The sequence below is a fragment of the Neolamprologus multifasciatus genome, chromosome 14 (genome assembly GCF_963576455.1).
Source record: "Neolamprologus multifasciatus chromosome 14, fNeoMul1.2, whole genome shotgun sequence".
NCBI lineage: Eukaryota > Metazoa > Chordata > Actinopteri > Cichliformes > Cichlidae > Neolamprologus > Neolamprologus multifasciatus.
In genome coordinates this window covers 36,064,259-36,136,347 of record NC_140452.1, presented here as the reverse complement: position 1 = coordinate 36,136,347, position 72,089 = coordinate 36,064,259, and the positions used below count along the sequence as shown (strand labels likewise).

Genomic DNA, 72,089 nt, shown 5'->3' with positions numbered 1-72,089 from the left:
TTACATGTTGCATTAGTGTATGTGTCTGTTAATGTTATCCATAAAAATAAGTGATGTGATTTATTGTTGATACAAAAGTCTAAAACATGCAGAGGAATTAAAACTTTAACTTAGCTTTGAAACAGAAAAAACACATTTTCTACATATGCATTTCAACAGTGGAGCTCTCAGAGTGGAAAGCTTAAGTGTGTTACACACAGGCTCATGCTATCACCTCCAAGTGGGTCCTGTCAGACTAAACTATTTGGAATGGGGCAACATGACAGTGATGCATGACAGAATGCGATGGAATGATGAGGAGGGAAACCTGAGACAGGCTGTGGTTCCTGTGCACAATATTTTCACATACACACATATAAACTCCTGGACTACCTCCATGTTTAACGCCAGACCGGGGCTGGGACAGATATGTAGTGATGAACTGTGCTGGTGGGGGGGAGGGGCTCTTATCATAATCTCCTCCTTTCCCAGTACACAGACTGTTGCCCAATGTCACTACTGGGATGGTAATATATGAATTATCTACAGTGATGAGTGTTATGTGACTCATTACCAGTGATGGGAATAACACCATTACTTTTTCCAGTAAGTAATTTTTTCAGTTAGTAATCTAACTAATTACTATTTCTATCGCTACAACGCCGTTACCGTTACTAACAAGGAAATGTGGTCCGTTACTATTTTTCAACAGACGGTTGAAGCTGTGTTCAGTTTACCGCATCTTATATCAGTTGCACAGAAGTAGCTGTAAGTAATCTGGATGCTTTAAGCAGCTGCGTGCTCCCGCGGACGGCGGTCACTTTCTTATGCCATTATTTTTGTGCCGCTATTCTGAGCGCACGTAAAAAAAGTTTGCACTCCGCCACTGCCTCGTAGTGATGGGTCGTTCGCGAACGAAATGGCTCTTAGAGCCGGATCTTTGAAGTGAACGACGCGAGCCGGCTCCTTATTGGGAGCCATGAGGTTTTTTTTCTTTCTTTCTCTCACCCTCTCTCTCGCCCTTTTTTCCGCTAAACTCCGCATGCGCGGCCTGTACTTTGCGCTGGGCAGAGGGGGGAGGGGCGTTAGTTACACTCGCAGCAGCACAGGAACAGAGCCAGAGAGAAAGAGAGCGAGGGACAACAAAGTCACATTAGAAAGGGATAGTAATCATCCACTATTTTCAGTTGCAGATGATAAAGGATTCAGAAATCATGCAGGCTCATATGACAGAGAATGTGCATCTTCTTTTTGTTTTCATATTTTAATTTATATTTAATTGTGTTGTGGTTTGCAGTGTTTTGTGTTGTTTCACGTTAAATTTGGTTAAAAGGTAAAAGCTGAAAATTCAAATAGTTAAAAGTTTAAAATGTAAATAGTTGTTCTTTGTATTATATGATTTATTTATTACATTTTATGTGGAGTGAATAAATAAAGTATATTTATGGTGGCCCTTAGAGACAAAGCACGTACAAACTCCAAAACACGTAAAAACTCCAAAACGCGTAAAAACTCAGACGCACTTACAAACTCCAAAACACGTAAAAACTAAGAAGCACGTACAAACTCCAAAACACGTAAAAACTCAGAAGCACGTACAAACTCCAAAACACGTAAAAACTCAGAAGCACGTACAAACTCCAAAACACGTAAAAACTCAGAAGCACGTACAAAAAAGACAACAGAAGTACTCCAGGATGCTAGGGTGCAGTGTTGAGCTTTTGTTACCTAGTGGCTACACAAGCCAGCAAGTATCAACAACCGGATTTGGTGTGTGGTAGTAACAGGTAAATGAATTTTTTTTTTTTTAATTATTTGAATAAATATGAGTGCTTGTCTATAAATGCACAAACAATACGCACATGCTTTCAATTGTGTAATTTAAGTGATCTGGGTAGCTCTGTTTTGGAAGTTCAGTTAACGCTAGAAATGTGTTTTGGAGTTTGTACGTGCTTTTTGGAGTTTGTATATGCTTTAGAGTTTGTACGTGCTTTGTCTCTAGGGGCCATATATAAACATATATAAATAAAACCACTTTTTTTTTACATTAGTAATTCCTTTTCTGCATAATTTTATATTATTGTTAATGATTAAATAATTAAAGCAACAAAACAACCTGAAGATCCGGTTCGGAGCCGAAAGGGCCGGCTCTTTTTAGTGAGCCGAGCCGAAAGAGCCGGATCTCTAAAAAGAGCCGGAAATCCCATCACTACTGCCTCGACTGAGTTTTGGACGAAATGGATTCTGGGATATTGCATTTCGTCATTTCGAGCTGATTGGAGACCAGAACAGCCAATCAGATTTTTGTGCATCCAAGTCTGTGATTGGCTGGTTTTGTGGCACAAATATAACGGTGTAGAGAAAGAGTTGAACGCGCACGGGCAGAAATGTTGAGAGCGCAAGCGACACATTGTGAGCGAGCGCAAATGCAAAAACTGAGCGACAGGGGCTGCTGTTGTGTGTGTGTGTGTGTGTGTGAATAATAGCAAACACTGAAATACATTTTTTGCACGCAGCAATGACTTTTGTTCACTCAAATTCAGCTTTTCTTCGCTCAAAATAAATTTCTCCTCAAAATGCAACACTTGCACCTGCAAACTTTTTTTTACGTGCGCTCAGAATAGCGGCACAAAAATAACGCCATATTTTCAATTTCAAAAATACACACTTTCTGCCCAACGATCACTTTCTAGCACAACACCTGTTGCTAAGGGGGCAAAACAATGGCATGAGTGCTGCTGTTTGGCTGAATAGTCGTGGTAAGCCAATCACATGACCACTCAAAGATGACAAAGCAACAAGGTGCCAGTTTTTAAATTGTGATGATAGGCCACGTAAAACCAGAGTCATGATAAATAATATATACGCATGTTTTTCCTCAATAGTTTCGTCACGTTTACTGTCTAAGGACAGCACAGTGAGCGCTCTCTGCTTATGACCAAACAAACAAAAATCAGCCCGTTCCTGTTGATGGGAAAATGCACCATGTCAACCAATCAAAACATGATATGGCAACATGACATTTGGTTGTTTAGGAGGAGGGGGAAGATTTAGGGGTGACGGAGAGAGAGAGAGAGAGAGGGCGAGTTTTGAGATGTGAGAGATTTGTGACATTTAGCGTGTTTGGTGTAGTTAATGTGTTGTCTTGTGTAGTTAGTGTGTAGTGTTGTGGATGGTTTTGTGTTGTGTGTCAGAACAATGAGGCGACTGCTGTCTCCAGGTAGAAACAGCAGTGACACACCTGCTGCTATCAGACCTGCAGGTATCAGGCTGTGATGTTTCCTTTGTAGTGGACAGAAATATTTGGAGTGGCACAAATAATTTGTGGCATCTTATTGAAGAACAGCTGATTGTTGTGTAAACAGTTTGAAATGGTTATTTAAAAAATCAAGGTTAAAGGTAAATGGATGCAAATAACTTTGCTGTTTTCAAAACTTGTCCATATGATTTTAAAATTGACCATTTATATTTGCATTTAAAGTTGTGAAATATGATCATTAAACATGTTTGTGGTTGTTACAGTAAAAAATAACTTTTTCTACTCGGATTTTATGTGTTTTGTCTGATTTTAGATCAGTTGTGTTAATACAGTCAAAATGAAAACATGACTGTAAATTCAGACACGTGAGGTTGTGCTGAAAACAATGATACCAAACAAGACAAATAAATAGTTTTTAAAGGTGAAATGTGGAGGAAACATCAGAAGTAGTTAAAAAATGGCCAATTATGACCTGGAAACATCTCCAGAAACATCAGCTTCTAAGTTAGAATCTTGGAGAAAGGACCTAAATATTAATATTTCTGAGGAGACATGGAAGTCAATTTACTTAAAATCACAAAAACAATTGATTAATGAAGCTATTACAATACATTTGGATCATGCAAACATATGTAACACCGGTGAAATTGAACAAATATAATGACAGAATTCCAGATACATGTTTTAAATGTGGAGAAGCCCGTGGAACATTTTTCCACTGTATATGGCAGAACTCCGTGCATTTTGGCAGGAGGTGATGAACAAAATAAACCAAATTTTAAATACAAAGATTGCTTTAGATGCAGAAATGTTGCTCCTACATATGTACCCTAAGAATCTTAAACTAAGAGCCCATCAAATTAAGTTTATGGATTATTGTACATTAGTGCATTAAACTGGAAAAAATCAGATCCTCCTGCTGTTGGTGCTTGGATAAATCCTTTGGCACAGTGTATGGCACTGGAAAGGACAACGTGTTTTCTCAAAGACATGTTAACATATTTTGATGATATTTGGAAGCCATTTAAAAACTTTATAAAAGAAGTAAACATCGGACAACTCCTGCAGGAGTGTGGATGAGGGGGAAATTGTTTAGTGCTTTTTTTCCCTTTTTGTTTCATTCAATATGTATAAATGCCACATATTGTACTAATGCATGCATATTTCATGTGTTTTTATTTGATGTAGGTTTGGGAGAGAGCAGGGATGGGAGGTGAGGGGGGGTGTTCTTATTACTGCGGCATATTACTGTGAAACCTTTGTATGCTGTTGCAAAAAGCAATAAAAATATTGTTTAATAAAACTATGCTGAAGTCACAAAGTCTGGTGCTGATTATTAGTAGCTCAAAAACACAGAGATTGATAAAAACTTTTTGAGTAATGCAGGAGAAGGAAAGACAAAAATACAACAAACACTGTGTTTCCATTTTTGAGAACCTGAATCCTCAACGGGCCTGAAAGTGGATTTCCCCAAACTTCAAAACCAACTCAAAGATTATTGCTGTAAGAGTCCTTCATATGAAATCTGATCCCTGCAGTGGGCACAGGACCCCCAACTGTTCGTTCCTCCTTCACTGCCAGAACCACTTGTTTCAGGGTTATTTGCCTCAGAAGTTGCCTCAGTGGCTCGCCACAATCCCTGACCACAAATCCATGACTGCATCAATCAAAGCGCTGCTGAAATTTGTTGTCAGTGTGCTAAAAATCCACAAAACGTGTCCATATTGAGCTGCGCCCAAGATCACACGAGCTTTCCTCTAAAGCTTCATTTAATTATTCTGAGAATTCAAATGTTCTTATATGACACAAGCGCCTCTGATTGTTTGGCTTTGATCAGTTATTTGTTGATCATAGTGGAGTGGATCCAGATGCTTTTCAGCCTTCCTGTTTCTTCACACATGAACACTCAGCGCTCGCTCTCCTGATACAGTCTGGCAGTTCACATGTGCAGTGTAGGCCGAAACACTGGGTAGAGTCCCAGGAGCCAAGAAGCTTTAAACAGAAAAGCCCACATAAAAGAAAGACCCTACTTATTGGTTCCAGTACCTGTGGGCCCCAAAACAGGTTGCAGCTCACAAGGTCTTCGTGTTCCTAAAGTGTTTGCACATTTTACCACAAAATATGGTAAAAAGAAAGAAAGAAAGACGTTTTATTCATAAAATACGACCTTAAATGGTTGAACAACATCGTCCACTGAAACGTTCCAATATTAGCAAATCAAAGAATCAGCTTCATCGACACATGTGCCACAAACATCACATCATCTGTGTTCATGTGCAGAAATAAAAACACAGTTGTGTTGTTGTTAAAGACGGAGAACTTTGACATATTGTGATTGTTGTGGGTCTCGTAACTTTGGACAGATGCTTTGCTATTCCTGGTTTTTATTATGAAGGAAGGAAGATCTGTAAACACAGACTATTGATAACAGAGAATTTAAGACTAGATTTATGTAAATGACATAAAAACATTGTTTATATTTATAAATGAGGGTGTTTGATAAAAGCAGCTGGATTACTTGGAGCGCGACTGTCTTATCACATTTACTTCACAATGAAATGAGCTGACGCACACTCTGGATTTTGTTAATGCAGCTACATGATTGCTGTTTCTTTCTTTGTACGAGATGCTTTGACCACAATGTCAGACTCTCCTCGGGGCAGGTTTTTGACATAAGAGCGATGTTTGATGGGCAGAGACAAAGAAAAGAACACATGTGTGAGTGGCTGGGAAGCACAGCAAGTCATCCACCAATCAGACGGTTGGGTCTGACATCAGGTTGAACCAGGGGTTGTCTCTGAAAGGTTTACTGGTTTGGACAGAGAGCACTTAGATATGGGGATGAGACATGTAGTATAAAGTGCTTTGAGTAGAAAAGTGTTGTATAAGAACCAGAATGCAACATTCAATACGAGACTAAAGTCCAGAAATGTCACATTTTATTTTTTACTCTTAGCAGCAGAAATAGATTTTATTGATCCAACTGTTCTTTAAATTATTGTGATCAGCACATGGACAAAGACTCTTTTGTAAAGCATTAAACGTCCACACAGCGTCACAGGTCAAAGACAGAAACGTCACCACTGAGGGTGCACCGGCCCGGTGGTCCCCCCAGGTGTGCTGTGCTGAATGCAGGGTTTCCTCTCACAGGTTTATTTTCAGCTCCATCAGGAACTGCACAATAAGACAAACAACACGAATGAGCCAACAGTGCTGTATATGGTTTTACTTTGGACCACATTCAGTTCCCATCAGTGGAGCTAAAGTGGTCCAGTGTGTGGTGACGGCTTTGAAGACGTCAGTGATTAATGTCTGTGTGAAAGTGTTCTGCTGTGCTGGTTACGTCACTCCCTGCGTGACACCTGATACCTTTCAGACGAGGAGGATCGTGTCACTGGCATCATCGTGTAACGTTTCATTTGTTATAATGCGACGGTCTTTGATCTGTGCTGTCGCATTGAAAACAGACGCATGAAAGGAGCCTTTTTACTGTGCGTGTGTGCGCTCGACTGCATGTTTTCCTTACAGCACCATGTTGTTAAAATGCTGTGACACACACACACAGTTTCATGGTATGAGTGTACTTTACATGCACAGTTCCTGCAGGTGAAAAAATGGATGCATTATGTAACATAAGTCAACCCTGTGATTATATAGAGGTGCTCGAGATCAAACCAGGGACTCATATGAAAGTGTCATCTTGGCACAGCGTGGCAGGGGCAGCCACTGTGAAGATGACTGATGAAAACTGTAACAGCACCTGAAACTACAGCTAGCTGTTAGCGCACATGTGACGTTTTTTGAAGTAGAGATTTAGACCCGGATAAAACAAAACACATCTGGTGTTTGGGTTGATGCACCAGGCCGCTGCACAGGTAGCATGAAAACTGTTTAATTATACTATATACCATAATTACTGAGACTAGTAGCAACGCATTCATAGCCAGTTTGTATCTAACTATGTTAGTTAGGCATGGAGTAGGAAGGTTCTCTAAACCAGGGGTGGGGAACTCCAGGCCTCGAGGCTCGATGTCCTGCAGGTTTTAGAGGTCACCTGGAGCAACACACCTGAATCCTGAACAATTAGTTCATTACCAGGCCTCTGGAGAACGTTTTAATTTATCCATTTAAACGAGCTGTGTTGGATCAAGGACACATCTAAAACCTGCAGAACACCTCGAAGCCTGGAGCTCCGCTGTGTTTTCAGTCAACTTACCTTAAACAGTGTTAGCTGTATTAGTGCACCAGTGACCAGTGTTGGGGAGTAATGGAGTACATGTACCGGTGTTACGTATTTAAAATACAAGATATGAGTAACTGTATTCTGTTACAGTTACCATTTAAAAAGGTGGTATTCAGAATACAGTTACTTTGTTGAAATAAATGGATTACACGGCGGTCTTTTCGTGTTTCATACGTTAGGCTGCCCCCTCTCTATTTTTGGTAATTCCACGCCGGTGGAAACCCAAACAAAACACGCGAGGCTCTAATGTCTGTGTCTCAATCTAACGGCCCAATGTCAAGTCTACTTGCAGCCGCATAATGACGTGAAGAAATATTTTTAAAAATTACTGTTCAAAGAATTATTTAATATGAAGGCAATAGGCAGAGTGTTACAGCCCAGCTGTAAGTAAGCTATTAAGACTCGACTATACACCGTGTTCGTGTTTTCCTCTGAAACAATAAGTTCTGTTGGAGCAGCCTTTCAACGCCTCTCTCTGTCTCTGCTAGCAAAGTCGACCCAGACAACAAAATGGCAAATGGCCTGTATTTATATAGCGCTTTACTTTATCAAGACCCCGCAACACCCAGTAAAAATGGTTTCTTCTAAGCAAGAGGGGAAACAAAAGGATCACACACATGTAAACAAAGCTCTTAAAACATGTGGTTATCATATGGGCCTTCATCAAATCAGCAAAGATGCACAGGAAAGAAGTAAAACACCAACTAGGGAGAGTGACAAACGGAACAACACCGTCAATCCTTATGTAGCAGCTTTATCAGAGAAACATCCCAGTGCACTTCAAACCCAACAAAACACAAGTTGAACAACATGGTGGCTTACAACACTGACTTTCTGCCACCTACAATTCAATTTTGAGATCCCTTCCAGGAACCTCAAAGCCCGCTAACATCTTGTGTCAGGAGATCTCAATAGGTCACATGACCGTGATACGCCATGTCTCACAATGGTAAATGGCCTGCATTTGTATAGCGCTTTACTAGTCCCTAAGGACCCCAAAGCGCTTTACACAACCAGTCATCCACCCATTCACACACTGGTGATGGCAGCTACATTGTAGCCACACTGACAGAGGTGAGGCTGCTGGACACTGGCGCCACCAGTAGGCAACGGGTGAACTGTCTTGCCCAAGGACACAACGACCGAGACTGTCGGAGCTGGGGCTCGAACTGGCAACCTTCTGATTACAAGACAAACTGCCAACTCTTGAGCCACGATCGCCCTGTGGTTCAAAACTAGCTTTACTTTGTAAAGCTAGTTTTCAGCTACGAGCCCGACATGAACCCGACGTATTAGCCAGAGGTCCCTTTACTACGGTTCAGAGCCGTGGACCTGTTTTATATACGTGCCGAATAGTTTCTATAGAAGATCACTGCAAAACGTGCAGCCTTACCTAATGTCCACCTGTTACTCATTTATATTAAGATTTAAACATCTAGTTGGTGTTGGTGTGGAGAGTAACCTTCAGTAACAGTAATAAATCACAGCAATAGTACATTCATGTAGTTGTAAACAGCATGATAATATATTAAGTAATCCAAAGTATTCAGAATAGTTACTCTCATTGAGTAACGTAACGGAATACGTTACAGAATACATTTTGGGGCATGTAATCTGTAATCTGTAATGGAATACATTTTAAAGTAACCTTCCCGACACTGTCAGTGACAGCTGATAAAATCTGCTGTTATTTGAGATCGAACGGGCTGTTTGCTAAAAGTTCAAAACTGGTGTTGTTCCTGCAAAGATCACAGCCAGATGTTCCCGGCTGCTGTTTCTTGGAACGTGTTTAGCTGATCTTATTTTTTGTGCCCTACAAACATCCTGATTAATGGGAGTCTCTGAGGACTGAGTCGCCTCAAGAGGCCATTACAGGAACTGCAGTTGGTTTCCCGTGACGTGAGTGAACAAAAGCATGAGTTTACTGTTATTCTGTGTGTCTGTGTGTATTTGCACGTGTGTTGCACATCCTGCAGATTGCTTGTTCTCTGGCTGACTGAGTCACTGTGAAACGTTGCCTCCCCTCAGAAAGACTCATCAGCGTGGGCTGAGGTGAACGGCTCTGGTGTAAACGTGTTAAGCAAACACAGCGTGTTATGATTAAACTCACGCTGTCTCAGTGAAGCGCGATATGTGACTTGGAGCATAGCAGTCGGCATCGTGGCAGCTGGGGAATGTCTCCACTATCGGCTCTTGTTGTTGCTTTTCTCCTTTTTTCTTCGTTGCAAACTTTCCCCTCTGCACAGTTTGTTTCTGGTCTGGCCGTCAGCCAGCGTGGAGGCCGCTCCGCAGGATCAACGCCCGCTGGCAGCTTCGGCAGATTCTTGCCATCCATCGGTCCCGTCTCCTTCACATCACAAAAGGCAGTTTTGTTTTAGAGGCAAGCAAGCATTTAAAATGTGCAAGGTCTCAGAGTGGAAGTGAATTAGTCATTGTTGGTGTCTTGAGTGGGACAGCAGGCTGCATCTCAAAGGTGCTGCTCTGTTTTTCATTAACTTGACCTCTTCTGGCTGGTGGAGCATTCAGTGTGTCACTTCTGAGTATACAGCTTTAGCACAATCTGCTTTGGAAAAGCTTGCTAAATTCATCGAGTCACGTGACCTGTGCACATGTCAGGGTGCAAACACGTTTGCTAAACTGTTATTACAGGATGACAGACGCTACAAAGAGCCGGTGACACTCGTTCCTCTCTTTGCTCTCTGCTTTTCGTTACAGCCCGGATGATTGTTGAAACATTGGAGGAGAGGGTAACTAACCCGGCCCTTATTTTGTAACATCTCCATGGCAACGTAAATCTATGTAGGCACTGGAAAAACCCCAATTCAGACCATTTTTTTTCTCTGAGGGGAACCACAAAGGGGAAGAAGTGAGAGACTAGTGCCTCCTTATGTCAGATATGGTGTTCGATAGTGTGCATGTTGTTTCTGCTAACACTGAATTACACTTAATCGTGTGTGTCAGTGTGAGACGCTGGCAGCAGTTGCCAGCCGTCACTTGTGATTAGGAATGAAGCTGAGTGTAAAACATATGAAAGCGACAGTGTTTGAACAGATACGTGTGTTTTCTTCTTCAGCCTTTACATGTTTAGTCTGGTGTTAAATAAAAGATTAAAGTACCGAGTCTCACCCAAAACAGGACAACTGGACTCGTGCTACATACTAATATACAATATATACAGTACACAAAACAATATGCACTATTGTGTGCTATTATAAGCAATGACAACAAGTTTGAAACAAAGCCTTATATAAATATATTAAAAAAACACCCAGCTCGTCCCTGCGGGCGGTTTATCCATCAAGCTCGGGTCCTCTACCAGAGGCCTGGGAGCTTGAGGGTCCTGCAGTATCTCAGCTGTTCCCAGGACTGCGCTCTTCTGGACAGAGATCTCCGATGTTATTCCCGGGATCTGCTGGAGCCACTCGCCTAGCTTGGGAGTCACTGCACCTAGTGCTCCGATTACCACGGGGACCACCGTTACCTTCACCCTCCACATCTTCTCGAGCTCTTCTCTGAGCCCTTGGTATTTCTCCAGCTTCTCGTGTTCCTTCTTCCTGATGTTGCTGTCATTGGGAACCGCTACATCGATCACTACGGCCGTCTCCTCATGTTTGTCTACCACCAGTATGTCCGGTTGGTTAGCCACCACCATTTTGTCCGTCTGTATCTGGAAGTCCCACAGGATCTTAGCTCGGTCATTCTCCACCACCCTTGGGCATCTCCCATTTTGACCTCGGGACTTCCAGGTTATACTCGGCACAGATGTTCCTGTACACTATGCCGGCCACTTGGTTATGGCGTTCCATGTATGCCTTGCCTGCTAGCATCTTGCACCCTGCTGTTATGTGCTGGATTGTCTCTGGGGCATCTTTACACAGCCTGCACCTGGGGTCTTGCCTGGTGTGATAGACCCCAGCCTCTATGGATCTTGTACTCAGAGCTTGTTCTTGTGCTGCCATGATTAGTGCCTCTGTGCTGTCTTTCAGTCCAGCTTTGTCCAGCCACTGGTAGGATTTCTGGATATCAGCCACCTCCTCTATCTGCCGGTGGTACATACCGTGCAGGGGCCTGTCCTTCCATGATGGTTCCTCGTCTCCCTCCTCTATATATATATATATATATATATATATATATATATATATATATATATATATATATATATATATATATATATATGTGTGTGTGTGTGTTTGTTTGAATTTACTCATTAAACTATCATTTCTTTATTTAACTCTTTACAAACAACACGTGGCCAAAGTGCAGCACAGCAGAAATATCAACATAAATAATAAATACAATAAATAAATAAGAATAAAATACCCACTGAGTTTTTGACCTGGATTTAAAGAGCACCACTGATGTAGACGGTGTGAAGTTTCAGCCGTGATTTAGGGACTGAGATCAAGCTCAGCTGACCGGAGAGAACGAGGGGGGCGTGGGGCGAATATACAGGTGCCAGACCATTTAAGGATTTAAAAACCAGTAAAAGGATTTCAAAATTCAATTCAATTCAATTCAATTTTATTTATATAGCGCCAAATCACAACAGCAGTCGCCTCAAGGCGCTTCATAGATACAGAGAAAAACCCAACAATCATATGACCCCCTATGAGCAGCACTTTGGCGACAGTGGGAAGGAAAAACTCCCTTTTAACAGGAAGAAACCTCCAACAGAACCAGGCTCAGGGAGGGGCGGGGCCATCTGCTGCGACCGGTTGGGGTGAGAGAAGGAAGACAAGGAAGACAAATAGATCCTAAATTCAATTGGAAACCAGTGCAAGGAGGGCAGAACATGAATAACATGCTCAAATCTTCTTTTACCAGTTAAAAAGCGTGCCGCAGCATTTTGCACCAGTTGCAGGTCTGCCAGAGTGCCCTGGCCAGCCCCTCGGACCCCTCTTGCTTGGCAGCTTTTTGATGGAGTCTTTATTTGCATCACTGTCTAAAACATTGTGATGTTAACTAACTACTGACTGTTGGCCTATTACACACATATACTTGGTATTTCATAGATATTTCCAAATCAAACTTTTTGCGGTGACATGATGACGCTACGTGTCGCTCTGGACACGCTACCTTTGTTATCAATTCAAACAAAACAAACCAAAATAATAAAGTTATATATAAATGTAGACGTTGGACGGCTGTGTTTGATGATAGCTTCATAATCAGAGCTGTGCTGAATCACACACCGATGTTGTGGACAAAAATGTTCTCGTGTTATTTTGTTTGTGTGGTTTGAGAAAACAGCAAAATAACAGTATTTCATCCGTTTTTGCTGGGATGGAGCGTCTCACTACAATTATTACAGATCAATAAAGTATGTGCACTCCTGCATTTATTAGAACTCAAATAAGAATGAGGCAGTAATACGCAGAACCTGCTTTGGAGATGACAAGTGATTAATAGACAGCTAACTGTCCATCCTATTAAATAGCCTTTGAAGATCATGAAAGGCCTTTTGTTGAACATTTAACACAACTCGAAAACTGGTGTTGTGTTTGATAAGCGATTAAAGTTGGTCAACAGCACGTCTGATTTCAAAGACTGCTGGACAGATTACACTGTGCGTGCTTTTTCCACAGAAAAACATCTGAAAATAGTTTGAGTGAAGGATCTGAAAAGATGAGCATTTCTGGATTATCACCTTTATTTGTGCAAACTGGTTCAAACAGGATCAAGAGTTTGTTTTAAATATGTTGAAAAACATAAATATAAATACATTCACTGTAAATAAGTGGTGCTGAATGCATCCTGTAAAGGTTTAATTAAAAACACACGATGCTGAAATCACACATGTGGCTGTGCTCTGGCTCTAGTTCAGCCCTTCAGTGCTTCACTCTGAAACAAGCGAACAAACGAGACTGTTAACCTCACAGTCACAGCTCGCATCCTTCAGATTGATTCAAGCCACGCTCTCGCGTCCTTTAGAGGAAGGGCTTCTGTCTAACCCGAAACAACATGAAGCAGGCGCCAGTGAGTTCAGCTGAAGCTGTTTGTGCTGAGTCAGCTGTGAGCTCTCCTGTATCCAATAAGCAGAGATCACAGCAAACTTTCAAACATCGTTACAGGCACAACGTCCGAGTCGTTCAAAGAACAGCTTCAGGTGTGTGAGAGAGCATCACCTGTGAGCTTCTGTCAGCCCATAGGTTACACCTGTCAAGGTAAAAAGACACATGCAGGACTACGTACAGTGAGAAACAACTACAGCTTTATAAATGAAACACACAGATGAGTGTTCCTCAGTAAGTTCCTCAGTAAGTTCCTCATAAGTTCCTCATAGTTCGTTGGTGAGCTGTTCTTCAAGATGAAATGACCAACAGTATAACAGATGGATTGAGCTGCTTTTCTCACAATCTAGGTTAAAAACAGATGTGATAAGTTGGGTCTGACTGTGAAACTACTTATTAATTACTAATGACTGACAGTTTGTGAGCCAGTGAGCATGTTGCTTCATCCCACAGATAAAGGGAAGGACCGATATTTACACCACAGACTTCAGTTTGTGTTCAAAACGAGGGACCAAGCCCAGAAACGAAGCAGGAAATTATTGACAGAGGTCAGGACAGAGAGCAGCTTTCCCATCTACAGAACCACAGGTCAACCACAGCTATTGGCAGATACAATGCAGGTTTAAAGCACGTCGTCCATGCTTCATATATCTACAGAGACAAATAGTGTCCAACACCAGACAGGTATTCTCAGACAGGTGGGCCAAGGTTTGAAAATACCTGCGTCATCCTGCAGCTGTGCAACATGTTACTGTTTGTGGAGGAAATATGAGGTTCTGGCTCAATATAAGAATGTGAATGTCTGTGTGTGCAGACAACAACATATCTGCAACTGAAGTTGTTTATCACAGTTTATTGTCACATTTTGACAAACTTAATCTAATTCAGTTGCAAACCAACAGCTACTGTAATAAGATGGCAAAGACTCGTTTTTATTGACACTTTGTTGCTGTTTTCATGTCCCAAAAGCTGAAGACTGAAGCTGTGAGTGGTGCCAGACCTGCTCCTGTTCTTCAAAAACCCTTTTAACAGCAAACAACCTCCAGCAGAGCAGAGCCAGGCTCAGGGAGAGGCAGCCATCTGAAGACGGGACAAAAGACCGGCTGTGGAAGACAGAGATTAATAACAACTAATGATTAAAGAGTGGAGCATCATGGGAATCCCCAGCAGCCTATTGCAGCATAACTAAGGGAGGATTCAGGGTCACCTGGTCCAGCCCTAACTATATGCTTTAGCAAAAAGGAAAGTTTTAAGCCTAATCTTGAAAGTAGAGATAGTGTCTGTCTCCCGAATCCAAACTGGAAGCTGGTTCCACAGAAGAGGGGCCTGAAAACTGAAGGCTCTCCCTCCCATTCTACTTTTAAATACTCTAGGAACAACAAGTAGGCCTGCAGAGCGAGAGCGAAGTGCTTTCCCGGGCTTGATACTGTACTGTGGGGTCTGTAAGATGAGACGAGGCCTGATTATTCAAGACCTTGAATGATTTTAAATTCTGGATTTAACAAGAAGCCAATGAAGTACAGCCAGTACGGGAGAAAGATGTTCAACAGTAACTGGATAATTGACTGACAAGCAGTTTGTGGCCCGATGAAGCCACTTCCACATTATTTTAAGACAAATTAAGCGGATTGAAGATCTGGAGTTGATTCCAAGCGTTGATCTTTCATTTGGTAGCTGTCCTCTGGAGCTCTCGAGACATGATCTAAGGCAGCGGTCTCCAACCTTTTTTGCGTCACAGACCGGTTTATGCCCGACAATATTTTCATGGACCGGCCTTTAAGGTGTCGCGGATAAATACACCAAAATAAAACTAGTACCGGTACCAAAAAAAGAAGATTTATTCATAACACACGTGAAAAGACCCAGGAAAACCGAGTAAACGATAAAAACGATAACAAAATAACACTGAAAACCAATAAAAACCCTGAAAACCAAACATTTCACACCTGAGCCTCAACTCTCGCGGCCCGGTACCGGTCCGAGGCCTAGGAGTTGGGGACCGCTGTTCTAAAGAGATGATAAAGTAAGATGAATGATATGGTACACTAATCTTTCTGTTGGTTCAACAGGTCGTCTGTATCTAAAAATATATCATGTAGCTTGTAGCAGGATGTGCTGTCTTGTTTTTAAGCACCAGCCTCTGTGTCGGACTTGATTCTGTGTTCTGGGAAAAAAGGAGAAGAAGGATCATTTGTTCTCTGGACAGCTGAGACACACACTGTGTGTGTGTGTGTGTGTGTGTGACTGGTCATTAGCTTGCTCAGTGCACTATAGGACTAACCTCACGTGCTGCACTTTGCAGACTTCCATTCGTCAGAACAACACATTATCTTGAAAGCTCCTGAAAGCACCGAGCATCATTATTCCCACTCCCAGCATGGAAAAATCTGTCTCCCACTGCCATAATGGACTGCCTCTAAGGCAGGGGAGCTGCTGACTGTAGGTCCTGAGAAACAACAGGATCATATGTCAGCTCAGGGTTTCTCTCTGTGAGTCGTAGCTGCTGAACCTAAAATGATGTTGGGGGAACGTCTGGGATCAGCTACCTTTGAGGAGAGGAGGGGGACGCATGCTTGAAACAGTCGGTGGGAAAAAAAGTCAGTACAGCTGTCATCATCCCTCAGTCGTCACTGTGTGGACCTGCCATTTCCTGTCTGTGTGTGTGTACGGTGCGCTGGGTTTTGTGCAATGCCGGTACCTCACCGAGATTCTTGCCTTCTAGTTTTTGAAACTGTCGGAGAGCCATGCGTGTCTGTGGGAGCCTGGGATCGTCACCGCCGTGTAAGGTCTGATTATCGCACACTGTAAACAAACTGCAGTTAACCTGAGACGTGTTCATGACAACAACAACCAGGCAGAAGTCCCCGAGATCAGGAAAGACCAAACATCATTTACTCTGACACAACTGACCTCTCACAACACGTTAATCATCACACATTATTAACCCTGTAATGTCCACCATGTGACCAGCAACCTGTTTTAGGTTCAGGTCTTGACAGCGTGGCAGGAATGATGCTGAAGATGTCGTTAATTAATGTTTCAGTTTTAAATGTGACCAATAGGCTGTGAATCACAGGCTTCAACGATCTGCAAATTAAACCACGAGTTAAACATTCCTCACCTTTGATGCTGCCGGCCTCCTTAAGCCTCTGACAGTGGACTGTCTCTGTGTTTGTCCCTCTCAGCACATCAGCTGCTGACACCTTTTACTACAGCAACTTCATATTAAAGAAACAAACTGCAGTGGTGACAGATTCAAGGTCACATAAACACGGAGTCTTCACATGTCGTGGACGTCCTTTATATATTCATAGTGTTTATTTCCTGATTATATTGTTTTATGTATTTTAAGAACAGGCCCATATATTAAAGGACTTTTAGTCATAAAGTGTGTCAAAGGTCATGAAACACTGAGCAGAGCCTAGTATAGTGTAGTATTAAAGTATCCCATACTGCAACACCATGACCTAAACTCATCCATGTAGCCACCTTTGGCAGATGAAACCATTTTCCCATATCTGGAGCAGAAGTTCCCATAAAAGTCGACCTTGTAGCTGCTTTGCTTTCACTCTTCTGTCCAGTTCATCCCAAACCAGCTCGATGGTTTCAGTCTGGAGACTGTGCTGCAGTGCACACTCCGTGTTTTCAAGCTCACCATCTTGTTCTGTTTTCCTGAGGTAGTTCTGGCAGAGTTTGGACTTTGGGGTCATTATCTTGCTGTAGGATGAACCTCTGACTGAGCAGAGGGTGCTGCATGGTGCTGCTGAATGGTTCAGGGTGCCTCCCACTCTACAAATCACCGACCCTGGATCAGCAAACAGCCCCAGACCATCACATTTCCTCCTCCATGTTTGACAGTTGATGCCACACACTGTGGATCTTTCACCTACTCAACGAAGATCCTGCGTGATGAACCAAACAGTTTTGATTCATCAGTCCATGAAACCTTCTTCCAGTCTTCAGTAGTCCAATGTTTCATGGCCCAGACGAGCCTCTTTGTCTTATTCTGACGTCTTCTTTCTTGCTGCAGCTCGTCCTGTCAAACCTGCAGCTTGAAGTCTTCTCCTCACAGCTGAAACTGAGACTGAGACACTACGACCACTATGAAGCTGCTTGAAGCTGTTGTCCTGTGAGCCGCCATCACCAGAGATGGGCAGTAACGCGCACTAAGTACTGTACTTGTAACAAGTACTGTACTTGTAACAAGTACTGTCGACCAAACTCCATTCCTGCAGAGCAGCTTGTTAACACCTGTTGTTTTCCCTGAAAAAGGCCTTTTTGTACATTATTCTACAGTTTTTGGTAAACTTACCTTTTTTTAACCTCTGGCAGTTCACCACTTACCTTTGCACCATTTCAACCATTGGAGTTGAACAACTTGAACTGGAATAAATATGGACTGGTTCTTTTCTACTCTTCTGAGCACTCAAAGCGCTTTACACAACTTGTGCATTCACCCATTCACTCCATTTTTCTCAGTGCTTTCTAACTAACATCCACACTCCGATGGATGCATCGGAGAGCAACTTGGGGTTAGTATCTTACCCAAGGATATTCGGCATGCAAACTAGAGGAAGCCAGGAATCAAACAACCAACCTTCCGATCAGTAGACGACCTGCTCTACTGCCTGAGCTACAGCCATCCCAACTGGTAGTGTATATCTGAAATTTAACGTCTTTAAGTTTCTGACTCTACTAAATTATACTTCTTTAGCATGTTTTGATAATAAGATAAGATAAGAACCTTTATTAGTCCCACACGTGGGAAATTTGTTTTGTCACAATAGGAAGTAGACAGTGCAAAGATATACAGCAAAAATTAGAATAAAAGAGGATAAAATATACAATAGGATAAAAATAGAATACAAATTCTTTATACAACTGAGTAAAAATACAACTTTGTCAGAAAAGAGTTTTGCACTTAGTGTTATTGCACATGTGTGGATGTGTTTGATCAGCTGGAGTCTTTGTTGTGGAGTCTGACAGCAGTGGGGAGGAAACACCTGTGAAATCTCTCCGTCTCACACTGTGGGAGCTGCAGCCACTGAAGGAGCTGCTCAGTGCTGTCAGAGTCTACTGCATGGTGGGAGATGTTGTCCAACAGGGATGACAGCTCAGCCTCCATTGTCCTGTCACTCACCACCTCCACTGGGTCCAGAGGGCATCCTGTGGATCAGCCTGTTCAGTCTCTTCCTGTCCCCAGCAGAGATGCTGCTGCCCCAGCAGACCACACCGTTAAGCTGAGGCCACCACAGAGTCATAGAAGGTCTTCAGGAGTGGGCCCTCCACTCCAAAAGACCTGAGTCTCTGCAGCAGGTACAGCCTGCTCTGCCCTGTCCTGTAGAGGGCGTCTGAGTTATGAGTCCAGTTTGTTGTTCAGATGAACACCAAGGTACCTGTAGCTGTCCACAGCCTTGATGTCCATACTTTGGATGTTCAGTGGTTGCAGTGGAGGATGTTTCTACCAGCAGCTCCTTGGTTTGATCATTATTATTAATCAGATCCGACCCACCCTGGTCCCTTGGTGTTAAAAACCAAACAACCATTAGTTTCTGTAGTTTCTGTAGTTGTTGCCACAGTGCCCAAAGTGCGTCTTTTGTGGCAACATTAAAACTGTAACGGGTGCTTATGCAAGCCACTTATTACTATCCACAGTAAATCTGCAGAGACACATAGTTGAACAGGGAGGAACTTCGGCCAGACAACAGAGCTGTGACGGTGTTCAACCCTTTTTTCCCCAAAAGCAGTTTTTAAGTTCAAGCTTGTTTGTACATTAATTCCTTCTAGGCTGGTCTACTGAAACTCATTAATATCATGCTGCTCTACAGTTCCCTTTCAGCTGATCCAGAGCACTGAAGCAAGAGAACTAACTGGGACTGGAAACAGGGTTCTGGTTCCTTCAGCCTTCAGCTGGTTCTTCTGTTATGGAACCAGAGACACACTCTTAAGATCAGGACATTTATTTCTAACATTGCAATATAGCATAAAGATGGTCGTTGTGTTGTTGAAAATGTATCTGGATCCACTACAGATTGTCTCGTATGAATTTTATGACTTTCTTATGACTGAAGAGCTGAGCCTGGGTTATTACATGTCAGCGACTGACTGACTGTACAAAGACTCTGTGAAATCAAAGGTGCTCTCATGCACTTCTTGGCTCAGCAAAGCAACTTCACAGCCAGCTGTTTACAGCACTCCACATGCATTTAATTCTGCAACGCTGGTCATTCTGACGCTGTGGTTCAGTCAATGTAAAGAAAGGGCAACTGAAAGCCTCGCAGGTTCCCATGAACTGGGAAACATCAGCCCCTCATGCTCATTAGCCTCGTGAGTGGGGCCTGAATAGATGGACAGGCCTCCACTTTGAGAAGAGGAGGGGGAAGTTCAATCAAAATGCGCCTGATTCTTGGCTGAGGCCCGTGTCAACTGCTGTGTTGTTGTGTAAAGCAGATAATGTGATTTCCGGACGAGCTCTCTTCACACGTCTCTGCAGCAGCGGCCCACTGTGAGGTAAAACTCCTTAAGATGAGCTCCAAGAGGGAGATTTTCTAAATACACTGGACTTAAGCTGACATTCAATAGGATCCTGAGCCATTCAGGATGCTACAGCCGGCTCCATTAAAGTGGCGAAGAGCTCGCACAGCACTCCTTTATTTTTGAGCACAGGGTGATACGAGGTGATGAGATGGGCGGAGGAGCTGTGTCAGCCAGTGGAACGGGAGAGTAATGGCTGATCTAATTTCCACACACACAGTCAAATTAGGAATGATATTATTGCAGCGTCACACAGGAATGTATTCCCAATCCCTCGTGGTAGAGTCGGCCAGCTTGTACAGCAATTGTTTTTATTATTAATGCTAATTCAAACCACTTGCATGAATCACGGCTCTTTGTATTATGCTGGACTCTGTCACATCCCATCATTATGTTCTGCTGTTCAGCTCCATCAACCTGTGTTTAACATTCAGGAGGGATGTTTACCAAAATATGAAAGAAAATAAATAACTAAATAACCTAAAAATGAGTGAAAATGTTTATTAAAATTCATTATTTTCGCACTTCCCCCAGTGTAACCGTGAAAATATGTTGTGTGCTTGATTGGTGGTGAGTAAAAAAGGCCCAGTTTATACAGGCATGTCTCAGTCTGTCTGCTTTACTCTGATTAATGTAATGATGATGTCTTAACATAAACATACGTCACTGTATCAAGAAAACTTCAAACTAGCAATTAAAAACTTGAACTCCCCGACATCTACACTGTCCAACTTCTGCATTTGACCTGAAGATAATGTCTGCAGGCCACGACACAGAAAAGCAGGTTCACAGGACTCTGTGCAGGTGAAAAACTGCATGCACCATCACTGCTGCCATAGGAATCGTCAGGGTAAACAGCCTCCAAGTGCTGCCAACCAGATGCACTCGAGCAGGTCTGAACAGCTCTATGTAAGCAGATGTTCGGACAGTTTGCCAGTGTTGAACATTCAGCTGTGCATTAACACGATGCCAGTCTTTCCAAGAGTGGCCAGCTGTCACAGTCCTGTGACACAGCTCACGATCTTTTCTTTTGGATTCTGAGATGTGGTTTATTTTGTAGCTCTGCGTGTACAGTATTGTGAAAAATGTCTGACCCTTCCTGATTGGTCACACTTACATGTTTCAGATCATCCAACTAATTGTAATATTAGGAAAAGAAAGACTGAGTAAATAGAAAAGATGATTTCATTGATTAAGAGACAAAGGTTATCCAAACCTAACTGGCCCTGTGTGAAAAAGCCCCTTTTATTAAATCATGAACTAACATGTTTGAAAGCTGAATTCAGTTTCACTAAATACACTCGGGCCTGACGACTAGCAGATCAGTCCAATCAAGAAATGACTTAAAAGCAGACTAAAGATCTGACACAGCAGCACGTCACGTGGCGATCTAAAGAAACACCCGAGAAACAAGGTCACTGACATCTATCAGTCTAGAAAGGCTTACGAAGCCATTTCTAAGGCTTAGTGACCAGTGAACCACAGTGAGAGCCATCAGTCAATCAATCCAGAGTCCAGGATTCAACAAAAAGAGAGAGATCGGCATCGATGGGAGAGTCCAAGGAGAAAACCACTGTTGACCGAAAAGAACACAAAGGCTTGTGTCAAATTTGCTAAAAACATCTTGATGATCCCAAAGAAAAATCTTCTTGGTTCAAGCACACACACACAGGATAATGATCCCAAACACACCAGCCAGTCCACCTCGGAAAGAAAAACCGACTGAAGACTTTGGAGTGGCGTAGTCAAAGTCCTGACCTGAATCTGATTAAAATGCTGTAGCATGACCATAAAAGGTTCATGCTTGAAAACCCTCCAATGTGGCTGAATTACAACAAGTCTGCAAAGATGAATGAGCCAAAATTCCTCCACAGTGCTGTAAAAGACTCAGTGCCAGTTGTTGCAAATGCTCGATTGCAGCTTTGCTGCTAAGGGTGCTGCAACCCAGCCTGGCCTTTTCACCCTTAATAATTATAAACTGCATTCAGTGTTTTTGTGTTAAAAAACAACTGTGCACAACTGTAAAGTGCAGAGAAGCTTTTTGTGTATTTTATGATGTGATAATGTTACTGTTAAACTACGTGAGTAACACAACCAAAAGAAACAAATCTTAATCACATTTGGTGTTCTGCTTTAAATAATCTCAGCAGGTATTTGTGTTTAGATATCTGCAGAGATGTTTGGCCTTCATCACACAGCTGTTCAAACAGTGATGGGAGGATGATGATTTGGGCCGTTTTGCAGCCACAGGACTCGATGAGTTGCCCATGCATCTTTGCATGCATCTAGAGTCACATTTGAAGCCATATGTCCAACATCTAAAGCTTGGCCAACATTGGCTCATATAACAGGGTCCAGTCTCAACCTGACCGAAATGCTTTAGTGGGATCTTAAGAGAGCTTTGCACAAGTGAAAGCCAACAAACTGCAAAGAAGCAACACTGTAGAGAAGAGTGGGCCACAGTGAAAGTCATGCAAGTCAACTCCAAGTTATTACCTGTAAAGATGCTTCTACAAGCTGCATCTGTGACTGCACGGCCTCACAGGCAGACTCACAGCAACAGTGTAACCTGAGCGCACAGACGATTGTGTTTCACTCATCAATATTTTAATATTAATCTAATTACTATAGTTAACATGAATGTCAGACAGGAAGGCCGAGACAACCATTGCTGGGATCTGCAGTTGTCCGATAGTCTTCAGTGCTGTTCCAACAGGTAGGTATGCAGGCTTTTCAAGAGAAACTAAACCTAAATTACATCAAACTTTACTCTTTCATTGCTGGTTCAACCAATCCACTCACATCATCGGGTAACGTAATCTCACCATCCCGCAGATTCTTTTTATCGCCCGAGCAGAAGTTCAAGACGTAACATCCAGTCTGCACACAGACGCTCACCAACCCAGCCGGTCTGCAATGCTCTGCAATGCTCTGCGCCCAAAGTAAAACACATTAGTAATATATTATAATCTCACTATAGTTTGTTTTCTTCTCAAGAACACCGTCTGTGGGTGAAGTGCATCTAGTTTGATCTTTGCAAGTCCACATATTTGACTTGGGTGTGATTCAGGCCAACAGTAGATTCATGTGGCCTTGTGCAACTTTACAAGTCAACCTTTAGGGAACTGATGTCAGACGATGCTCTGGCACAGACTGAACACTCTTCATCACGTCTTATCTATAAAAGCAAACGAGAACATCTGGTTTACTGGCTCAGAGTTTTACCCATGGAGATCGAGAGGAGTTGGAAACATATCAGTAACATATTTGGTTTAGCTGCACATTTACAGAGGAAGGAAATTGGCTGAACAATGCCTGCTTTAGTGCTTTACAGACTGACATGCTGATCGTGAACTTCAGGCATCCAAATGAAGCTGACGCATTTCAGACTGGGAGGTAGATGCTACCCTCAGCAGGAGAGAGGAAACAGCTCAGTAAGCACCTCCCACACCTGCCACAGGAGGGTGTAGGGTCTGCAATGGCAACGTCCTGGAGCACCACCAAGTCCAGGGCAGCACCCACCACAGAGAGCACACCGAGTCACAACACCAGTCATCCACTCAGTTACCACAGAGTTTGCTGTTTAATCCTGTATGACCAAATCAACTGCAGCAATTCTAGCGAAGGAATCGAATTTAACTACATTCAAAAGTGCATAAATTCAAAGGTCGTTTTCTCATGAACTTCCTGTCAACCCTGTAAGCTCAGTCTTCAGGTCGGCAGTAGTCCACACGGTCCAACCAACTTAAAATGGGGAAATTTGGTTCAAGTCACTTTGCTGTTCAGAATTTTCCAGTATTACATTCACAGGTAAATCCAGCCACAGTTACAGAAGTGCAGAGCATGTCATTCACTGCAGAGGAAAGCAGGAGTCTCCAGGTTAGTGAGTCTCTCGCCTGCAGAGTGGTCTTTCTTCACCAGAGCATTAACTGTGTGCACTCAGCATCTGCACCCCCCCCCCCCCCCCCCCCCCCATGCTTCAAGTCAGCAGAAAAATGTCCTTTTAGTTTCTAAGAGTCATGAGGTGAGTTTTGGGGTTAGCTCGTTGAACGTGTTAGCGCTGTGCAGCCCCACGCATGGAGCGATCTGTGTTAACGAGCTAATGCAGGTTATGGTGTTAACGTCATTTTAATGAGATTAATGCTGACAGCATTATTATTTATATATATTTAACATACCTAATGAAGGATATTAATATGATTCTAATTATTGACTTATCACCTAAAAAAGTAATCGGATTACAGTAACGCGTATTACTATTGCAAGAACGGTAATTAGATTACCCTTACTTTCCCGTAGGAACGCTGTGTTACTGCGTTACTAAAACCGTGATTTTTTGCGAGAATGTCTCATGACAGTGACGTAAGCGAGTGCGACGTTCGTGACAACAGCTGTGTGCAGATCAACAATGGATCATATATCGAGTGCAGAGAGAGTATGAGCGTGCAGCGTTTAAAGCGTGGAAGTACTGACCTTACTTTGAGTTTGATTCCATAAAAAGTGACAAAAACATTAGTGTCCGTTGTGCGTGGGAAGAAAACTTCTTTTTACAGCGAAAAAACCCCTAAACTTCCAAACAAGCACCGAGTAGCTACGACGTAATGGGAAACTCACAGAGAAACTCGCGGATTCTTCCACTGACCGCTGCACACCTGCACCAGGGTAACCCTCCGCCTACCCCACTCCTGCTTTACAGGTGAAAATAGAGCAACAGGACCGCTAGTCTTTGACTTTATTTATTTTCTGCTGTGTTTTACTTGCATCTATTTGAAAGACTGAGTGTAAACACACAAAATATTTTATTTTATGTGCTGGAATGTGCAGAAAATAGGTTTAAATGTTAAACTAATTTCTTCCAGTCAGAGAATGTTGCAGATAATTAAATTTTTGCTTGATGCATAAAGTTAAAAGATTAAAACTAATAAAACAAGTTTTAAAAAGAGACTTTTCCATTTGATTACATTTTGTATGATGATTATGTAGAAAAAGTAGAATTGGGCTGAAAGATCTATCACTTTATCACCTATTCAGGGTGTAAATCGTGTTTTTAAAAAGTAACCAAGTAACTAATTACTTTTGAAAATAAGTAATCAGTAAAGTAACGAGATTACTTTTTGGGGAAGTAATCAGTAATTAGTTACTGATTACTTTTTTCAAGTAACTTGACCAACACTGCTTATCACACAGATAATTGTCAATAGAAAAAGAAAATAGAATAACCCACAATGGAAAAGTGTATTAAAGCTACACATTAGGAAAGTGGATGGATAAAAAAAATGAAACCCAAATACGATGATAAAGCCAGACAGGATTACCTGGTTACTGGATGCTATATTTAGAAGTGGTTTACAACAAATGTCTCTTTAAGAAGAAACTTTGTGTTAAAGTCGAGTGTTTCCTGACATATGCACACACCTGACCTCCTGCAGGTGTGGCTCTGACTTTGACCTTAGCATCATAATCAGAGCGCGATGTCATTACTGTTGAGAGACCTAAACAAAGGACCACAGCGAGCTGCTAGCTCTTTCCAGTGTTCACTTATGAGGTTGACAAAGAGATAAAAACCCTCTGGGCCAAAAGGACTGCAGTGGGATATTTGAGGGGTTACCCACAGCTGGAAACACGGTCAGTTTAAAAAGGATGAAAGCGTCACATTAGTACATCTTTCTCAGTGCCTAAAACAGGACTTTATTTTGTGTTAGGTAATCACAATGTCAAGTTTATTATGTAAGTTGTGGGTGGGACACACAAATGCACATGTGCTGTGGACCCTACACAGGAGAGCAGCTCAGTGTGTAGCACATGTGTGTTAGGACGATCATTTTCCTTTGTGCTGTCACTGAGTCCAGGACCATTTTTCTTAAATATTCTCACAAGTTTTCACCTTTCAAATCCAAGGAGACACATCAACCTGATCCTAGGTAGAAATGAAATGCACACACCTGTGTGTGATTCCCCGTGACAGCCTGCTTTAGCTAACCACACCTTCTAAAAAATGTTGAATATTATGACTAATAAGTCCTCAGATGATTGGAATGATGGTGTCTGCCCAACAATGCGTCAGGCTCACTCGCCGGGCCGGGTGTGTTATTACAGCACAGTCGAGACGAGGGAGCTTAAATCAGCAGAATACCAAAGTAGATGAATGAATGTGTTTTTATCTGTAGTCATGCTTCAGTTGAGGAAGGGCTTAAGTATCAAGACTGTCTCGTGTGGTGGAAGAAGGCTTGGCACAGCAGCAACATGATGTAACAGACATCCAGTCAACAACATGTGAATGTGGAATATCTGAATATCTCAATACTTTATTTTATTCAGCTAGATGAATGTATACATAGTATACAATACAACAGTTAAAACAATATTATATGTGCATGAATAAGAAAAATAACATTACCACCTTTTAGATGGTGTAATGGTCCCTCTAAGGACAGAGTCGATCAATGCAAACTTCCAATAAACCCAACGTTTGATCATCATGCATGAGTTTAAAGTAGAGCGCAGTACAACAGCTGGACCCTCGGCCTCAATCAGAGGTGGCGACTCTAACACGACTTCAGACGAATCTTATACTTTAAATATTTAATTTAAAGACAAAACAGCCGGTTTGGAAGAAAGACGTGAACAGTCTTTGATGTGAGTCAGTTTAGGTTATTATTTTCCTGCTTATCTGATTGGACAGACCTGCGAGACCAACGTAATTAAATGAACATTTCCATGTTGTCATTGTCTCGGGTTGGGGTTTGGGTTGGAGCTGGGGTCACTACTAATCACCAATCAGACTCCAGAGGGTTAACGTCTTAGTATCTACGTATTTGATTGGGATTTTCACACATTCAACATAAAGACGTTTCAATTTGTAATAGAAGAAAAATGCATGTAAGGGTTTAATGTGAAGGGGAAACTATAGTTCTGTAACACCGTAAATGGTTTGCTAGTGGTCTGGTGAATATTGCGAGGATAACCAGCACGCCGTGGATCAACTCTCTGTTCAACAACATATATTAAAGCTACAGCAGGGAGGAAAAACAACAGGAGCTGCTTGTTGATACGTGTGATCCGTCTGTTTCCATGAGCTTCATCAGGAAAACACATTTTTCTTTTTGTAAACCACAAAGAATAAAATTGAACACTAGAGGAAACCGTCCAAGATTGTGTGTTATAAATGTAGGCAGATATAATAGATGAGCAAAAACAACAACAAAAAGCATTCGTTCCCTTCCTGTTGCATGTTTGTCACATGTTGTGTTATTAAACACATTTAAAGCAGACAAAGATAACCGTAAATAGAAAATGCAGTTTCAATAATGATTTGATTTATTACAAAAGCTACCTGGCCTCTTGTGAAAAGCCTAAATGTTGGTTGGGCCACACTTGGCAGCAAAAACTGGAATCAAGTGTTTGCACAAACTAACAAACAGCGTTTGACGTTGTTGTGGAGGAGTTTTGGCCGACTCGTCAGTTCTTTGTTTTCATTCAGCTACACTGGAGAATCTACATCCTGTTTAAGGTCATGCCGCAGCATCTCAGCTGATTCAGGTCCAGACTCTGACGTCCTGCGTTTCAGGTCATTTTGGGTCAAGTGGACTTTGAGGGACCATCTGACAGCCAGACATTCGCCTTCAGGATTTCAGCAGATTTCCATCAGTGTTGGCAAAGCAGACCAGACACGCTCCCAACACCAAGACTTTTCCTTTTATCAAAGGCTGTTAGTTTGACACCAAACACTGAGACTTTTGTCTCATCAGTCCACACAAGTCTCGGGGATCATCGAGATGTTTCTGGACAATGTGAGACCATCCTATCTGTTCTTTTTGCTCTGCAGTGCTTTTCTCCTTTGGCCTCTTTCATATGCTTGGATCATGAGCTAACTGAGGCCTGCAGTTCGTTAATGTTGTTCTGACTCACTGACACACTCTTAAGTGTGGTGAACTGGCCACTGCTGGGAAGGTTGATCACTGGTCCAGGTTTCCTCCCATCATGGATAATGGCTCACACTGTGGCTCTCTTTTACCAACCTGACACACTGTGGTTAATCAGAGTGATTTCTCACACAAGTTTGGATAACTTTTTTCTTAATGAGTGAAACTGTCAATTAAAAACTGCAGTTTGTATCTACTGAGGTTATCTTTGACTATTTCTGCTGCTGGCATTTAATGTTCTTTAAGTAAATTCTCTGGTTGGGAGTCTTATTTATATTTTATCTATATAAATTTATTACAAATATTATTATTGACTTGTTTGCGTGCAGTTTTAGTGCCTCGTTGTCCTGCCATCGTCTCTGAGCGTACTCATTCTGTGTCAGGAGTCGAGGATGTGGATTGTCAGTAGAAATATATCTATCCTGCTAGATTTTCATCCCAGGAATTTTCCCAGGGCACTAAAGACAAATGTATCATGTCCACAGATGAATGTACAGCATGGCCCATCTGTCAGTGTCTGCACAGCAAACTAAACTGGACACCATGTCGAAAGATGCTTGTGTTATATTCCACATTCTTGGCCCCATGTTGTTAAGCAGTTGCACAAGTGTTTTGTTTTTCATACACAAAGTGCTTTCAGGAGATTCTCACAGTGCTTTCAGGGCTTATTTTGACTTGGAGGGATTTCTGCTGCTTTTACCACTTAACCTTTCTGTTGAGTTCAGATTCACGAATCCTCGAAGAGCAACTGGAAGCAGCAGCTTGATGGTTCTTCCCACAAAGTCACTGAAGCATTTCTTAGGCTCCAGTTTACTTAAATTACATCGCTGTCATAACTGGTTTAGACGTAGTGATAACATAGCAAGACAGTTATGATTTCTTTTTACAATAACGGATTAATTTCTATCTTTAGAAGCTTTACTGAGAAAGGAAACAAACTACAAACGTCTATTGTTTGGTCTGTAAAATGCAGGCAAACATAAGGCAGTGGTTTCACGTCACTAGTTTTGTCTGGTAAACCAGTCAAAATGCTAAATTCACTTAGAAAATGAATTATTGTACATTTAAAGGTGATTGTTTCTTTTGTGGTCCCGTGTGGTTTGTGCTTTATGGAGTGTCTGGTCCTAAACCATGTAACTGCAGGGATGCAGCCACAAAGTGACGGAATAATCTGCAGAAAATGGTCCGATTCAAACACAGGCACATTTTGATACACATTGATATGGGTTGTCTACTTAACCAGGTGAGCTATAGCCTGTTAATTAGGTGTACATTTAGTGCATGCTAATACTGACTAATTGGGAGGACACGAGTGCATCTACAGAAAAGTCAACGTTGGCCGACCATCACCTTCTGAAGTCAGAATGTGTTCAATCTTAAACAAATAAGGAAACCTGTAAAATAATCGTTTTAATCTTCGATTTGAAGGTTTTACTGAATGTGTTCACACACTGTGTCCCAGTACTGCAGTAAGCCGTGCAACCATGTATGCTTTCATGTATAAGAACATATATGTACTTTAAAAGATACACAAAGTTCCCTGGAGTCCAGGTATTTAGTCCTAGTTTGTATACTCATGCAGGGGTTACCTGAAGGAACACAAATGGAGTTTGACTCTATTTCTGAGGGTGAGTGGGGTGAACATCAGTTCATGAATTTATCAATCCACCATTTCAAGTTTTTACCTGATCTAAAGCCTCCTGGAGGTCAGGGTTTGTCGGTACCAAGCCAGCTTCAGGTTGAGGACAGATATGAAAATCACTGTGAGCAGCTGCTGCAGAGAGCTGTGCTTCACTGTGCTAAGGCTTTGACCAGCTCACAGGTCTTTGGCAACATAGCAGCTGAACATGTGTTGTTGCTCTAAGCACAAAAGACAACACATCAGAAACAGCATCGTAATGACCGACTACATTCACTGTATAGAATATAATTTCAGCTCTAAACTTACGAATACTTTGGTCATTAATTCAGGAATTCTTTGATTTTTAGCTAACCTCTCATCATCCAGAGTGAAAGGAAAACTTAACGCAAGATTTCCCTCTGTGACAGGGTCGTACACAGAGACAGACAAACACACGCGGTCAATTTAGAATCGCCAGTTAACCTGTGTCCACCGCACAGACACGGGAAACACACCCACACAGATAGGACCAGATTGGATTTGAACCAATCAGGATCCACCACACCACCATGTCACCCTAACACATAGGTGTCAAACTCTGGCCCGCGGGCCAAATTTGGCAGCCTAATTACATTTGGTCCGCGAAGCCATACCAAATCATTATTAGAGCTGGCCTGCTGGTATTATACAGCTAATATATATATTGTTTAGTATTAAGCTTTGCTTGTTCCACATTCAGTTTTTCAGCAAAACTTGTTTGAGTCCATAAGAAAAGATTCATTCTCGTATCTGGAGGAAGATTTTGTTTTTCAGTAAATATTAACGTTAGCCCACAACTTGTTTGAATTTTGGCCCACTGTGTATTTGAGTTTGACACCCCTGCCCTAACACTTTCTGAGTTTCTGTGCTATTTAAACCAAAACCCGTCGCTAACCCTTCTTTTTGGAGACATATAAAGCTGAGTTCTGTGTTTCATTCATTGATCAGACAACAGCCCATCGCACAAACCAGTAACTAAAAGGAAAACGAACATGTAGAAACTGCATGGAGGCCTTAAATGTGACGTATACAGTACCATGTTTCACATTTTCATCAGTCCAGTACACAGGCATCATCACAGCACAGCAATGGTTTTGAGATCGAATCTTACAAGCTTTAATTTTCTTGCTTTGAGCTCTCACCCTGTGTAGGTATACCAAGAAGTTAGTGATCGCTGTCTTTACGAGTCTTTTGAACGTTTCCGACAGCGATTAAAAGTCTTTATGTGCAGAAACTTTCAGTAACGGTCTTTCCACGTCTGGGTAAAGCTGTGAGGATGCAGCAGCTCTAAGTCTTAGAAGGTCTGTTGTATATGCAGGCATCACGTCATCGGTCCTGGAAGAGGTAGACAAACCACGAGTCAAACCTCCCACTGCAGGTTTGACAGTTTGGGAGGGGGCGGTCTCCTTCCTTCCTCTTAGGGAATAAATGTCTGTCCTGACCATGGCCCTCTCTGGTGTAGCCCCTTCAGTCTCAGTAACAGTCACCTGACACAGCAAATGAGTCATCATCATGCCGATTAGGGCTAAAGGTTCATTGACTGCCAAAGGTAGCCCCCCAGGCTGCTCAGCTCTAGCATTGCTTCAGAGTGCACAGGTCCAGCTCCTGAGGCTTCCTTTTCCCAGAGCAGTGCTCTCTGGGCAGATTCAGGCCGTTCTCGGTAATACAGCGCACCAGCCGCCTTTTAAAGCCCCGCCCACATGACTTGGAGCAGTGAGACCAAGTCCCAACATCCCACATGGGACACGGATCCCCGCATGCTCTTACCGACACGGGCCGGTCAGCACCATCACAGTCCACAGCAGGACGTCCATCCACACTCTGGCACTGTACCAGCCTCTTCTGCAGACCACTCCCACAAGTCACCGTGCACGAATCCCATCCGCCTGTCACCCAGTGACTCACGGGTCTCTTCCCCATCACCTGCTTCTTAGACTCAATTTTGTTGTTATCAGCCAAGACGCTGTTCTGTGATTTATGACTTTTTCCTTCTTTCCACAGAGTCTTCTCCTCCCTGCTCTCCTTAGCGATGTAGAAGGAGTAGCGTATTCTGGGAGGAGTCATCTTCCCCACAGAGAGCACCTCCACAGTCAGAGGCTCCACCAGGGGTCTGGTGGCCTGAAGGATCTCCACAGATGTGGAGGTACCGCTGTAGCGCAGCAGGCTGCCCTTCACCAGCAGGTCACGCTCAACAGCTGACACCACGTAGTTGCCGTTCAGGAGGTACTTGCCGTGGCGGTTCTTCACGGCTAAGTAGTTTTCATCGCTGACCATTCCTCGGTAGCCCCGTTGACGGATGTCAATGTTGGACGCCCCAACGGGCAGCATCACCACAAAGTTGTAGCCATGGCTGCAAATGAAAAGGTGTCAAACACTGATGATGTCCAATCGAGTGGTTTTAAATTACATCATTAATACAAACTAATTAGGTGTTAGTGCACAATGCAAACAACTAAACTTGGCACAATGACAGAATCCAGAATAAGACCATGTGCCATTTCTACCAGAACCAGTCTTACCAGTACATCTTCAGCCAACTACTAAACACAAGCTTTCATTTCCTGTTTTCGGGTGCCGAGTATAGCAGAACTTCTTATTAAGGAGGTGAATTGTGTTTGTGTTCAGCGAGTCTTTCAGATTAAATATGGAAATGTAATATTTGTGTCTTTGTTTGAAGCGTTTTATCAAAAATACTTTATCTTTATGATTTGATTCCACTTTGCTGATGTACTGAATTTAAAAACATTCTGTCACAAACTGTAATGTACTAGGTAACATGTGTATGTGGGGATTACTTACACTGGCTTGGTGAACAATCCTGAGACCTTCTTGCAGCCTTGGTTGTCCCCGCCACATACACCACACTTATCAAACTTCCTGTTAGAGTCCAGCTTGCCGTCACAGCCTGCCTTGATGCATTTTCCCTGAACGCACACAGACGTAGTGTCCGGGGAGCAGGGCGTCCCGTCCACAACCTGCCACATTCACATCATGCATAAATGCACACATCAGAGAGCTACCAGCCTTTACATTAAATAAAGCAGAGCCATAAATCACTACAAACCAAGAAGTTTCCCCAGACTGACTGCCACACATGTCAGTGAGACGTTGGCTTGTATTTCTGCTGATTTCAGCTGTGCAGTGATTCTGTCTCTCCATCTTTGACTTTCTCACCACTCTATTGATGCTCTGCTGCCACCAAAACATCACCTGTCACTTTAAAAGTGATGGACGTAACCATCATCTCCCAAACTGTGAATAAGGCCAAGCAGTGACCTTTCTAACTCAATGCTTCAGGTTTTGACTCCTGACTTCTGAAGTGTTAAATACTGAGGAGTTCAGATTCATTATGAAGCATAATAGTTGATAGGCCGGTGTCATGTCTGAGCTCGTTACACAGATGTGTGGCAGGACTTTTATTTTGAAATTAACTGCAGCGTAATGAAAGCTAGCAGTCCTGATCTTTGTTCTGTGTACAGCCATCACTTATCTTTCATTTAATGAACATAATTCGTGTTCTTGAACACGTTTTTCAGTGTGTTAAGAAAGAGAAACAGATACAATCAGACGGCTGAAAATCAGATGCATACCTTTGGAGCAAGGACGTAGAAGTATCCGGTCCCATTGGCGCGGCAGATGAGCTTGCATTTGTCCTTGGGAGAGATGCCTGAATATTTGGGAACCCAAACCACAGACGAGCCCAGCCGATTGGTGTTCAGGTTTAGGCCGTTGAAGGCCTCGCATTGCTCCTCGCGGAAGCTTTTATCTGGAAATGAAGCAACAGCCTCAAATTAGATGGACAACAACTACAACACTGAAAGTTTGGTCCTGCAGTTTTGTTAGCCCTGACTTTGCTCTAAAACGTGTCTTTTGCAGAGCCAGAGCTCATGGGGGTGATGCCATTCTGGCTACATCGGCTTTTTAAACAGGTTCTGTTTTTGGTATTTTCAGCATTTTCAGTTGGGATGAGTCAGGATGAGGATTAAGGCGTTTGGTAAAAGCTTTCTGGGGTAACTTTGACTTGGGTTGCTGGACTATAAACTGCAAAAACAGACCAAACGTTTCAGCACAGACCTTGAAGAACATATTCATTTTTATTTTATGCAATCTGTGACACTAATTAGGTCTCAGCCTAAAGCAACACAGAGTTTGATTACCGCTGTAGGCTGTCAAGGTCAGTGTCACACTGGCCTAAAGACTAGTTGGAGACCACCTGACAAACACCAGTTGCTAGGGAAAAATCAGTATTCCCCAACTGGTTGGAGGCAGCCTCTGTAAAACTGATTGCTGGAGCCGCAGCCTCCACTACAAACGGACAGTTAGCATTGCTGCTGTTTGCTGCTGTTGCTGTGTAAAACTGGTTGACCTGTTGGCTAAGCAGCAGTGAAACTGTGAAGAGTGGGATACAAATCAGACATTTAATCTGCCTTCAAATTAAAGGTTGACTGTTTTGCTGGATTTAGTGGTGAGGCACTTTTACTTTGAAAGCAAACATTCTCCATTTCCGATTTGTAGCACGTTTTCAAGTTTCACTGCTGCTCTGTGGTTAATATCTGACATCGTGGCATGTTTTATGGAAACTAAAGTTTGGAGGTTGTGTGACTGATTCCACCTGGTGACAGCAATAGGTCCAGAGTAAATGAGAAAGGGTCCTCGACCAGCCTCTAGGCCTGAGTGAATGAGCTCTAAGCTAGCCAGCCGTTAGCTTGCAGCAGTGCCGTTTTACTTAAGAACCAACTAACTTTTCATTAATTAAATAATCTTAATGCTGAGCTGACTTAATTTCTCCGAACACAGAGCAGAAACTGTCGTACCAGGTTAGCACTAGCTAGTCCTATTAATGCTGCTGTTTCTGTGCTTATGAAAACTGTTAGCAAGTAAGCTAACAGGAAAATAACCAAGCAAAGTCTACGAGGTATTTATACACCTCCCTGACTGTTTTTAAATTTTCTGGCTAAAACTGAAGAAAAAAATACTGAACACATGTTTGCATTTTAATCTCATGCTAATCTAATACTTGGATATAGGCTGAAGGAGCCATCCTTGGGGGTTTATTGCAGGATTTTGCCACCTTCTGTTTGAATTACTTGCCATCACTGGACAAAAATACTCAGTTATGGCTGCTAAGGTTTATTTTTATGGTGAATGGTCCGAGGATCAGCCTACCTGTGTCAGGACAAGGGCTGAGGTTACAGGAACGGTACTTGACACGAAGGCCGTAGCAGTATTTGCCTCCGTTTTCAGGGACAGGGTTGTTGCACTGTCTTCTGGCCAGCTGAACTCCCCCTCCACAACTTCTGGAACAGTCACCAAATGAACCCCACTTCCCCCACCGACCATCGACCTGAGACAAAAGAACGATCAAAGCTGTTCACTAGTCTGTGACAAAGATGCTGGAGCAGGATGGGATGCTGCTTTCTTTCCACACCCCGTCTCACCTTGATGTGCTCGGTGCTGTTCTTCACAGAGCAAGCCCCCTGGTAGCAAACCTTGCCGTCGCCACAGCTTGTGCCGTCGGCCCAGGGGAAATGTCGAGTTTGGCAGACCAGCTGTCCTCGGGCCTTTCCCGTGCACCACAGCTTGGAGCAGGGCTGCATGTAAGGGCAGGGTTTGGAGCCGGGGCCAAATGCAAGCTCGCACTGACGGTGCAGGCTGTAGCTGGAGCCGGGCAGGCTGTCGGGCAGCGTCAGCTGCTTCTGAGGCTGGTCCAGCAGACAGTCTCCTAGAAACACACCGAGAGTAACAGCAAAGCTTTATTCGTGGAGTGAAGCTACACTAATCAATATTATTACAAAAGGAGAAATGCCTTATTTGCATGTAGGTGGTGCTGATTGAGAAAAAGCTGTTATGTAGTTTATCTATGCACTAACAAGTGTTTGTAGCTGTTCACTGAGCTCACTGTTTCTTACACCTTGAATGTTTTGGTTCAGTCTCTTTACTCTCATCGTTTTGTGCAGCAGGAAATGTTTGCACTACACTCCATCACCTACCCAGTAGGTCTGCAGCTAGCCGACGAACACTTTGCAGCTAAAAATGGGACGAGGATGTGAGGCGGTGACGAGAGCAAACACAGAACAGATGAAAGAAATGTAAATTGTGTTTATCAGGTGGAAAGAAGCATCGCTGTCAATAAATTCAAACATTTCAGCATTGAATGTTGCCGGTCGTCTTTTCTCAGTCTGGTTATAATTGAAAAACAGCTGCGACGTGAAAGTTGAATGAATGTTACAGAGGATAAGAGTCTGACGTGTTCACTGTGTCACTAAAGAAACACAGTTTAAAACTGTATGGGGCCAAACGTGTTTAAAAACAGGAAGCAGGCTCTGACAAAGCCAGTCTGCCTTCACGCTCACGCTGTTCTTTGGGCTCCTGTTCACAGCCGTTATTATCCGTATTTGTTTTTCTTTGCAAAAACCTCATCTATATTTCTCCCTTTGCAAGTGATGGTCTGACGCGACCTTTATTCTCCGAAACATCGAGTTCAGTTCTTGCCGTCATAACATAGCTGTGGACGGGACATCGGGATGATGCTTCCTGTCACCTGAACGTGTGCAAACTCATTCGAGGTCACTGAGCTTCATCAGTCAGTGGAAATTTAATTGAAACTGTAACCAGCGTACGTTCACCTCATGCATTCATCTTGATTTGTTGTATATGACACTGATGCTGAGGTACATTTAGGTAAGTTAGTGTAAGGTCCTGGCAGAGAGATAAACAATGATGCACGTTTAACATTGGACTTAAACCTGCAGCATCAAAGCCTATGGAAACAGGCACTGCTTGAACTTATAAATAATGTGTGAACAAGCAGAGTGTGCTCTGCATGAGACGGTGCAGACGCCTGATCGTGTTTAGTTTAAGCTAATGACTCAGTACTGTTCATTTGCTTGTTTTAGGAACGGCAGTCGTTGGTAGCTGGAGATTAGGGGTGATATAATAAATTAGTACATTTAATGACTTCACTTATTCACCCTCAGGATGGTTAATCACTCTGTTTGTGTATTTATAATCCAGAATAGAACAAATGTGTATATAACAGAGTGTTCTGCTTCTCTACTGTACGTCAGGACGTATAAAATAAGCTGAGAGAAAGGTAAATAATTTTATTATAAAACAATAACATAATATAGAATCTGTATTTTTAATGTGTGAGCTGTACGTTCTCCAAGAAGGCAGGAGGAGAGAACAGGTGATGTTCACAGTGAGTGGGGTCCTTTGTAAAACAGCTGGAGTCGGTGGGGAGCTGTGACGCCGTCACCACCTGCTGTGGATTCTTGTTGTAAGCAGCTGGTCAACCTCAGCACAGGCAGCAGGTCAGGAGTGTTGAGGACTGAGGCTACGTCCACACTAACGCGCTTTCCTTTGAAAACGCATCATTTTTGGCCGCCCGTCCACACTGAGACGCCGTTTTCCCCAAAGGAAAATGCAGCGTTTTGAAAACGCTCTCGAAAACAAAAACATTTGAAGACGGTGCTTTGGTGTCGCAGTGTGGCCTTTCAAAGACGATGATGCATTTTAGTCATGTGATGCAGTCACGTGGCCAATTAAGCTAAGATAGCGGAGGACGTTATACAACAGTTGTTTTGTTTGCTCTCAGTTTTGTCAGCCCTGTATTCTCACTCGCTTTTGGACCTTTGTTCTTTTGTGTTACTCGCAGCAACAACTCCACCTCGTTGTGAGTCCATTTAACAAACTCGCTGCTTTTCCTCGACATCTTGCCGCGACGTTTCAAAGAGCCGGAAAGTAAATTAGCAGCAGACAGGAATGAGGCAGGTTGAATCTTCTTGCGTTTCACGCATGCGCAGGTCTGGAACGTGAGCGTTTTCGGCCGTTTCAATGTGGACGCACACCTCTGTGAAAACGACAAAACGACAGCGTGGACGCCAAGCGTTTTCAGACAAAAACGCCGTTTTCAAATCTATCCGGGCCAGCGTGGACGCAGCCTGAGAGAAGTTGAGTCAGCAGGTGTTGATGCAGACGATGGATTTAAATGTGACGATCTGCTGTGAAGATACATCTACCACATATTCCCTCTCTACCTCCTCTCTGTGCAGGCAGAGGACGGAGAGCTCAGTGCTTTGAGTTTCAAACTCCACTGTTTCCTGTTAGGTCCAGGTTATTGTGACAGCACGAGTCTGTCAGATGCTGCTTCACTGTTCAGGCCTGAGAGAAGGTTAGTCTTATTGGAGCTTGTAGGGCTACAATGACCTCAGTCCGCTGACGGCACTGGGTGTTTTGGCTGGAGGACAGCCGGCAGACGTAGATAGACATAATGAGTTTCCTTATCCAGAGAGCGTAGGAGGAAGTTTATGAAACCGTGTGCGAGGTTACAACTTCAGAAGTGAATAGCTGCTGAAGCAAGAACGTCCACCTGTGTTCTCTAATATCAACTAATATTCCATAATAAAAGCATCTATATCATACTTCTCGTGTACGTGACAGTTTTTGCTGCATGAAGGTAAACTTGAGAAACGTCCTCGGCTCTCTTGATCCTCACCGGAGAAATCTCTCTGACTTTATAGTCTCAATCACTAATCTAAGGTCTTCAAATCCAACACATGCGTGTTCTCCTCTACCTGCGTGTTCTCCTCTACCTGCGTGTTCTCCTCTACCTGCGTGTTCTCCTCTACCTGCGTGTTCTCCTCTACCTGCGTGTTCTCCTCTACCTGCATGTTCTCCTCTACCTGCGTGTTCTCCTCTACCTGCGTGTTCTCCTCTACCTGCGTGTTCTCCTCTACCTGCATGTTCTCCTCTACCTGCGTGTTCTCCTCTACCTGCGTGTTCTCCTCTACCTGCGTGTTCTCCTCTACCTGCGTGGGTCCTCTACCTGCGTGTTCTCCTCTACCTGCGTGTTCTCCTCTACCTGCGTGTTCTCCTCTACCTGCGTGTTCTCCTCTACCTGCGTGGGTCCTCTACCTGCATGTTCCCCTCTACCTGCGTGTTCTCCTCTACCTGCATGTTCTCCTCTACCTGCATGTTCTCCTCTACCTGCGTGAGTCCTCTACCTGCGTGTTCTCCTCTACCTGCGTGGGTCCTCTACCTGCATGTTCTCCTCTACCTGCATGTTCTCCTCTACCTGCGTGGGTCCTCTACCTGCATGTTCTCCTCTACCTGCATGTTCTCCTCTACCTGCATGTTCTCCTCTACCTGCGTGGGTCCTCTACCTGCATGTTCTCCTCTACCTGCATTTTCTCCTCTACCTGCATGTTCTCCTCTACCTGCGTGTTCTCCTCTACCTGCATGTTCTCCTCTACCTGCGTGTTCTCCTCTACCTGCATGTTCTCCTCTACCTGCATGTTCTCCTCTACCTGCGTGGGTCCTCTACCTGCATGTTCTCCTTTACCTGCATTTTCTCCTCTACCTGCATGTTCTCCTCTACCTGCATGTTCTCCTCTACCTGCGTGGGTCCTCTACCTGCATGTTCTCCTCTACCTGCGTGGGTCCTCTACCTGCATGTTCTCCTCTACCTGCATGTTCTCCTCTACCTGCGTGTTCTCCTCTACCTGCATGTTCTCCTCTACCTGCATGTTCTCCTCTACCTGAATGTTCTCCTCTACCTGCATGTTCTCCTCTACCTGCATGTTCTCCTTTACCTGCATTTTCTCCTCTACCTGCATGTTCTCCTCTACCTGCATGTTCTCCTTTACCTGTGTGGGTCCTCTACCTGCATGTTCTCCTCTACCTGCATGTTCTCCTCTACCTGCGTGGGTCCTCTACCTGCATGTTCTCCTCTACCTGCGTGGGTCCTCTACCTGCATGTTCTCCTCTACCTGCATGTTCTCCTCTACCTGCGTGTTCTCCTCTACCTGCATGTTCTCCTCTACCTGAATGTTCTCCTCTACCTGCATGTTCTCCTCTACCTGCATGTTCTCCTCTACCTGCGTGTTCTCCTCTACCTGCATGTTCTCCTCTACCTGCATGTTCTCCTCTACCTGAATGTTCTCCTCTACCTGCATGTTCTCCTCTACCTGCATGTTCTCCTCTACCTGCGTGTTCTCCTCTACCTGTGTGGGTCCTCTACCTGCGTGTTCTCCTCTACCTGCGTGTTCTCCTCTACCTGCATGTTCTCCTCTACCTGCATGTTCTCCTCTACCTGCGTGTTCTCCTCTACCTGTGTGGGTCCTCTACCTGCGTGTTCTCCTCTACCTGCGTGTTCTCCTCTACCTGCGTGTTCTCCTCTACCTGCATGTTCTCCTCTACCTGCATGTTCTCCTCTACCTGCGTGTTCTCCTCTACCTGTGTGGGTCCTCTACCTGCGTGTTCTCCTCTACCTGCGTGTTCTCCTCTACCTGCGTGTTCTCCTCTACCTGAATGTTCTCCTCTACCTGCATGTTCTCCTCTACCTGCATGTTCTCCTCTACCTGCGTGTTCTCCTCTACCTGTGTGGGTCCTCTACCTGCGTGTTCTCCTCTACCTGCGTGTTCTCCTCTACCTGCGTGTTCTCCTCTACCTGCATGTTCTCCTCTACCTGTGTGGGTCCTCTACCTGCGTGTTCTCCTCTACCTGCGTGTTCTCCTCTACCTGCGTGTTCTCCTCTACCTGCGTGTTCTCCTCTACCTGCGTGTTCTCCTCTACCTGCATGTTCTCCTCTACCTGCGTGTTCTCCTCTACCTGCGTGTTCTCCTCTACCTGCATGTTCTCCTCTACCTGCATGTTCTCCTCTACCTGCGTGTTCTCCTCTACCTGCGTGTTCTCCTCTACCTGCATGTTCTCCTCTACCTGCATGTTCTCCTCTACCTGCATGTTCTCCTCTACCTGCATGTTCTCCTCTACCTGCGTGTTCTCCTCTACCTGCATGTTCTCCTCTACCTGCGTGTTCTCCTCTACCTGCGTGGGTCCTCTACCTGCATGTTCTCCTCTACCTGCGTGTTCTCCTCTACCTGCGTGTTCTCCTTTACCTGCGTGTTCTCCTCTACCTGCGTGTTCTCCTCTACCTGCGTGTTCTCCTCTACCTGCGTGGGTCCTCTACCTGCATGTTCTCCTCTACCTGCGTGTTCTCCTCTACCTGCATGTTCTCCTCTACCTGCGTGGGTCCTCTACCTGCGTGGGTCCTCTACCTGCATGTTCTCCTCTACCTGCGTGTTCTCCTCTACCTGCGTGGGTCCTCTACCTGCGTGGGTCCTCTACCTGCGTGGGTCCTCTACCTGCGTCTTCTCCTCTACCTGCGTCTTCTCCTCTACCTGCGTGGGTCCTCTCCAGGTACTCTGGCATCTCCCCACTGTCCACAGACGTGCACCTAGCGGTGAGTCTACATGGCACAGGCTGCACCTTTCACCTCATGATTGATCGCTGGCGTATCGTTACACACCACATAAGGAGAAGAGGAGGGGTGAACATCGCAGCCCCAACAACAAACAGGTGATGTCATGAGGTGTATGTACATCGTTTACATACAGTCAGTGGTTTTCTCTGATTCTGGCTCAAAACTCTAACATGTAGTAAAAAAACAAACTCTCATCCAAAGAATGAAACATGAAAACCACAGGAAACAGAACCCAGACTGAAAACCAACAGACTCCAGATGGGACGTCCACCATGTCTCTTACTGACGTCTGACCGGCAGGTAACACTAATCACTGCGTTAACTTGTCTTTTAGAAATTTGCTCTTGGCTAGAAATGAAGAAACGAGTGATCCGTCAGAAAAACAAGATTTCTGGACAAGGATCCAGAATTTTCCTTTCACGTTTACCAGTTAAGAACAACTTTATTATCAAATCTGAACTCGTGACAACGTAACATCATGTATGAATGAAATGCTGTGGCCTCGGCTCAGTCACGTAAAACAACTGTGTGACCAGTTGGTCCACATCAAGCCTCAGCATCAGCGTTCTGCTGACGACAGGTGAGTTCAGTTTTTTACCTCGATCACATTAGGGGGGCGTGCGTCAAAAACCACTAAAGTGTTGCCCCTGCAACAAATAGTATTTCTATAAAATTCTCTATAACCAACATCTTTATTAGTCATGTGACTAATTACTACGTGTGCACCTTTTAAACGTGGTCTGGTTCTAACTAAACGCTCCAGTGATGAACTTGCTTTAGATAAATTGCTTTTTAAAATAAAACAATATGATTGAGAGGCACAGCTCAATAACTGAATCCAAGTGATTGAAAACATGTCAAACAGAAATATAATTTGGCAGGAAATCAGGCAGAAATTACAGGCTTATCAACAAGAAAACGATTTTGTGGGTACAGTCAGATTGCTACCAGCTGAGAGCTGGATGACGAAGCCCAGACATAATTAGAGGTTAATCAGAGTCCAGAAACATAAGCAGGAAGTGTTTACTAACCGTGACCTCTGTCCAGGAACTCGGTAACGATGGCTGCGCTGCACACAGACCAGGGTCGGCTCCTGTCTATCTGAATCAGCGTGGGAGACATCATGTGGTTGTCCTCTAGTTTCCCAAATACCTCCTCACATGCCTTCACATTGTCGTGGGGCATGTTGAAAACGTGGCCTGAGGGGAAACAGTGGGGAGAGGAGGAGGTTCTGTTTTCAGTACAACACGAGCACAATGAGTTCGTGCGGAGATAAAGAGAAATGCGAACATATTAATGCAAAGAGAAATCGTTCACATACACACAGCAGCTCTGCTCAGTCATCTGAAGCTGATGTCAGGAACAAAGCACCAAAGGAAATCATTACATCCCCTAAATACAAGCAGTGCTTTCCAAAATAAAAAAGAAACATAAACTGTGGTTTTAATGAGAACTTGTGTAATTACTTAACATATATGAGGACAGTGTAAACCACTGCCTCTCCTGGGCCTCTCGGGTTACTCGTGCATCTGGTTTCAGGCTAAAGCCCTCTGTTGTTCAGCAGGTTTCTCAGCGGTCACTCAGGCTCAGGAGTTTTTACAAGTTTGTGCAGTTTAATGCTATCTATTACTAAACATTAAGGCAGCAGGCGGAGAAGAATGACCTGTTTATGTTTTCATTAGGAGCTAATAGGCTCTTCGCAAATACTGGAAGAATTTTACAAAAGGAATTTATTATGGTGCACAATCACCGTAATACATTTCATATAACCTGGTAACTGTCATGTCAGAATAAAAACATTATCCAGAGTATGTCATGTCTGTGACCCAGTGTTGTGTGTATTTTAGTTTTATTTCATTGATTACTGTATTTTTCTCCATGTTTCCTGTCTTATTTTGAAAGAGTGTTGTGTTCTTTGGTCATTGTATACAAGCTGTGTCCCAATTCGTCGACTCCTTGAAATGCGTCCTCCTTTTCCCTGAATTTGAAGGATGGGTCGGGTGTGTCCTTTGTGGCCCACCATATCCCAGAATTCATAGCGCAGCCCAGCCAAATTTCAGCTGCCAACAATGGCGGCCACTACTGAGGTTTAAAATTACTCTTATTAATCTTTATGGGTCACAAAATAAACTTTTAACATATTTTCAGGCGAGAAAGTAGCTGTGTAAATATCAAATATCTGCTCGGTTTATCAAGACATCGCATATTTGCAAAAGTGTGCCGACGTGTTACCCACCAGCTCGATAGCTAGCCGGGGGTTCAATGGTCACTCCAGCCGGCGAGAGCAGCGGACTCTCGGCTTCATCGTTTTCAGACCCCGCTCTTTCGCTACTCAGGTTAAACATGATATAAGTCACTCGGATAACTTAAAAATGTTATTTTTTTACCCTTTTTCTGTGTTTTATTTGTTCCGGAGTAAATCGGTTTGGCTGAGATCAAAGTTATTAGATTAAATAAAACTTTATTAATCCATTGGGTGGGTTCCTCTTTGGTTTTCACACAGCTGAATAAACGTCAAACAGAAAACTGATTAATCAGAAGTGTGAGACGGTCGAGAGTTTACTCCAGTGTCCTGTTATATTTTAGATAGCAAGGAGCAGACGGCCGAGTTTATTAAACTCCACCGAGACAGCGGAGACGCTAATCAGAAGGCTAGACTGTCACATTTCACAGCCTCGCACTTCCGGCTTTCTCGATCTTTGAAGGACCCGGCCCACGTAGACCGCGAAGGCCGGGTCCTCTGAAGGATGCAGCCGACGTTTTGGGACACAGCTTTAGTTTCACTTCCCAGTAGCGTCATTAGGTTCATGTGTATCAGCTGTGTCCTCGTGTGTTTTCATTCCCCTAATCACCCTTGTGTGTATTTGTGCTTTTCTGTTTAGTTATTGTCAGGTCGTCTGTTATCCCCACAGTCACAGTGTTTCTCAGTTTGTTTAGTTTTTATGTTTAACTCCTGCCACCAGGCAAACAAAGGCTCGCTTTTCATTAAAACCCAATCCCTCTGTCAGCATCTGCTTTTGGGTCTTATTTCCAAATACACCGGCGCACCCCGCCGCGACAGAGCAGAGGCTAAGAGGCTAAGCTAATGAGGCTAACCTGGCTACAGCCAGTCTAACAAAGAGAAGCACTGGGGGCGGGGCTAAGAGCCAGCTGTTTGTCCAAAGTGTACTTTGTTACAGTACTTAGTAGAGTTTAGATGAAGCAGGCGAGCCGTTCCCAGCATCTTCAGACCTTTATGCTAAATTGCTTGCTGTAGCTAATAGCTAACTCACAGACGCGACAGTAGCATGAATCTGCTCGTGTCACTCCAGAGAATAGTTTATGTATGTCGTTTACAATTAGCAGCCACTGCTGGACATACCAGTGATAGTTCCTGTGCTTTTGTTGCCCTTTTCCTTCCCACAGACTGTTAAAGATGTTGCTTTATAATATCAAATGAAATAGTTGAGATTTTCACAGCTGCCATTTGCAGCTGCCAGAAGACAAAGTTACATGGTGTGGCTGCTCGGTGAAACACTGAGCGCTGCTTTTGATCGTAATGATGCTGATTTTCAAACACAGCATCAGATGAAGGCAATTAAATCATTTGACAGATGTAAACCCACCAGTCCCCCAGGATCAAGACCAAGAACCGCAACCATACAATTCATCATGAAAATAATAAGTCCCACAGGCCGGGCTGATTATGCACATACAAGTTAGTCAAGCCCCAAATGAAAAAGTCATTCTGTGGTCGTGTTGGTTTAGCATGAGATGCATAATGTGAGAAAACTTCTGACCAAGTTCATGAGCAGTTGTGAAAGCCGAGGGTAAGCCGTCATCCTCGATGACGGAGCAGCTCCTCTTCGGGTCGCACATGGTCCCAACATCAGCCATCCCCAGCGTGTCGCAGGTTGTGGCTCCACAAAGATCCTGGTGACACAGAGACAAATGTGTGCTTCTTTATTCTCATTGGAAGCCTGAAAATCAGATTGGACTCGGGCCACGTTCAAACATGCTGTGTGTGGCTGGGCCCTGAGCAGCACAACAGACCATGAAAGGAACTAATTCAAAGCATGTGGGAGTGTTCTTAAAATATATTGAAGCAGAGGGTCGGGGGAGATGGGCTGCCACAGATTTCCTCTTTGTGTTTCTGCACAGAGGTAAGAATATACGTCCACTCCAGAGTGGAATAAATCCACAGGAATCTGACTGTGTTCATCTTACGTCTGTTCCCTCTCTGCTTACATTCACCCATTCTTAATTTACAGAACAGTTCAAAGTAAATTGTTGGTTTTATTTGAATATCTGATGTTTTTATATTGATAAGAATCAGTCTGTTGTTTTATTTGTTGTCTGAGCGCCTTTATTAAATATATATTTGTCCTGATATGTCCTGTTGTACCCTCTGTACAACAATTTGCCATGGGCTGGGTCGTGTGACCCAGTGTTTGAGTTTTATGTATTTTTGTATCCATGTTTGATCGAGTTCATTTCTAGGTGGCTATTTAGTCCTTTATTTCTTAGTTGTTTCTGTCATCTCCCCCTGAACTCAGTCTCCCTGATTCGTGCGTCTACCTGTCATGTTTCATGTCTGTGTGGTTAAGTTAAGTTCATGTCATGATTTATCTTCATGTCTCTGGGTTTCCTGTTTTATTTTGAAAGAGTCTGGTGTTCTTTGTTCACTGCATTGAGGCCTGTCTCCGCAGACCGTGACACATTTTAGAGAAAACTTGTAGTTTCGGAGCACCCAAACGCCACCAAATACAGGTTTCCCCCCAAAATACAGACAGTACTTTAACCTACACTTGATGTAAACTTCACAGCACTCCTTCGAAGTGGTATTCAGAGTAAAACTCCACAGTCTGCTGCACCACAGCTGAACACAGTCGTGTGCCTTTATGGTGGCTGCTGGTTCTAGAAAAGTAATTTGATTGAATTGCAAAAGTGCAATGATTGAAGTTGTACAGAGGAGTCGTCTGTACTCAAAACAAAACTTCAAGACAAAACTTCCAAAACCAGGATTCTCCCCACACCTGTGCCCACATTTACAGCTGTGGTATTATCTTCTGGCTATGCTGTTAATGTGGTTTGAGAACAAGGAGGACAGATCACTTGTGGTTTTGTCCAAACTGAAACATTTCAACAAGTGTTGGGTTGGTTTCCATGTGTGACACTGAGGGCCCCAGAGGAGCTCTCCTTTGGGTTTCAGTCGTCTCCTAAATCAGATTGAACATCGAGTATCAGAGGTGTTTATGTTCCTTCCAGAGGAACACTGATGTGTTGCTCCATCAGCTGCTGGCCTCGCTATAACCACCAGTGGATCAAATTCTGGAAATGGTCGTTGCTTTGATTTATGGCTGTGTTTATATAAAACTGGCGTTCCCATCAGCCTCAGGTGTATACTGCACTTGTTGTTAACAAATGTCAGCGTTACAAAGTCCCTTAAGGATTTGGAAATATCTTTCTCCCTCTGCCTCAGTGGGATGCAGCTGCTGAGCAGGATGTCTCCAGACTTACAGCTGTGTCAGCGAGCATGTTGAAGTTAGCTAGCGAGACAGCAGACAGGTTGGACTGTGCAGTTTGGAGTGATTTGCATTAATCTTCGTGGTCTGGCATGTGCTTCAGATTTTGTGATAATGACACCTTTTGATGGCAGCGCTGCTGTTCTTCTGGCTGCTCTCTGTAGGGGTCGCCATGATATCCCAGCATCCTCCTCTCTCACACCAACCCTTTGCATGTCCTCCTTCACCATTTCTATAAAACTCTTCTTCCTCTTTTACTCACTACAAAATGTGGAGCTTCCTTGCAGCTCTACTATCAACATGCTTCGTTGAACATACCTGCGATGCGTCCTCTGCACTTGTCCATCTCAGCTTTGCCTCTCTTTGCCTACAAACACTTCTGTCACACATCACAAAGTCTCACGAGCATAATGTAAACCTTCCCTTTACAAATCAACGCCGACACTCGCCCCACCGACTCCACCGACTCCACCCTGCCAGCACCGTCTTACTTCTGCTTTCATTCATCTTCTCTGCACAGCATTCCTCCATTTCCCCATGCTATCTTCCATCTGCTTCCTTTTCTCACTACAGATTCAAACATCATAATCCACAGAGGTTCCTAGCTGACCGTTAGCTGGTCTTTCCCCGCTGCCAGCAAAGCGAGCCTCAGAGTCAGTAGTGTACCACAGTTCTGGCCCCATGGATGGGCCACCACCACCACAGCTCAGAGACACACTAGCGAGGTTTCAACTAAAACTGTCCCTCTGAGAGATGTTACCAAGCTTGTTGCTGGTTATTTGTTGTGGCTATGGTGTCGTGGTAACCACATTTACCTCATACAAACCTGATAGCGATAGAGCTAGCACAGCCAGAGCTACATTAGCCAATAGGCTAACACTCTGTGTCCACGCTAACACTGTTTATTTTTGATAACTTAGCAACATGACAAGTCACAGATTGTAATGTAACAACTCACTATGAACACTAACAAATACAAATAGACTAGTGAATGAGTCACTGCTTACATCCACATCAGTCTTTGACTTTAGCATCGCTGCACGTGCTTGGTGTTCAACATTACAGCAAACTGAACTTCTTCTTGGACTAATGGCCACAATTCAACGATTATCAGTAATTTTGTAGCAAAGCTCACTGAAAAGGTTTCGTTGTGTCTCTGCTTCATTAGTCAGGAATGATTTTGTGGCTCATGTACCTGTGTGTTCCAAGTAAACATGAAGACAGCTGAAAACGAACGTGTTAACCCAGTGTTGGCCCAGTAAGGCTGTAAACACACTGCCAGCCATGTGTACTCCACACATCTTAGACTTCATAACCTATTGCATTATTTTTTCCAATGCAGCAGCTGGAGTCACTGTGCCCTACAAGGACAACAGCACTGGACCTGGACTTCCCTATATATAACAGTGTCCAGTGTGATTAAGGGTTCCCAACAAGTTTTCATTGTTTTTGACGTAAATATTTCTGTATGTTGCTGCGTGTTATCATCGACGTGTATCAGACGGTCAGCCAAAGTGGACCTAATGGAAAAATGACCCCCGATAATGAGCAGGCACTGAAGAGGGAGAGACAGAGAAGTAAGAATTACCAGCCAATGTTTACGGCTCTGGTGACCACATGGGATTATCTGACAGCTGTGAACAGGCTGAACTCTTCAGACGGTGCCAACTTACATCAGCTTGAATAAACGAGGGAGTCGTTGGAATTCTAGCTGGATTCTTGCAGAGTTTCTGATAGTATGAAGATGGCCACTACAGGCAGGTAGTGATCCAGTTCTTGTTGGGCTGAGGCAGATAGAGGTGAGGTCTTTCATGGAAAGAACTGGCTCAGCTGGTCTTTTCCACTGACGCACTGCAGCAGCCAACAGAAAAGGGGACTCGCAGAGCTGTGCAAGTCCTGGGATGTAGCTGCACCTATACTGAGCCTCCTGATCGCTCGTGATGGGTAAATGTGGCAGCTGTGCAGGAATTATAACAAGTCTCCACAGTGACTCTGGCTATTTGTGTTATTATCACATCCTGATAACGATAGCCTGTGACACAGAGTCACAGACAAGCACTGCTGCTGCTGCTGAGGATTACTCTTAAGGTCTCTGGGAGTTTGCATCGTCAGGCTTGCTCTACACTCCAACAATCAAACCTCGAAGCAACAAGTAAGCCACCTTTTAAAACTGGGGGGAAAAACACAACAACCTTAATTAGCTGTGGTCGTGTGAAATGGGTGTTTGAAACCCTGCAATGCTGGAAAGTCAGCATCAAACTACTGGTTACAAACTCAGGGCCCCTCGTCTATTTATACCAGCCACTAAAGACACACCAACAGAAATGCAAAACAGCTCAAAAAAGCTGTGAAACAATTACAAGGAGGTGGAGAAAAACTAAATCCCTGCAAAGAGACAGTTTCAAACAGCAATGCAAAGAAAAAAGACACAGAGACGTAGTGTCGAGATAAAGAGATGTGAAGTAAAAGCAAAACAAACAGAGACAGGAAACGACCTCAATCAACAACAACAACTGCAAAGGGGAGCAAAGTACTACGAAACACAAACCAACATGATGCCCAGAAGAACAGCGATGAGGCCCAACAAAGACTCACTGTGTGACGTGAACAGACGCAAACACACAAAGAGACAATCAAAACATTAATCAACCACAAACACATGCTAAACAACCTGAGACAGACACACAACGATTACATCATTGGTCTCAAACTTACATGAGCTGTGGGCCACTGCTGGCACTGTCGTCTCATTGGACGCACACTTTACGTTCAAGTTGTGCAAAAACAAACAAATAAACAAGAAAACACCCACAAATATTTCCTAAAATGTTTTCTTTGTTTGTTTTTAAAATGTCAAATACTGTATAAAAAGACCAAACTGCAAACTTTCATTGAACAAACAAACACACTGGTCCTCTCTGTGCACACGTGGCAGCACTGCTGCTGTCGTTGTGTTCGTGTTTAACAAATCAAACTGCAGACATGAGTGTGAGTCTGTCACTGAGTAACACAGCCTCAGCGTGTTTGTGCTCTCTGCTCATGTCGTCTTCATATTAAATCATTTTTGGCTTTTTAAAGACTTTTAAAAGTCACTTCAAAAAAACAAACTGCGTTATTTCTTCATGTCAGCAAGTAGGGCTGACGTGGGCCGCGAGTTTGAGACCCCTGGATGACACAATGCATCTACTTCAGCTACAGCTGTGTTTTAGTCTTGGTGTCTAAGTGGACAGGGGGGCCCTGTATGTGTCTGTGCCCCAGGCTGCAGGATCTGATCATCCGTCCATGAGTGCAGTAGCTCTGTTCTCTGCAGCATCTCTAATGCAGCTCTGGCTCTGTGACCTACCTGTTTAGTGAACAGGATGGCTGTGTCCCAGTACTCCGGGTGCTTGTCACTGTGTTTATTTAACTTCTTCTGCCAGGAGCAGAAGTTGCGCAGAGTCAGAGCAGCATTACTGGAAACCTTCGGTCCCTTGTCGTCGTCGTTTATCACCATGAAGCCCACCACCACTATGTTTATGGAGTTGAGGATGCTGGGGTGCTTGTAAAGCCTGGCTGCTACTGACATGAGGGTCAGAACGTAATGCTTTAGGCCATCCCCGTGAAATTTAGCCATAGATTCATCTGCCACAACCAGCACCTCCACAAACCTGGGGACGGCGGCGAACCTCTTAGACCTCCCCAAGGAATTGAGCACAGTCTCGGTCAAGCCGTCCGCCTGCAGTTCTCTCATGTACTTGTATCTCTCCAGGGAGACGGTGAAGTTGGTGTCAGGTGGAACTTCACACCTGCTGGTGAAGTTTCCAGCTGAGTGCGGTGCGCGTCCGCGGCGGCGAATGATATGCGTCCTGTCGAAGGAGTTTCCACGCACAGAAGCGGCCCCTGCGTCTTCAGTCTCGGTCAGGCTAATAAAATATTCCACGCCGTTATAGAAGAATCCCCCCTGCAGGCCTTTGCACAGGCTCAGCGCGGCAAAGGAGTCGGGGTCTGCGTTGACATCGCCGGAGTAGAAGCATTCCCTGAATTCAGAGCCTGCAAAGGTGTCGGGTGCTGAAAGACTCCCAGCTGCAATGAAACTCGGATCTGGAGACAGATGGAGGTAAAAATCCTCTCTGAATGCACGAAGTCTGAACACGATCTCATCTTCATTCATCTGCTCGGCGCGCCGGTGCAAAGACACTCCGGGCTTTTTCTGACTCAGGCGAACAGGTCTGCAGAAATCGACCTCCATGCAATGTGTCACCTTCAAATAAAGCAAGAACTGCGTGAAAAGAACGAAAGAACTGCTCGGCATCGCCATCTCTGCTCCCACTCGGGACAGTCCGCCGTTCAAGAAGTTGTGCGCAATGGCACCAAGCTCAGCCCATGCGTCTTTTAAAAGCCTATGCACTCGCGCGTCCTCCCTGCTGCTTTCCCACCTCGCACCGTTTCCTGTCTGCACGCGAACTTCTCTGAGCTGCTCAGTTTTAAAGTCGCGCTAAACTCGAGCATCGCTGTCAAACAGAAATCTGAGTGCGTGTGCAGGACGCAGCTCATTGGCCAGGCTGCCCGCTTTGTGCTGCAGAGCGCAGCCACTTGTAGCTCTCCAAATATTATTGTTGCCGTACAGCGTGAGCGACATGAGCATCATCCCCACGCAGTCTGCTCACACTGAATCAGACATGTTTCAGACGAGCACACAGAGCATCACTTAATCAGAAACAGATACACTGATAAATGTTGGTCATGAATTTTTCATCAAAACATCAGCAGAATCATTTACATGATATCATTGGATCAGGTAATAACGTGTATGTCACTTTAATGTTGGAGCTGGAGGTGATTTGAGTGACTTCAGTACTGCTGGATCAGTACATTAAATCTGTAATTTAATAAAGTACAGCAGTGAATGTACAAAGTTGGGGGGTAGGGAGGCTCCAGCCTCTGTTCTGCAAAAACAGATGAAAACGTATCAGATTGATTGATTTGGGAACAAGACCAAAACCCTCCTAGAATCAAGTGTTGCCATCATGAAAGTAATGGCTCTAATATTATTGAATGGTCAACATTACAGAGTACCACACGTCTCCAGCTTCTACTGAAGAAAACGGGAACAAGTGAAAACAGAAACTTGATTTTTGGGCAAACAGCGACACCTAGTGTCTAACGAAGAGTGGGCACAAACGCTCGGTCCTTGTGCTTTGGCGCCATCTGCTGGTAGATGTCGTGACCTGTACATCTGTTTGGGGTGCAGGAATTTTTTGGCATTTGTTTTTGATTATTTGATGAGTTTAACATTCAGTTCAAATGCAGTTTTTTATTCACTGTGTGTAAAATGTTGCTTTATTTTAGTATTTAAAGAGAAGCTTCTTCAAACGTCACATGTTGGAGATATGAGAAGAATAACGTTCATCCAAAATCGTCACTAACGCGATTAGACGTTTCCCAGTGTTCGGGGTCAGTTCCAAGCAAACTCGGCGCCTTTCTTCGTCCTGCTCTTTTGTGCGGGGGATGAAGCAGGCCGGATTTGGAGAGGGGCGGGGTGGGGGGCTCCGGGCCCTGTGGGGGCCTGCCACTCACACACCTCCGAAATAACTCGCGTAGCGGACTCCCAGCTATGCGTAGTATAGATGTCCTGTCGCTGCCATACAGCACGCTGGGTTAATAATAGGAGCGCGGTTGTCAAGCTGTTTCAGAAGGGGGGAGTGTCGGCCCATTCTTATTGGACCCGTTTTATCCTCGAGTTTCTCATGAAGTGTGAGTGGGAGGAGAATTTCCAGCAACGGAGGATATCAAAAATAAACCCCCTCATGTCCAGAGAAGAAGGGAAAGTATAAATACCCCCGATGTGTCCAGACTGCAGCGGTGCTGGTGAGCGGCAGAGCAGGGAATGATAGCTGGTCGACGCTGAGCAGCACACTCTGAGCTCGCTTTCATTTCAGAAGAGACGTTATTGCGACTGCAGGAGAGAGAGGACATCATCTTTGTTAGTCTTTATTTTTGATCCACTCTTCAGCGCGTTTCTGTCTGCAGACGATGTGTGCCACTGCGTGTTTGCTCTTTTCGCTGCTGTGCGTAGTCGACGCGGCACTTGCCTCTTCCTTTGAATCAGAGGATGTTGTACCTGTTCGGATAAACGCAAGAACCAGCGGGCGCTTCTGGAAGAGAAGCGAGGAGCAGCCGAGGTTTGTCCTCAGTGCGTTTGGCAAAGACTTTACTCTAAACCTCGTCCCGGACACCAGCTTCATCGCGCCTTCCTTCACCATCCAGCGCGTCAAAGCCAGAGACGTTGGAACTTTACGCAGCGCTCCAGGTGCCCGAGCCGCCCCCCAGAAGCTTATGAACAGGTCAGAGGAGAGCGAGGGCCACCTGAGGAGCTGCTTTTACTCCGGGAACGTGGATCAAGATCAGAACTCACTCGTGGCTGTCAGTCTGTGCTCGGGCATCTTTGGCTCCTTTGTAACGGAGGGCAAAGAGTATTTGATTGAGCCCAAACTCCACGGCGGCCCCGGGCCAGCCTCTGCCGAGCAGCCGCACGTCATCAGGAGGAGAACATTCAACGAGAGCAACGGTGTTTCCCTCCCGTTTGATCACGCGGCCGTGGAGCAGCACAATGGGGAAAGTTTTACGCACGGCGACGGTGACGCAAGGAGGGAACCACGCCGGAGACGCTTTGTCTCCGCTCCACGGTTCATAGAGACCCTGGTGGTAGCAGACTCAAGCATGACCCACTTCTATGGAGATGAAATAAAGGTCAGACGCCATGAACTCATTCTTTCCTGCACGCACACACTTACTAGGCGCCCAAACAAAGCTCGCCTTTAATTTCTTGGCTTAGACGCTTCCATAAACAGGCCGCTGTTGTAGACATCATTCCATTACCCCCCCCCCCCCCCCTTTTATTTTCCCATCCTGTCTGCAAAGTCAGGATTCACACACTCGAAAATATAAAGGCAGGCATATGTTTTTCTCTCCGGCTGCATAAAACATGTTTTGTCAGCGAGGGACGTTGGGAGGAAATCGATGAGCTCCCTGTTTTCCACAGAAAGATGTCAGGCCAAAGAAATGCAAGAAATGCTCGAGCACATTCCTACGGACTTGGTCACCATTTGGCAGCAAAGCCTCAGCATCACCAGGAAGACTCCCAGCGCTTACAATAGCTTTTCCATTCTGTCTTTACTCCGTGATTCTTTAAATCAGCCCTGCTCTCCTGCATAAAACCTTCAGTGTTAAAGTAAATGTTTATTACGTCCTCCTTCCAATCTAAAATCAGTCCTGCTTCCAACCAAAGCCAAACCAGTAATAAGTAGGACTGTGCCAAAATCCGCACCAGCCAAATCCTAATCTGTTTGTGTTTAAGTCCTCAGCTGCCAAAGTCTCCATAGTATCCCCCGGCAACCAGACACAAGGTGAGGAGGAAGGTTGCACTGATAAACTTGGCTCACAGTGGATTTTCCAAATCACACATTCCTTTTTATTTCTATGCAGTTTTCTACAAATAGGGGCCGTTTCAGTGATTTGGTTTCCCCAGGCAAAAATCAACATGTGGCTCCGTGGGTGGAAAAACTTTCAATGTGGGACTATCAACCCACACTAGAAAAATGATTTCACCGAGAATACACATCACGGCAAAGCCGCTCACTGTCTGTGATTTGGCAGCTCTGAAACACGGTGACACAGCAGCTCAGTGGAAATCCCTGACGCGTCTCCTTTAATGATAATAATAATCCCACTATTCATTCACACACTGGTGGAGGCAGCTGCAGTTGTAGCCATATCGCACCATCACCGGTAGAGTAAAGTGTCTCTGCCCAAGGACACAACGACCAGGACAGAGAGAGCAGGGGGATCGAACCGGCGACCTTCCGGTTACAGATGAGCTTCGATCCCTCATGATTGTGTCACGGGACAAGTAACTTTGGGGAAAATGATTTCAGGCCACAGGTGTGGGTTTGTCTGCCTACAGCTTTGGCCTCTTGTATGATGTTGGCGTCCTTTTCTTTGGTTGCTGCAGCAGTAACAGACAGTCCAGCACAGCTCCACATATCAGCCAGTTTAATTTCCATTGCAGAACAAACATGTGCTCAGTACTTTATAGTGTTTATGCTTTTATTTTTGTGCAATTACTGCATTTGGAAAAAGTCTCTTTTCCATTTGAAGGCATCAAACGAGGCACGTTAGAACTAACCAACACACTGGCCCCTCTACACCATTACACATGCACATCTACTAAGTAAGAAAAGGCAAAAATGTGTTTGCAATCTGCCCAAAATTTTATAATGAAGCTTGTCCCGCAGACTCAAAACATCATTAAAGTCCCCTGGAGTAATATACGCACACACGCTTTCTTGTCAAGATTTCATTAAAACTTCTCATTACCATCACATGCATGTTTAGCTTGTTTAGCCAGCCTGGTCCAAACACATCTGTAGGCTGAACCATAAATATCCTCTCCTCCACAGCACTACATCCTCACCCTCATGTCCATGGCCGCCCAGCTTTATAAGCACCCCAGCATAAAGAACTCTGTGAACATGGTGGTGGTGGAGATGCTGCTGGTGGAAGACGAGGAAATTGGACCGGAGGTCTCCAGCAATGGAGGCGTGGCTCTGAGGAACTTCTGCTCCTGGCAGCAGCGCTTCAACCCACCGAGCCAGAGGCATCCCGAGCACTACGACACTGCCATGCTGTTCACCAGAGAGGTGAGGAGCCAGCAGACGAGCATACATCTGATTTTGTTATTTTTCTCCTTTTTTGTTTTATTTAAAGCTGTTTAGCTCTTTGAAATAAAACACAGCATCATCTGCAAATAAGGCTTTAAACATTTATCTTTTAAACAAGATGAACATCTTAACAAGAAGTCATTAACTACACTTTTTATAGCTTTAACTGCACAAGTTCAGAGAAATGCCATCATTACCCCTGAATAAAGGGATTGTTTCTAAGATTGCGCGATGACATCTGGACTGTGCAAATGAGTACTCGGCCATTTAGTAACTGAGACACAATTAAAACCTGCAGGCAAAATTAAGTTACTGTGAAGTGTTCATTAAGTCATAGTTTGCAAACAGCAGTGGCCTGAGAACTGATCCTTGAGGAACACCGGAGTATTTCAGGTTTCATTGAAAGGTTCAACAATGGGAAGTGATTTAGTCATGAAGCAAAAATGTAAATGCTAACAAATAAATTCTATTTTTTTAAATGTTTTATTGAACAAATTCCCGTGTGTCCTGTAAAAGGTACATGTATTCATCTCCACTGCTGAAGGTGGATTCGACCAAAGCAATAAAGGAAGTTAAAAACAGCTAAGAAGGAGAATTAATGTATGATTCTCTAAAACAGAGCTAAGGCTAATGCTTTTAAAAGGGATTTATTATTACAGCTACATTATATTATTAAAGCGCTTCTGCGTCGTATTTATGTCGTAATGGGACTCCAAGTTTACTCCAAGTCCCTCCTTTTAAGCCAAGTTTCTTCTGATTGGCTGCTCTTCATTAATAAAACCCACCAAGTGGGTGGGGCTTGTACACTCACAGCAACAGACGCGTAACAGAGATGAGTGTATTAGGGATCTCTGCTCACAGTGACGTCATACAGATCCAAAAGTAGAAAAAAATAGTTTGAAGTAAGAAAGTCAGATTTGACCTCAGATGGATTATTTGTTACTGTTTGAAACTTTCATCATGTTTAATGTTCGGATCCTTTGAAGTAACACAAGTGATACAAAGTAGGTTATGTGCCCTCAGCTGGACGTGTTTAGCAGTTCATGTAGTGTGTGTGTGTGTGTGTGTGTCAGTCACCACGATAGGTTACAGCAGTCAAAGTGCGGTTTTGCGTCACAGAGGATGGACGTCCTCTCACCATCACGTTCTGGCAGATTTAGTTTCCGTTCAGAGGACAAGCAGCGAGAATGAGTCCGAAAATGATCTCTGGTGGAATTCAGTGCCCCGCCAGCTGTGGGAGCATAATGCGGTTTCACAGGCAGCAAAGCCGACCGCCCAGCAATCATCTGAGCCAAAGTGGCCCACAGTGACACAGGTGCACTTTAGAGCAGCTGTGGTGACATGTGGAGGTCTCCCCGTTTTAAACCAGCCGTTGTCATACGTTATTTTTTTAACAGCCCATAGAAAAGAAAAACTTTCGAGCTGTCACTTAAGGAAAGCAGCCTGCAGAGATGGAATAATCTTTTCCAAGCTGGGGAAATGTCAAAGCAAAGCAAACAAACTGTTCTTTATGGATGACAGGAAATAAGTTCACAAGTCCTCGGGGTTTGAGTTGCGATTGGCTTGTTCTGCTGTGTTTGGCTGCCTTCTTCCATCTGGTATGTGCGTGTTGACAAGGTGTTAGCAGACAATACATTAGGCGAGGAACGTCTCTATTATTACATTTTTATAGCTAAGTGCCCTGGTTTGCGGCTCGATTTGATGACAGGCTTGGCATTTATCCGCCTACAGAATGACGTTAGCGTGTAAATCTGACCCCGGATCTGAGGAATAATGGAGAGAACATATGGCTTTGTGCTGTGTTGTGCTGGATTGTTGGAGCGGCTTTTCTTTGGGGGAAACCATCATTCACGCAAACCCGGGTTTCTGTTTGTTTTTCCATTTCCGCAGAAATGCAGAGGACAGACGGCTCCTCGTGGATGAGCTGACTTTAGTGCCCCTATTAACGGTCGAGCTGTAGTATGTGGCCTGCGCAGGGTCGCAAATGCCTGCCGTGCAAGCCGCAGTCAAGAGAAGACTGACGCTGCGTAACACGCAAAGCTCGCGGCGGGTTGCGTGCATCGGAAACGTTTCACTCGTGCATCTTTGCGCTCTCACCGCGCGTGTGTTTGTGCAACATTGCGGTTTGAGCTCTGACCCACACGTCGAGTCCTGCATCTGCACGAAAGGCATCTTTTGCTGTTGTGGAATAAGGTGCGCAAACACAGACTGAGCTGCATTCAGTCCCTGTCTCCAGGTCCAGATGTCTTTCCAATCACAGAAGCCTCGTGTTTTTTAGAGAAGGCGAGGCCGTGGATGCGTCTGTCCATGCTGCACAGAAATAAGATGTCTGATATAACTCACGGTCACTTCTCCCACAGCTGCGGATATTTATTTGCTTTTGCTTAATGATGGAAACTCTGAGTAACATGCTTTTGATTTTTAAATAGATGGTGAAGGTTATATAACAGTCATCAAGAGCTGCTAATATATTTACTGTATTTACTATTTGACAGAATAAAGCCTTTAACAGTGCAGCCTGCAGTGCCTTAAATCCACAAGGGATCAGGTAAAGATTTGGGATGTAAAAATATTCGGACGTTTCAGTTTGAATCTTTCAGTTTAGTTTGAGTGAAACGCAGTTTTAGCAGCTGTTCCATCACCTTTGCTGGCCACCGCCACTTCCCTCCAGTGTACACTGCTTCTTGTCACATACTGTACAACTTTATGCAAAGCTGCACTCGCTATGTTAATATGCAGCTAGCCACCAAACTATATGCACACAGGAGGTGGTTGTAACACCTCAGCTGTTACTGAGTGCATGAAAACTAGTCAGAGTCCAAGCAGGTCAACACAATCAGGCTTTAACTCGGCTCCCAGCTCCACGTCACACTCGCTCTTTTTAACAATCTTAAAATTGCTGCTTGTTTACTTTGGCATAATGCACATTATATAGAGATTTCTTTACATACCTTTACTGTAAGAGGACCGATTGTGCTGGCTTCACTAACCAGAGGCTCTAAAAACCCTGTGAACCGAATATTGTAACGAGCAGCCACTGATGAAAAGTTGAACCAGTGATTAATTATAAACAGACTAGAATAAATAAGCAATTTAGCTAAAACGAAACAGCTAAAAAGTAGAACGGAGAGTTTAAAGTGACCAAACAGCTGACCTAGCTGTGCTCACGGGACACTTTGTTTGGATTTGGACCCTTTTCGTCTTCAGAACTGTTTTAATTCTTCGTGGCACAAACACGAAACGTTCCTCAGTGATTTTGTTGTTACTGACACAATAACATCACACAAGTGCTGCAGGTTTGTCTGCTACACTTCCATGATGTGAGTCTGCGATTCGAGAACATCCCAAAGGTGCTGAACTGAGAGTACAGTGAACTCATTGTTGTGTTCAACAAAGCAGTTTGATATAACTGAAGCTTTGTGCCGTCATCAGAAGACGTGCACATAAAGGGCTGCAGTGGTCAGAAACATACCTGCTCACCGGTCCGGTGATGTAATAGGACAAACTGCTAACACGAGGCAGGACGGATCCATTCTTCCATGTTGTTTACATCAAATTCTGAACGTTGCAGCAGAAACCTGAGTGGCACCGATCGTCCTTTTTATTCCTTCTTCCTGCTGGAGTTTGAAGTTCATGGAACTTCGGTGAATTCCAGCTTTATCTGGAGAACACGTTCCCCTCGTGTATTTGAAAAGCCCAGAACCTCCGAGATGCTGGTGTGAGGAGAACCCACCAAAGTGAAACTACGAACATGTAATTATGCAGAAACAAAGTAGCTCTTATATTCAGTTTATTCAAATCTGACGTTTTTGTTCTGTGTTTGTGTTTCAGGACATCTGCGGTCAGAAGAGCTGCGACACGCTGGGCGTGGCCGATGTCGGGACGATGTGCGATCCCAAGAGAAGCTGCTCGGTTATCGAGGACAACGGCCTGCAAGCTGCCTTCACAGCCGCACACGAGCTCGGTGAGGTCACACGGGGGCTGACGCGATCCTCGGCTTTATGGAAAAGCTTCTTAGATCGAGAGTTTTCACCTAAACACTCAAGCACCTTCAAAACTGTCACCTCCTGCAGGTCACGTGCTGAGCATGCCTCACGATGACTCCAAGACGTGTGAGAGACTCTTTGGGGATCTGGGAGGTCATCACCTGATGGCGCCGCTGTTCATCAGCCTCAACAAAACGCTGCCTTGGTCGCCCTGCAGCGCGCTCTACGTCACCGAATTCTTTGACAACGGGCACGGTGAGGCACACTGCAGCTTGTTGCTCTGCAGCAGACGTTAATGTCGATATCTTGTGCCAGTGTGGCTGCCTGCCACGCTGCGACTCTGTTATTAGTCACATCAGAGATGTATAAAACATACGCTTCCTCTCATCCTCTCGTGAACCGAGGCTTTCCTGCTTAAACGTGCCGCTCCCCTTAAATTACGGGTTGGACGCTCGATTTATTTCGCCCGAGGTTTCCACATCCTGCTCTTTCTTTTGCCTTACCTCTGTTGCTCCCTCTCCCCCTGCCTTGTTGTGCATCCTGTATTGTTTGTATCCTCGCTCGATCTGTCAGTGAACCTTCTTTTCCACTGAGTCATAATATGGACTTCTTCCTGTTCCCCACCTCCTCGGCCAAAAGCAACAGCTGGTGTCAGCAGAATGTGTTCTTTATCAGTTGGAAAATGTTTCCAACAAAAACTCATGTGGCTGAGAATGTTCATACCGAACCGCAGATGTCATTGACAGCTCCAGACAAAAGCTTATTGAATGCAATAAAGATCATTAGAGGAATAATGGAAAACAATCAGAGTTGGATGACCTGTCAGACGTCCAGATTCAGAGCATTAGGCTGCCTATAAACATGCACTACATTAGTTAAAGTGAAATTGTTCCGTTTTATAGTCACGACACAGCTTGCACTGAATACTTTCCCACTGTTGTCATGCCACACGCAGCATATTTACGATTGTCGCTGTGCCGCGTCTCCACAGTCTCCACAAACGCCGATATAATCGGCCTCACACGGACTTGTTTTGTGCTGTAACCACAGGGGACTGCCTGCTCGACGTCCCAGAGAGCGCCATGCCTCTACCGAAGGAGCTGCCAGGCTCCAAGTACAGCGTGGACCAGCAGTGCCAGCAGATTTTTGGAGAGGAGTTCGTCCACTGCCCCAACACCTCCGACAGCGATACCTGCAGCCAGCTGTGGTGTCAGGAGGAGGGGACGCTGCAATGCTCCACCAAGAATGGGAGCCTGCCCTGGGCTGATGGCACGCCCTGCGGTGCCAATGGAACCTGCCTTCATGGCGTCTGCGTGCCAGGCGATGAGGCGATGAAGCCACTGGTAAGCCCGAGTCTGTTCCCTGTTTTTCAAAAGACACCTTACAAAGTTAAATTTGATGGCAGTAAAATCCTTTCATGAACAGGGAAGTATCTCAGCTACCAGCTGTGAACACCAGCATTAGCTTGTGGTATCAGCTGTGTCAGTGCCCCTCCCACACGACACCTTTTATTTTAAACTTTGACCTTTTTATTGTATTATTGGTCAAATATTGGAAGTATTGCAGGAATTTTATCTCACAACACAAATACTGCATCCAGACTTAGCAGCTCTTATTGAGTGCTCACACATGATCAGTGTGTACAGTGAAAGATATGCTTGCAAAGTACTGTGGAGAAGTTCACCGTGATACACAACTAAGAAAGGGACACAGTTTGTAGTAGATGTGCAGAAATCAGTGTTGGGACTAACGCGTTATTAAGTAACGCGTTACAGTAACTACGTTATTATCGTGGTAACGAGCACGGTAACTAGTTATTATGCCAAAATCAGGAACGCGTTAGTCGTTACTGGGATTTAGATAGGGTCGTTACTCGTTACTTCGTGTGGTGGCATCGCGGAGCTTCCACAGATTCAGGAACATTAGCAAGTGGTGGAGGCCAGCAGGTGGATGACGGAAAGGGGACGCAGAAGGAAAAGAGACCCGAGGCGGCCGCCGGTCCAAGTGTGAACTGAACTTCAGGTAAGAAGTTATGACCTGCAGTCTATCTGGGTCAGATATAAACCAAGTTTAGGTGGAGTTTATTTTAGTTATTCTGACTTTTTCCGTACTGCGTACTAGCTAGCATGACGGAGTTTCTATACAGCTGGGTGGGTGCTATGAAGTTAATCATGTTGAACTTTATTTTGTTCATAAGTTATTAGAGTTGCCAACCGTCCCGTCTGGTATTCAGAGAAAATATTACGTGTTTCTTATTGAGGTGAAAAGGAACAGTTTGTCCCGTAATTCAGCTACAATGAAAAAGACACAAAGCTGGAGTTATTCTGTGTCTTTGCTGCACAGCTGCCTCTTCTTCTTTCATTCTCCCCCCTCTCTCTCCCGTTTCTACTTCAATCATGAAAACTGATCAATGATCAGCTGATCAGCTTTTCTCTCTTGTTTGTTTATCTCCCACTTCGCGCCAGAAAGAGAAAACCAGCAGATGTCGCGTTAAACAACAGCAGCACGTTTAAGCTTGATCAGCTGTTGTTATAATTTATTTAATATTAATTTCTAGTATCAGCTGATGTTTGCTGGAGCCACAGCTGTAAAGCTGCTGGTCATGATGTGGGTTTGGTTATCTGGTGAGAGGGAAACATGAAGATGAAACCAGGAGATGTCCTTACTGAATCAGAGCTGAACAGGTGATGGAGAAACAGGTTTACCTTTTAGGTGACATGAATGAGTTGAAGGGAAGTTATCAACTGTTTCTGAGAGACAAATAACACCAGGATCCTTTTCTAAGCAGCTGACAGCTGGTAACTGTGCAGGGGCGGATCTAGCTAAGTTTTGCCAGGGGGGCAGGTAGGGCATTAACAGGGAGAGGGGGGCACAAAGAAATACTTTTCTTTCTTATTCTCATTTAAAATGTCTAGCTTTTAAAAAATAATTATCTGAATCTTACAACAAACGATTGATAGATTGATGCATATATACCATCAGAACAGTGAACATCACTGTCACAACAGTGTTTGTTTTCATTCAAAGGCTTTATGATTTTTCCTATAATGGCGCCGGTCTCTAGTCAAAACACCCGGGCCGATTTCTTGTCCCCGTCCAGCCCTGTATGCAGCTCATCTGCAGTCTGGTGTTACCTACATCTTCCTACTCAGAAGGCAGAATTTCCGAGTTCTGAGTACAATCAAAGCACCACGACTGCAGTTTTTGTGTTGGATGTAAAAGGCGCACATGATGCTGTGACGTAGGCTAGAATCATGGCAGCAGTCAATGATGGTCCAGGCGTGGGATTTCTCTCGTGGAAATATGCACATTATCTTTTCCTTTCTATTGGTAGGTGGCACAGTGCACTTGTGGCAAGTAAGCAAGCTAGAAGACTGGCAAAGTTATGGAAGCAACACATTAACAAGAGAATTCTGAGTAAAACCAAAGTTACTTTCCCTAGTAACTAGTTACTTTGAAAGTAACGAGTAACTTGAAGTAACTGAGTTACTTTTGATAGAAGTAACTAGTAATGTAACTAAGTTACTAATTTAAAGTAACTTACCCAACACTGGCAGAAATGCACCTCCTGTTTCACATCAGTGCACCTGCTGCCTTTGTGCCGCCGTGCTAGTGAGCACGTCAGTCGGTGAAAAACAAAAAGTGAGGCTGACGTTTGTTCGTTCAGCTGTTTCCCAACACATGAGCCACACCATCCTTGTAAGGCCATGAGGTGATTAGGCTTGTAGTGGCCGTGGCGACAACATAAGGTCACGATTGCTTTTGGAAGAAAAGAAATATCAGTGCAGCTTTGAGACCAAAGATTTTCACACGAGGGTCAAAATTAGGGCAATTTTACCCTAAAATTAGGGTATCGCCACTGATTTCTAGAATTGATTCGATTCAATTTGAATCTGGGAAGTTTTGCCTCAGACAGTCAGAAATATTATAATTCAGATCAGTACATTTACATATTTTTGTATCTATAAAAAGGAAGCTGACACTTTCCAGACTTTATCAAAGGTGTGAGCGTCACAGCAGAGGCCTTTGTGTCAAAGTAGCTGAAGATAAAACAGAAAAACATGAAGCTGATTTTCCTGTTCTGGGATTTTATAAAAATATTCTGCAGTAGATCAAAAACGAAAGAAAACCATTAATCAAAATATGAACATTACCTCTGAAGTTACAGCGGTTTGATTAGAGACACAGCGTTTTGCATTTTGTATAATTTTAAAAAGTTTAAATTTGTTCAGTATTGAACGGCAGAAATTAGGTTTTCTTTTCGGAAGTAAGTAAAAGGAAAAAAACGTCGGCCGACAGCCTGTAAACAACAGTAGACTTGTGCGTAACAAGCAAGCGAATAATGAAGAAAACAGATTGTTAGACGGGAAACTGAGAGAGAGAGAGAGAGAGAGAGCTGTGCATCGTGGTGGAAGCAAAACAGCAAAAGTCAGAGTGAATTCATGACGATGTTTATGTGAAGTTTGGATCTTCTTTTGCTGCTGGTTCGGTCAATATTGTTTGGAGAGACATCAAACTAACAGCTTTAGAATCAGTGAAAAAACGACATAAACACAAAGCTCGACCCGCCGAAGCATCAGAATCAGCGAGCTGTCGGCTTTCAGCCCCGACCACGTCCATGCCGTCGGTGAGAAAGTCACATCTCACTGATTCTGATGCGTCCACGCTGTGTGTTTACGTCTCTGTGCAGAATCCGTGTTCCTGCTCTCATTTACTGTTTCAGCTGTTTGGTGGTTGTTGAAATGTTGTGAGGTTTATCCTGAGATTCTGGCGTTTTGTGCAAAATAAATTTATATTAAAAAATCAATTCAGGATTTTAATGAATCGATATCACGTTATCCAAGCCAGAATCGATTTTAATCAATAAATCGATTATCCAAACCCACCCTAGTCGAAATCCTTGATTTTCCAAGCTTTTTTCTGAAGCACGTGTTTTTCAGTAAGCCTTACAGTCTTTGGACCCTGCTCCCATCTTCTCGCATGTTGCACGCTGACATTGTTTATTTCACCACCAAAGAATGTTCACAGTGTCTGATGAGTCAACAGAGTAACCAGGTTTGTAGTCATAAAGCTCTAATGAGGCATCCTCAGCACATTTTGGAGGTTTTGCTCATGCTGCGTTAGATAAGCTGTGGATAATGCACGAGTTGTCTCACAGTTTATTCTTAATCTGATGTTCAGTTAACATAAATGCACTAACTGCATGTCTTTGGCGTGTGGGCGGAAGCTGGAATACCCACAGAGAGCCCACGCAAATATGGTAAGAACCATCAAGCTCCGCCCCAAACTGTGGATTCAAACCCACAATGATAGCAGAGAGATGATAGCAGATAGCAAAGCTAATACGCTAACAACAGACAAGTGATGAGAGTCAGCAGGGCCAAAATATTCGCTGTGGTGGAGAAACTCACTGTTTCCATAATACAAAACTCTGCATGTTTGCAGAAAGTGTTGCATTAGCTGAGACCTGACTCTTTTTCTTAAATGCTGCAGTTTCAAGTTGAAGTACAGACATTAAAGGGCTCAGAGAACGCATCATAAACTGAGCTGCGTCTGACTTTGGCGAGTTGAACTGCAGATCCTTCACGATACCTTTTTAGATTTCCTGTAGGAACATCTCGGCATCTTATTTAAGGTCGGTCGCCTTGATTCCTTCTCCTTGTGTTCTGAATACACATCTGTTTATGAATCCAGACATGCTGGCCGTTGGGATGTGGTTCAAGCTCATAAAACCTCTGGAAAGAACAACCTTGCTAGCAAACACACATGCACATGCGCACATACTCACTCCACGTACAAACTTGGAGCACGGCAGGTTCCACTAGCAGTGAGTGACACATGTGGCAGGAATGTGGGTAGAGTCAGACAGCAGGCGCGTGCCGAACTTCAACACAGATTTAGCCTCGAGTCGCGGCATGCCAACACGCTGTGCGGCCTCAAACCCAGAAGCCCAGACTGTGGTTTAGGCTGCACAGCTGACATTGCCTTTGGCTCAGAGCGCTAACCGACTACTCTGCTCTTTTTTTCCTGTGTGTTTTACCGCAGATGGTTGTGGACGGCGGCTGGAGCTCGTGGGGACCGTGGCAGCAGTGCTCTAGGACGTGTGGAGGTGGGGTGGAGTTCTCCTACAGGGAGTGCACTAACCCAGTGCCTCACAATGGAGGGAAGTACTGTGAAGGACAGAGGGTCCAGTACCAGTCCTGCAACATACAGCCATGTGACAACAATGAAGGTAAGGGTCAACGTAATACAGCTTTCAGCTGAAAGAAAGAAACAGCTTCTTATAACGTTTGTCCCCAACAAATGTTTGTCCCACATCTGCACTTTCCATTGTCCTGCATTTGACTGGCAGCATTGAGCCGGGGTGAGTCTGGCTGCCACAGACCTACTGTAGATCCGCTTTATGCAGGCCAGATGTTAGGTGTGTTGGCATATTTGGGCGAGGGTTGGCCCCACCGCACGTTGACCCCACCTTATGATGTTTTGGCCACAGTTTCCAAACCCAACCCTCGCCATAAGCCACAGGAACATTAGGCCACAGGATGTGATCCCCGGGTGCCTCTGCCAAAGCCCAAGATCTACATCGCAACATTAAGAAAACCTCTAAACCTGCTCTGAAATGTGCCGTGTTCTTCCCCAGCTCCACCATGGCTTTAGAAAAGAAAATCAAGCTTTGCAACAGACATTTTTATGAAGGAAAAAACAAAAAACTACGTATTAGCTCGTGTTCAAACCACTCCACAAACTCTGCAAGAAACTGTGTAATTAAAGGTTCTATCTAGAACCTCTTTTCTGCCAAAGTGCACCAGTGTTGTTGAACCACACTGCATTTCAGGTCTGGCAGATTTTAATGTAAAATCATGAGCAGGAGAACAAAACAGGTGCTTATAGACATCTACCGACCTCTGATGTCAGCAGATCCAACTTTGTAGTTTTGCAGTTTTGACTCGTTCCAGCTTCAACTGTCTTTTCTCTACAGAGTTGTAGAGAAAAGACAATTCATTGTAGATAATGAGCGGGGACAGCAGAGCAGGCTTGGATTAAAACTCGTGATATTCCGACTTGAGCAGCAGAGCTCGGATGGGGGCAGGGGTAACAGGGATGGAAACAAGTGACGAGCTGGAAGCTAAAAGTCTGACGCTGCAGACATGACTGATGGAGCTGCAGGCGAGAGGAGACGAGGGTCGGGAGTCTGTAACGAGTAACAACAGAATAAGAACTCGCATAAGCACGCGGCAGGCTGGTAGTGGCAGAGTTGGTTTGCAGAGAGCTTGATTGTTGTGATGACGCACAGCTGGCACAGATCTGCTCGGACTCCAGAACAGCTGTTTGCACTCAGACAATCACAGGCCGACAGGGAGGCGGCACTGCAGGCAACAGGGGGACGCTCAATCGAAAAACAGCATTTTCTAGACTGACCCACAGCCTGCATATAAAAGACAGATGTAGATGCTGTGGTTTGAGCCATCTTGTAAGCAGGGACGGGGGATGGGAGTGCGGAAACGACCACCCATGCAGCAGGGACATGTCAGTGACACTAGTGTGGACTCTGATTTACAAATTAATGAAACTAAAGACTCCAATGAAACATGTTCACTGAGGGCAGACCAGAGGAGTCACTAATGCATCACTGTAACCAATAAAAGAACTGCAAAAACACACTATATGGACCAATGTATCAGGCCACGCCTCCTAACCTTTGAGTGTAGCCTGCCTGTAGAAACATTAGTAGAAGAATGGGTCGTTCCAAAGCGCTCGCTGAATTCCAGTGTGCTGCTGTAATAGGATGGCACCACTGCAACAAGTCAGTTCATGAAACGTCCTCCCGTCTAGATATCACGAGATTAACTGTGAGCGTGAATGTTGCAAAGGGGACGCTTGTAGAAATCTCCCCAACTCGGCCACGAAGCATCCTCCATCGCCACAAACACTGCGAGCTTCGAGCGTGGCTGAGCTCCTGTAGGTGTGATGTGCAGCTGGCCCAGCACGTTTGTCCGTGTTGTGTTTTCTAATCAGGTTTTATGTTTTGATGCTACATAATTAATTGTTGTCCACCAGCCTCTGCTGGAGTTCATCTATTTTTCTGTGTTGCTCTAATGAATTATACAAATGAGTTATACAAATAATATTGTTTTGGTAGAGTCTTAATTTATTGTTTCTTCATGTTAGGTAAAAGTTTCAGGGAGGAGCAGTGTGAGAAGTACAACAGCCCCAACTACCTGGACCACAACGGGAACGTGAAACAGTGGATACCAAAGTACGCCGGTGTTTCTCCCAGAGACAGGTGCAAGCTGTTCTGCAGGGCCCGGGGCAGCAGTGAATTCAAGGTGTTTGAATCCAAGGTACAATAACGTCACAGCAAATCTCAATGAAAGGAAAGAAAGAAGTCTGAAGCACTGGTTCAGTTTTTAAAATCAGGATAGTGGTTTTAGAAAAGCGTCGCTCGTTGTAGTTTTCCCTGAAGTCCCAGCTCTGCTTCATCGCCAGTGTTATAACCAGCTCCAACATCATGAGCGTGACCACTGATGAACACCCTGACATGATGTTGAGCTATATTCAAAAGTTGAATGGGACATGTGTGACCCACCGATGCTTGCTCCATCCCTGCAGGTGATCGACGGGACCCCCTGTGGCCCTGACACCACATCTGTGTGTGTCCAAGGACAGTGTGTGAAGGCAGGCTGCGACCAGGTGATAGGATCCAACAAGAGAGTGGACAAGTGTGGCGTGTGTGGAGGAAGTGGGCTCACCTGCAGAAAGATCACAGGCTCGTGCAACAAAGCAACGTAAGCCGATCAGATCGACGATAATAAAAATGATAAAGCACTGAAAGGCTTAGACAAATATATGGATGTCTTTCCTTCTACTGTAGTTGTGACTAATTGATTAGTTGATTAATTGATTGTGTTGTTACATCATATTTCGCCCATTATTATACAAATCTTTTTTTAAATTCTACTTGTGGTATTCTAATTATCTGTCTCGTTTTATTCATGCTTTTTCTGATCTATTCAACATAGTTTAGATAAGATTAGTAATTTCGTACATGTTGGTAGGTTGATTATAGCGTCAGCACAGCTTCTTTCACTCTTCTTCTGTTTCAAATAGGGATGCACCGATACTGATATTGGTATCGGCCCCGATACCGATACTGGTATCGGTATCGGGGCCGATACTGTAAAATATGTGTGTACTCATACTCGTAAAAGTTAACTGATACCATGAACCGATACCAACTTATTTCATTAATCAGAGGGTGGATTGTCATTTCTGTTGTAGTTTTTTAGATTGGCCACTAGGGGGACATCCCGCGCTAAAAAGGCACAGGGTTAGACGAGTGAGACTGGCGGCTCCAGATAAAATAGAGAAACTGGAGGCTGCTGTAGCTAGGCTAAACAAAATGTCAGCAGTGTGGAACAGCCAACTTTAACTCAGGTTTTGGAAAAGCGATGAAAAATGTCAAGAGAAAATCCACGAGCAGTTAAAATAACAGAGGCTCTGACTCATTTTATCGCTCTGGATGACCGTCGTCGTCATGGAAAACATAGGATTGAACCGTCTTCTCAGCATACTCGAGCCGCGATATGAAATTCGACACTCTGCAATAATTTAAAAGTTTATTTTATTCTCAAACCTAATTTGTATTTATTTTATTCCAAACAGAAGTGTTTATTTATTATTGTGAAAGCTCGAGACAGTGCCAATAGTTCAGTGATATTTTGTTAAATTACAATGTGGAGACTCTGCAATAATTTAACAGAAGTGCTTATTTTTCACTTGAAATTTTTTTTGTGGTCATTTTTATTACGATTTTATTTTTTATCGGCAGAGAATAAAATAAAACCTGTCTTCCAATTCATTGTATTTGTGTGTGTGTGTGTGTGTCTGTGTGTGGTAGAAGTATCGGTTTTTGTACTCTGTATCGGCAAGTACTCAGATCCAAGTATCGGTATCGTATCGGTTTGAACAAATTGGTATCGTTGCATCCCTAATTTCAAACCAAGTTCATCTCCTTTCACCTGGAAGGTCTAATTAATACAGATATTTTATATTAACTGTTATCTGTTCTGTTTCTTCTCCTTCAGCTATGGATACAGTGACATTGTCACAGTTCCCACTGGCGCTACTAACATTGACATCAAGCAGCGGAGCCACCGAGGAATCAAGCACGACGGCTACTACCTGGCTGTAAAGAGAGAGAGCGGCGGTTACATCCTTAATGGTAACTTCTCCGTGTCCACGGTCGAGCAGGACATTCCGGTGCTGGGCGCAGTGCTGAAGTACAGCGGCTCTTCCACGACGCTCGAGAGGATCCAGAGCTTCAGGCAGCTCAAGGAGGCCATCACCATCCAGCTCCTCGCCACTGCAGGAGATGGTAGCCCTCCCAAGGTCAAATATACTTTTTTCATCCCTAAAGATGTGACTTTGAACAAACCCAAGGAGAAGAAGGGCTCGTCCCTGTCTTTGCACATGATCCATCCGTTTGGCGTGCCTGAATGGGTGCTGGGCGAGTGGTCTCCGTGCTCCAAGACCTGTGGATCCGGGTGGTCCAGGAGAAATGTTGAATGCATGGACGACGAAGGCTTCCTCTCCAGTCAGTGTGACAAAGACCTAAAGCCCATGGACATCAGGCCCTGTGCAGATCTGCCCTGTCCCATATGGCAGATGGGACCTTGGTCTGCCTGCTCACGAACTTGTGGTCAGGGGGAGCGCCACCGCAGCGTTTTCTGCATAGACTACACTGGCAAGACTGTTGAAGCAGAACAGTGCGATCCAAGAAAGATCCCGGAGCCGGAGTCTGGGGAATGTTTCAACCAGGACTGCTTGTGAAGAACACGAGTACAGCGGACTCATGGTCATAGTGCACTTATGAACAATGGATGGATTACTGAACAGGCGGACGCACCGAGAGTAATGCTGGGGTCCATTAGATCAGGGACAGTATGACTACAAACACACAGAGCGATCCACAAAACCAAAGAAATGATAATTATGACCATTCTCTTTCACCTGCAAGATGTTTTATGCCTCTTTCAACCTGGAGGGTCTCGTTGTTACGCAGGAGTGGCAGTGGTGGTGGGTGGGGGTTAAACGTCTACATCCCAGGGCCCATTGCCTCATAATCCATCCATCTTATCAACTGGTTGCATCAAATCACATCAAAGGCTTTTAGCTGAATATTGCTTTGTCACTCTGTTGACATTTGACAACCACTATTGAAACAATGGAAATCTACCTCAGGATGTACGTGTGATGCTATGCAGAGTCACTAAGAGAAGGCGCAGTGTGTGTGTTTCCTCCAGAATGAGAAATTTAGTCCAGATTAAAAGATTGTTTTTGGAGGCCGTCTGCTATAAACAGCAGTTCGGTGGGGCTAGAGCAATGAAACCTGCTGACAGACACCAGCACCGTGTAAATATACCTCCTCCAGCTGTGATTCACAGAATCAAGTCCCTATAGAGCTTTGATCGAGCCACTTGCCCTTAAATAAGGTACGGACGTACGATCGAGGCACTTGTGTGTGATTGCTTCGTCTTCTCAAACACACATTAATGTAATTTGTGTTAAAATCGTGTGACGAGGACGATGGTTTTATCTGGAGAGTTAGCATTGTTGAGCAAACCCATAGCTCTCACTATATTTACTGGCTGCTGGAGCCAACATCAAAAGCGTTTCCCACACTTTGTACATGTATTAGCCTCGATCATGTCGGGTCTTTCTGATCAGACAACCCAACGACAGACCGCTCGACCCCGTAAAGTAACTGTAGCCTTGTTCCATGTCCACGTGCATCACAGTGTAGTTGAGCAAACAGCAGTACAACCAGTCTGCAATATCTTATTTTGGAGGTGTTATTACTAAGTTAAGTGATAAGCATATTATCTATCATGTATATGAAAAACAACAGTAATTTTATTCATTTTCCCTTTAGTTCATGCATCATATGCAAATGTTCACAGATGTTTCAGACTCATGTGTGTATATTTGATTTCTTCATTCCTGTTGTTGATTTACAGTATGTTATAAAGAGATGGAGGATTGGGCCTGTATCCCTTCAGTGAAGGAATATGCTATTATTACAGCTTCCTTTTTAAGCTATTTATTTTTGTAAAGTTTTTACCTTGGACATGTAAGTAACATGGCAGACGCTGCTGTCTTTGAGATAATTGTCTATAAAATGGTCAAATAAACACATTTATGTCGATGCGTTGTTCTCTTGTACTGTGAGTGACTTTCCACAACACATCACTAAAAACATATGAAAGTGGCATTATTAACTACGCATAGAAGTTTCGAGTGAACATTAGCGATAAGGACCCATAAATTTCACAAAATATTTCAGGTAAGATCTCCAGTATGGAAGCCCGTTTCCGCCACTAAAAAACAAACAAAAAAACAACTATCCATAACTCGAAATTTCAAGTTATTAACTCAAAAGTATTTGAGTTACTTTTCTCAAAATTTCAAGTTAATGAGTCTAACTTTCAGAAAATAATTCAAAATTTCGAGTCGGCTTTTTCTTTTTTGTGGGCTTCCATACTCCAGGGTTCATTTTTAGGCTGAATGACACTAAAACTCGCCACAGATGTGTGGAAGTCTTTTAGGTGGCCTGGTAGCTTTTAAAAGTTGGGTGAGGCAAGTTTTACAAACCGAAACCTTTTCCAAAGTTCTGTAAAAATCCTCCCACGCTGGAATAACTTCTCCGCTCAAATATTTCAAAGACAGCCATATGAGAATATATTCAGTAGCTGTGGTTAGGGAGGAACCCAGCCACTTAACAACTTCCTGTTTTAACGCCTGTTGTTCTATATTCTGAGCTTGGTTGATGTGAAAATCAGAATAGTTCAAAAATACCAGCATGACCATAATCACGTTATCCACAGTTTGACTTTCAGTTGGTTTGTAATGTTTCAGCAGACCGTAGAGCTTTATCACGCTGAAGAAATTCAAAGTCTGAAAAGAAAACTATTTAAAAGAAAAAATAACCAAAAAATAACTGTTCAGCTTCCTGTTCAATCTTTCTCCTGT

At 44.1% G+C, this 72,089-nt stretch overlaps 2 protein-coding genes across 2 annotated transcripts; one reads left to right on the top strand and one right to left on the bottom strand.

Annotated features, from left to right (window-relative positions):
* Window positions 1–29,042: 29,042 nt before the first annotated feature.
* Window positions 29,043–51,897, bottom strand: LOC146504545 (A disintegrin and metalloproteinase with thrombospondin motifs 15-like). Its single transcript, XM_085131501.1, has 8 exons — window positions 49,719–51,897; window positions 44,651–44,783; window positions 41,903–42,070; window positions 35,047–35,330; window positions 34,775–34,952; window positions 33,199–33,374; window positions 32,408–32,583; window positions 29,043–31,958 (listed from the first exon to the last, which is right to left on the bottom strand). Exons 1-8 carry the CDS (start codon window positions 50,670–50,672, stop codon window positions 31,181–31,183), a joined length of 2,847 nt encoding a protein of 948 aa, XP_084987627.1. The 5' UTR covers window positions 50,673–51,897; the 3' UTR covers window positions 29,043–31,180.
* Window positions 51,898–52,182: 285 nt separating this feature from the next.
* On the top strand, window positions 52,183–71,431 carry LOC146504544 (A disintegrin and metalloproteinase with thrombospondin motifs 8-like). The gene is made up of 9 exons (XM_085131502.1): window positions 52,183–53,104; window positions 54,814–55,053; window positions 58,906–59,038; window positions 59,148–59,315; window positions 60,111–60,403; window positions 65,106–65,292; window positions 67,230–67,402; window positions 67,671–67,846; window positions 69,146–71,431. The coding sequence occupies exons 1-9, from the start codon at window positions 52,388–52,390 to the stop codon at window positions 69,888–69,890; spliced, it is 2,832 nt and encodes a 943-aa protein (XP_084987628.1). The 5' UTR covers window positions 52,183–52,387; the 3' UTR covers window positions 69,891–71,431.
* Window positions 71,432–72,089: the final 658 nt, after the last annotated feature.

Bases quoted from the DNA above. Each gene is read 5' to 3' on its own strand.
- LOC146504545 (XM_085131501.1), bottom strand. From the start codon at position 50,672: ATGGCGATGCCGAGCAGTTCTTTCGTTCTTTTCACGCAGTTCTTGCTT. The intron at 42,071-44,650 runs GTCAGAAGTTTT...GTTTCCCCTCAG, and splicing joins CACAACTGCTCATGAACTTG to GCCACGTTTTCAACATGCCC. The intron at 35,331-41,902 runs GTTAGTAAACAC...GTGTGTTTCTAG, and splicing joins GTTCCTGGACAGAGGTCACG to GAGACTGTCTGCTGGACCAG.
- LOC146504544 (XM_085131502.1), top strand. From the start codon at position 52,388: ATGTGTGCCACTGCGTGTTTGCTCTTTTCGCTGCTGTGCGTAGTCGAC. The intron at 59,039-59,147 runs GTGAGGTCACAC...CACCTCCTGCAG, and splicing joins CACAGCCGCACACGAGCTCG to GTCACGTGCTGAGCATGCCT. The intron at 67,847-69,145 runs GTAAGCCGATCA...CTTCTCCTTCAG, and splicing joins GGCTCGTGCAACAAAGCAAC to CTATGGATACAGTGACATTG.